The 72,089-nt window shown below is 38.2% G+C and overlaps 1 long non-coding RNA gene across 1 annotated transcript; it reads right to left on the bottom strand.

Annotated features, from left to right (window-relative positions):
• Nucleotides 1–50,338: 50,338 nt before the first annotated feature.
• On the bottom strand, nt 50,339–54,647 carry LOC125796098 (uncharacterized). Its single transcript, XR_007435094.1, has 3 exons — nt 53,981–54,647; nt 53,052–53,904; nt 50,339–52,437 (listed from the first exon to the last, which is right to left on the bottom strand). It is a non-coding gene; the product is annotated as an uncharacterized LOC125796098 (long non-coding RNA).
• Nucleotides 54,648–72,089: the final 17,442 nt, after the last annotated feature.

The following is a 72,089-nucleotide window of genomic DNA, read 5'->3' as shown; positions in this document are numbered from 1 at the left end:
TCAACCCAAGCTGCAATTAACAGTGTAACCATAGATCTCTGATATATATTGAAAAGGAAGCTTTTTATGGTCCTGCATGGCCAGTTTACATAAACTGAGGTGAATTGATCCCTGAACGGATCCGGTGTACGGTCCAGAGTGGTCCAGGAGTGGTCCGGGATTGCCGGACTGGAGCCAGAGTGAACCCTAGCTCCAGCAGCAGTGACAGTTCTTCAGTTTTACTGCGGGGTTTATAGAAAGGAGAATCCTCAGAGCAGCACTGATCTGTTTCACTAATGCTGCTCAAGCAAACCAGAGCTGACCTTCAGCTTTAAGGAAGTATTTTTTTGTTGTGCTATTGATCGGGGGGATGCTGTATGGAGTACGGCTCACATTTCTCGTCCTTTAAAAGATCAGCTGGCAAAATCCAAGGGGACAAGAGGAGGTGACATCCTTCAGCGGCCATCGTATTTTCCTAAAGAGGCTGAAATCCACACGGATTTCTTTTAAAGCATGTGGTTTTGCATGGTCTTGTTTAAAATTTCAAGGGGTGACCATGGAAAAGATGTGGTCTTTAAAGCAGCATATATTGTATTTTTAATAAAAAAAAAATCTCTACACATTCTCTGCTGGGGAAAGATCAGAACTACAGGCAGGCAAGTATAGTACCCATATCCATCCACTAATATGCTTTTGTTATGTGTATGGCATGTGGTCTTGCACTGTCTTGTTGAAAAATGCATAAGCATCCCTGAAAAAAGGATGTGTTAAAGGCAGCAGATGTTGGCCTAAGATTTCAATGGTGTGGGTGTAAAAATGGCCATATACATGAATTTAATTTGACTAAATGTACATGTACAGGGGTTGGACAATGAAACCGAAACACCCGTCATGTTAGTGTGGGAGGTTTCATGGCTAAATTGGAGCAGCCTGGTTGCCAATCTTCATTAATTGCACATTGCACCAGTAAGAGCAGAGTGTGAAGGTTCTATTAGCAGGGTAAGAGCACAGTTTTGCTCATAATATTGCAATGCACACAACATTATGGGTGACATACCAGAGTTCAAAAGAGGACAAATTGTTGGTGCACATCTTGCTGGCACATCTGTGACCAAGACAGCAAGTCTTTGTGATGCATCAAGAGCCACGGTATCCAGGGTAATGTCAGCATAACATCAAGACGGACAAACCACATCCAACAGGATTAACTGTGGACGCTGTAAGAGGAAGCTGTCTGAAAGGGATGTTCGGGTGCTAACCCGGATTGTATCCAAAAAACATAAAACCACGGCTGCCCAAATCACGGCAGAATTCAATGTGCACCTCAACTCTCCTGTTTCCACCAGAACTGTCCATCAGGACAATACATTATTGTGGTCTAAAACCAGGTGTTTTAGTTTCATTGTACACATTAATTCTGGATCACAAGAGTGTACAGACACCCCATACAACAAGACAACAGAAGCTCTAAAATACAGAGTTACTATATTCACTAGTACCACTCACAGCTTTACTGTACAGAACACAAGCTCTACAATACAGAGTTACTATATTCACTAATACCACTCACAACTTTACTGTACAGAACACACGCTCTACAATACAGAGTTACTATATTCACTAATACCACTCACAACTTTACTGTACAGAACACAAGCTCTACAATACAGAGTTATTATATTCACTAATACCACTCACAGCTTTACTGTACAGAACACAAGCTCTACAATACAGAGTTACTATATTCACTAATACCACTCACAGCTTTACTGTACAGAACAAAAGCTCTACAATACAGAGCTACTATATTCACTAATACCACTCACAACTTTACTGTACAGAACACAAGCTCTACAATACAGAGTTACTATATTCACTAATACCACTCACAACTTTGCTGTACAGAACACAAGCTCTACAATACAGAGTTACTATATTCACTAATACCACTCACAACTTTACTGTACAGAACACACACTCTACAATACAGAGTTACTATATTCACTAATACCACTCACAACTTTACTGTACAGAACACAAGCTCTACAATACAGAGTTACTATATTCCCTAATACCACTCACAACTTTGCTGTACAGAACACAAGCTCTACAATACAGAGTTACTATATTCACTAATACCACTCACAACTTTACTGTACAGAACACAAGCTCTACAATACAGAGTTACTATATTCACTAATACCACTCACAACTTTATTGTTAGTGAATATAGTAACTCTGTATTGTAGAGCGTGTGTTCTGTACAGTAAAGTTTTGAGTGTATTAGATCTATCTATCTATCTATCAATCTATCTCAACTCATTTTCTACAGGGTTTTTCACTCTTTCATTTTCGCTTTTTTTCTTCCTCAGTCGCACACCGGGGGCGCGGAAAAAACGCTTGTGCAGGAAAGAAAGAAACAGTTGGAACACCTCAGGTGCATCCACACACACACACACACACACACACACACACACACACACACACACTGGAGAGGGGATAGCGGAGGTAGGGGGTTAACCATAGGAGGAAGAAACTTCTGCACTGCTCTTTTATTAACTTCACTGACAACTCAGACACTTTACCACATCCCCCTACACACACACACACACACAGACACACACACACATACACACACACACACACACACACACACACACACAGACATACACACACATACACATACACATACACACACACAGCTTTCACAGAAACTGTTGGTGACACCTGTGTCGTTGTGAAAGGCTTTTTTAACATTTTCTATACGTTTTACTGACAATCACACACACATTCTTGACAGCTCCATCATTTGGATACACAAATATTTTAAATACATTTACTTCCCAGCATACTTTTTTCCTTTAATTAGACGTCAATATATTTACATATTTACAGTCAAATACACAACAAAATACACATTCTTTCAACTCAACTGTTATTCATAATTACAAAGAAAATCTAAATATGATTACACAGCTATATTGTTGATATGTCATTATTTTAATCATTTATCGTTGATTATATTTGCCAATATTTGTTCGCAGTCAGTTTTTGTTTGCTTCAAACACTTCTTTCTTTATGTTTCGATACACATATCCTAATACCCTTTTTTTATACCGTTTTTAAAGTCATACTATTGATACTGAATTCACATTCACATTTTGTGAATATAAAGATATATTATATCTAGGAAACCCAAATACATTTTACATTTTAGGTCCATTCAGGTGTAGAAACATTACTTACGTCAGTAACAATCATTGTTAAATGGTTATAAAACACTACTAAATTTCAAAGCTTCACAATGTTGTAAATAATAATGTAACAAAACGAATTAATTCATTTATTTTTGCTGTACATTCTGCTGTAAGTACTGCTAATCAATGTACCCTTATTGTAAAATGTTACCAGGTAATAATATATAATATAATTGAGGGCCCTCCCACACTCTGTGTACAATAACTGCAGTGTATAAAGCTCAGTAAATGTTATAACTGCTTTATAACAGAGTAATAATAGTGTTATTACACAAATGTCTGAGTTTGTTGAGAGTGTGTGTTAGAATGTGTGCTGGGAGTGTGTGATGAGAGTGTGTGAGCTGAGTGAAGATGTTACAGACGGTAGGTGAGTCTCAGAATATCCTGTGTTTCTGTGAACAGGAGGAACAGGGTGGTACAGCTGCTTCCTGACATGTGGGCAAGCACACATATACACACACACACACACACACTTAGACATATGAATTTACAGACACACAGAGTTCAGACATAATCTAATACATACGGACAGTGTGCAATAGTACGTCACCATCATTGCATTAAGTCCATTCCAAATTTCTCCACACATTTTCTATTGGGAAGGTCAAAACCAAAATGCAGTCCAGTCCAGTTTCCGTATTCCATATTATTTTATTCTATTCTATTATTCATCTTCCACAACCATGCCTTTGCAATGTGTGTAGCATGTGTCTTTGCATTGCACTGAAAATTAAGTGTGAGTCACTGAGTGTCTTAGGCTCTGATACCACCCACTGTCCATTACCAATGGAACACAATAGTAATTGAGCCTAGAAGGACTACAAGACAGACGCCAAGCTGCTAATTTTTCATAATTCATTAAGTACTGAGCTTTAGCTAAGGTTAATTACTCTTACTTAGCTAATGTAGGTGATTTATCACAACCACTGTAAAGTATGGACTAGACATTTCAACATTCTAGTTTTCCAACATTTTGCATTCCTATCCAGTGGTCTGTGTGCAGCTTGGTTATTAAGCCTGAGGGTATTTGAGATAGGTAAAGTAATCCAGACTAGTGCTGGCTAACATTTTCATGCTTGAACTGATATTGAGGCAACAACCAGCATGATATACATGTATGATATACTATGACTGAAAGATGAATTAAGTGTTGACTCTATAGGGTTGCCATTGCAAATGTTCTTGAACTTGTCTAGCACTCATTTGTGTACACTGTAAAAAATAAAACCGTAAAAAAAAACGGTCAAATTACTGGCAGCAGCGGCTGCCAAACAAAAACCCTAAAATTAAAGTAAAACACTTTCATTCATATGAAGTGCAAAACCAGTATATTCACATGCATTTTCATTAAAGGTTTCACATATATACACCAGTATTTTACAATTAAATTTCTTCAATAAAGTGATTTTGATTAATGTTCTGCAGGGAAAAAACTGTTATTTTACCGTTTTTCAGAGCATATTTACAATTAAATTTCTTCAATAAAGTGATTTCAATCAATGTTCTGCAGGGAAAAACTGATATTTTACCTTTTTTTTAACTAACCTTATTGTCTTTCAAGTTGTGAGCTTTATGATTCACAAATTAATGTGTATTTGACTCATTCAGTGACATTCAGTGACAAACTGTATGATCTTTTCAGAATTTCTTTATTAACAGGCTCTCTGCTCATTTAAAGCAATAAAAAGTGCTCAGAGAGTGAAATCACTTATATTAGCACAGTCTAAAACCCAGCCAGGTAGATAAAACTGCTATGAAACTACATCATGGTGAGCCCTCTAAACTGAACATCTAATTAACATAGTCACGCCCCACAGACAGTTGTTTTTTTTTTTTAGGTATATTTTCTTTTACACAAAAGAAAGAAAAAAAAGGTTTTATTTCTATGGTTATTTTCTGTATTTTTTTTTAACAATGAATAAAAAATGAATAAATAAATAAACCTTACAATTATGAAGAAAACCACTGAGTTGTTGGGAAAGAAATAAACCTTTAAATAATAACACACACATATAATTACATATAATAATAAGTAATTTTACATACATATCTATATAACTTAAGAACATGGAAAAATACCATAAAAATAATATAGCAATATAGCCCTAAAAATAAGAGTTTTAACCGTAATCTCTCATTAATGTCATAATATGTAAAATTAGAACAGGGGCTTGTAATTAACAGAAAATGTCTGTAATTTGACAGAATTAGACTGTAGTAAAAGAAAAGGGATAAATAGTGTAAACATTTAGAGTTATTTTCTGTAAAAATAGGATTTTTTTTACAGTGTAGGTTCAGTGTAGTGTCCTTAACCTAGCAACCCGTGTTGGAGTCACATCTTGTGAAGAGGGGATGATATATTTTATCTTAATAATACTCATAAGTAGATTACACCCGATATTAGTCATACAACATATACTCCTTCAATCACTCACACACTCACACACATTGCTGCTTGAGCTGTAATTTGTTCGAATACAGTTAGACTGTCTCTGTGCTTTTCTAACCTGGTCACCGGTGCCTTCAGGCCTTTTCCTAACTGACTGCTCTTTCCTGTCATTACGACTGTCTATGTGTGTGTGTGTGTGTGTGTGTGTGTGTGTGTGTGTGTGTGTGTGTGTGTGAACTTTATCCAGGGTTAAAAATACAAATAGTCTTTTAAAGACCGAGTTTTCCTTTCTTCTGTGTTTTCAGGCTACACTGTTTTGTTAGAGAAGCGTGAGGCTGAAGCACAAACACACACACACATACACACACACGCACACACACACACACACGCACACACCCACACACACACACACACACAGGCTGATGCATGGCTTAATTACTCTGTGCCATAACACCAATTATTTAGTCTCCACTGCTTATCTTAATTACTTCAAAAGACCAACTTCAATTAGAGGAGGGAAGGTATGTCTCCAACAAACACATACACACACACACACACTGCATTAGCTTTTGCATTAGCTTCACTACTTTGCACTATTATTCAGTTTTTCTTCCGTCCTCCAACTCTCGTTCTCTCTCTCTCTCCCTCTCTCTCTCTCACTTTCACTTAGAGCTAAATACGTTTGCACTCCATAGCAACACCTTATCAACCACTATATCAATTACCTTGCTAATATTCACTCTCAGGCAACCCTTCTATATCTCTATAATTTTCTCTTCCCTTTTCTCTCGATTAATCTATCACCCTTTTCTCTCTCTCTTTCTCTGTTGCTCATTTCATCTTACTCTAAACTGTATTTCCCTCTCTTTCACTCTCTCTATCTTTCTACTTCTCTCTTCACACTCACTCTTACTCTTACAGTCATTATTTTCTCTCCTTTCTTTCTCATTCCCATTCTCTATATCTCTCATTTTCTCTCTCTTCCTTTCTTTTTTTCCCTTCCTGTCTTTCCCCTTTCACAGTTTGTCACTCTCTATCTATCAGCTTACTTCTCTCTCCTTCTCTTGCTTTCTCATTCCACATTTACTCTCCTCCTTTGTCTCTCCCTCCCTCCTCTTTCTCTCTCTCTATCTTAATTATAATTCATCCCACATTCTCAATGAATAATTAATTGCTGTTTGCAGTGAAATATAAACACTAAATAAGTAAACAAACGCATGGAGGAGCAGAGCATGGCAAATGTGGAAGGGGGTGTTGCTGGGGAGAGAGAGAGAGAGAGAGAGAGAGAGAGAGAGAGAGAGAGAGAGAGAGAGAGAGAGAGAAAGAAAGAAAGGGAGGGAGAGATGAGAGAGAAAGGGAGAGAGAGAGAGAGAGAGAGAGAGAGAGAGGGAGGGAGAGATGAGAGAGAGTGAGAGAGAGAAAGGGAAGGAGAGGGAGAGAGAGAGAGAGAGAGAGAGAGAGAGAGAGAGAAGCAAATGGAGAGAGGGATAGAGATGGTAGAGAGGGGAAAGAGAACGAATGAAAGAGAGAATGAGAGAAAAAGAGAGAGGGAAATAGAGGTATAGAGAGGGAGAGAGGAAAGTATGTGGGGAAGAGAGAGAGGGGAAGAGAGGGATAAATAAGGAGAGAGAAAAAGAGGGAGGGAGAGGATGTAGGAGAGAGAAAGAGCAAGAGAGAGAAAGAGAAGAAGAGAGATGAGAGAGAGTGAGAGAGAAAATGAGAGAGGGAAATAGAGGTATAGAGAGGAAGAGAGGAAAATATGGGGAAAGAGAGAGAGAGGGGGAAGAGAGCAGAAAGACAGAGAGTGGGAAAAAGAGGAAAAGAGAAAAAGAGAGGGAGAGGGTGAAAGAGACAAATGGAAAGAGAGATAAAGTGACAGAAAATTGACTTTTTTCCATAATATGAGATGTTCTTTAGGCATGAGGAATGAACCAATAGAAATGCTCCAAACTTTACTTTTACAAACAGTACTTCATACTGACCTCCATTATTGGTTTTTAACTTTTGTTTCCACATTGTTGCATTGAATGAATGCTGTAACTACTTTGTAATAACATGTTATTAATGTATGTAATAACAATGTAACTACTGATATATTATATTCATTTAAATCTTTAGGAGCTTTTATTTGTCAATGATTGTGTTTGATTTAACAAACACTATATGTCCAAATGTTTAAGGACAACCTTTAGCTACTTTAAGATGTACCTCATGCTGAGACAGATGTATTTACAGATATATTATTTATATATTATTATTATATTATTCTTATTATGTATTTATTACAATTATTAATATTAATATTACAGTTCTGAACTCTTATTTACAGTGTCAGGTTGCTATAGCAGTTGCTATGATGTGCAGTTGTGGTGTAGATGGTGTGTTCAGATAAATCAAGCGAATGCTGCAGAATACTAATGAGTGTTACTGTCCTGACACGTTTTGCTTTTTGCTGATCACTGCATTTATACCTAATAAATATGGGTTTCAGAGTGAGTAAGCAAGAGAGAGAGAGAGAAGAGAGAGAGAGAGAGAGAGAGAGAGAGAGAGAGAGAGAGTCTTACAGAAAATCTTACTAGGTGTAAGGGCAAAATAAGACAGCTTTGAAAATGCAACTACAAAAGTTGTTTACTGTCACGGCCCTATATAATATCAGAGCCTGGCTTTTGGCTTCAATTTCTTCCTAAAATAGATCTGAAATACTGATTGGTCCATTGGACCACAATACTGTGATGTGAGTGTGATGGTCTATTATCTCCCAGATTCCACAGAGTCTTCAAAGAAGTGGATGGAGCTTCTGGACATGGTTAAAATAAGGTTTTTGTTCTGCACAGTAAAGTTGTGGTATTAGTAAAAGTAATCTGTCTTATCAATGTTCTATCTGTGTCAATGTACACCTATCAATGTCTACTCAGTGTACAAAAGTGTCGAAATCGATATACACCTTTCAATGTCCACTAATTGTTCTTTTTATTCTTCTTTCTGTGCCCTAAAATCATATTAATGAACACCTCTTGATGTCCACTTAGTGTCCTCTTAATGTCATTTTTTGTGTCCTCTTGAATTTCTTTCAATACACACCTCTCAACATCCACTCATTGTCCTTCTAATGTCGTTTTGTTTTGACTTGAACTTATATCAGCATACACCTAATAATGTCCTCTCAGTGTCCTCTTAGTCTCATTCCAGGGAAAAGTAATTTAGAGTGGATTGCCTGTCACATTTTCCAAAACTTTCAAACATGGTGGTGGTAGCTCACTGTATGTAACAACTTTCAGATACTCATAATGTCAAAAAGTAAAACATTCCATAAATGGAGTCAAGGCAATGTCCTCTCTAAATCATCTCAATATACACCTTTTATTGATTACCCAGTGTCCTCTCATTGTCCTTTAAGTGTCCTCTCAAAATGATCTCAAATACACCTCTAGTGTCATCCTAATATTCGTTCTGTGTCCTCTCAAAATCCTCTTAATGTCCACTCACTGTCTTCTTAATGTCCTATCACTGCTGTTAATGAGCGCTTTTTTTGTGCACTTTTACCATTCTTTAAAGGTTCTTTCAATGTCTTCTCAAGGTCTTTTCTGTGTCCTTTCAGTTTTATCTTGATGCCCTCTCATTGTCTTTTCAGTGTCCTCTAAATGTCCTTTGGATGTTCTCTGGATAAACTCTCGATGTCCTCTTGGTTTCCTCTTAATGTCCTCTTGATGTGTGTTTAGTGTACACTGTATTGACGTGTTGAGTTCTGTTTGTTCCACCACAAATAAACACAGATTTACCGTTCTGTAAGATTCTGAAACAGCACAAAAACTGACTTATGTTTTCAGCAGTTGGTGATTGTGCAAAGGTTATGGGTTACAGCAAACACAACACACACAACACACACACACACACACACACACACACAGCATGACGGAATGTGTGAATATGTGCTTGCATTTGTTTTCTCTAACACCTCCCTCTCTTTTACAGTTCCAGTGAAGACACACAGTGTCAGGATTGCAAAATTTCAAACTAAAGCCAATTTATCTAATCGACATGTGAACGTGTGTGTGTGTGTGTTTATGTGTGTGTGTGTGTGTGTGTGCAAGAGTTTGTGTTTAAGGCGTCACAAGTCGGAGTTTTAAACGCAAAAAAAGGCTGATTTTCTGGAGTGTAGCATGTGTGAGTGCGTCAGAGTGTGTGTGTGTGTGTGTGTGTACTGGGGGGTTGAGGGGTGTACGAACATGGCAGGTGACAGCCACTGAGGGCTTAAATCAAAGGCCCATAATCCAGCCTTTGTTGCCACGGCGATAAACAGTTGACTTCAGTGTCGAGCAGGAGTTTGGAAGACTTTCTTGGTTACACTGTGCATGTGTGTGTGTGTGTGTGTGTGTGTGTGTGTGTGTGTGTGTGTGTGTGTGTGTGTGTGTGTGTGTGTCACGCAAAACAAAATCAGCTCATAATAAAAGCAGCAATAGACAGCTTCAAAAAAGAAACAAGAGACACTGCATAAAGAAACACTGCCTTCAGGACCACTTGTTTTCCAGGGACATCATTGCTTTTTTTCTACAAGACAGTGTTTAACCACATGCTGCAGGTATTACAAGACCATGGCTGTGGAAGAAGAGGGTACCGGTACTGGACTGACCTGCCGTGTAATCGTCACTGCCGTGCAAAAACCTAGTATCCTCAAAAGAAGGAACTTAACAGCAGGAGGAAAAAATACTTTCTAAGAAAGTAAATAAAAAAGATTTTATTTATTACCTTGAAGCATTTTTTTTTTTCATTTTCTCCCCAATTTACACGGCCAATTACCCAACCCACTCATTAGGGCTCCCCCTATCACCAGGGATTCCCCAGGGATTCACCAGGAGGGTGAAGACTAACACCGCCTCTTTTTCACTTAGTCACTTAGCACTTAGTCCAGTGGACCACTCGGAGCCTCTCTTTAAATTAGTCCAATTATCAGGGAAAAGTCATTTACAGTGAATTGTCTGTCACATCTTCCAACACTTTCAAACATGGGGATAGTATCACAGTGTATATAACAACTGTCAGATGCATATATTATACATATATGATGTAGGAACTGTTTAAAAGCTCCATTATTATTAATTATACCTCAGTAAGTTCCGACCCTGCAATGTGATTGGCTGTGAGGCGTTCTATGAGTGCCGTTCCCAGCCGGTAATGCACTGTAACCAAAGCTCTCTATGTATTACTCCGCCACATACAGGTAACCTAGCAACAGTTTTAGTTGAGTTTTTTCTTTTACCTTTTTATTTATTTTAATCATTTTGTCTTTTTATTTATTTAATTGTATCTTTTACCTTTTAGCCCTTTTATTTTGCTTTATTCATTTTATACTTTTATTTATTTTATTATTATATTATTTATTTATTTTGGCCTTTTACCTTTTTATTTTATTTTTTATACTTTTTTTAACCTAACATTATTTATTTTAGTTCCATCATTTACATTGTTTTACAATTGTGGTGTTATTTTAGCCCTCTATTTCTTTAATTGTGTTTAAATTTTATTATTCTAATTATTTATCTCTTTGTTTTATTGCTTTACATTTTAGCCTGTCTGCATATCCTTTTATTCTGAATTATTTTCTTTCTTCTTAATTAAATCTTAAATTGTTTGCTCGTTTTTATAATTGAAACTTATTTTTTAGTCCCTTTAATTTGGTAAATGCTCGGCTGCATTGACAATGAGTTACCCATAAGTATTACTGAGTGGATTACTGAGGTATTCTGTCTGTTCAGAGATGTGATGATCATAAAGAAACATTCTGCTGTGTAAAAACTCATTGTTGCATCATTGAAGGTGGAACGGGAAAGTTAGCTATAGCTAGCTACTTTCTGTGACAAACTACTAGCGATCTTTTTTATGCTTGTTATAAAGAATTTAGCCATAAAACATAAAAAACTACACATTAAATTATGGTAATATAGTGCTAATCATCACTTTTAACAAGGAAAATATATTCTTACCAATGATTCTCTATCCCTCAGTTTGTGTCAGTGTGCATCTGAAAAATGTCCATATGAAGGGCTAACAAGCCCTAACCCCTCCCCCCCTACTCCTCCAGCCTAATGAGAATTGTGAGGGGTAGGGCCAAGGGGTGAAACGGGATTGGGCCAAGGTCTGAAGTATAAAACTTTAGCATTACACAGCTTTCCCAGTACACATTAGCCTTTAGTCTGTGCTGAAGCTATGTCCAGAGATGATAGCTGTGCTGCTGTAAACTGTGCTGAAGCTCAGTAAAGATGATTGATGGAATTTGAAAACTGGTAAACGGTCTGTTAAACAGTGCAGGCAGATATACAGTATGATAACACAGTGAGATGAAGTGAGGTGTGATAGTGAGTGTAGATAGATGGGACGTTCCATTTCTGAAGTTGTGTGTTCCGTAAATACACCATAGAAGGCTAATATTACCATTCACAGTGGACAGTAGTGCAAAAGTGCAATGGGTGGTAAATTATGTGAATTGTTTAATTATTATTATTATTTTTTTTTTCACCATTTGTAACGACACTGTATACTAGGTAAATAATTCTAGATGAACTGACCAACACAAATCCTTTACAACTACTTGGTATACAGTTTTATTTTTATTTTAGTTTATTTAGCATTTCATTCTTTAATACTCTAATATAATGCACACAAAAGGTTCCTCACAAAACTGCTTAACTTTTGCACACCTGCAAACACACACACACACACACACACACAAACACAAACACACACCAGGGTCGATGTCAGTTTGTGGTCTAATAAAGCCACTTGTGACAGAGTGAATATGGTAGGGGTGTCTGTGCTTCACACATACACACACACACACACACACACACACACACAAGCACACCTGGGCTACGGGGGGCAGGAAACCCCACTTAACTGTCATCTTTAGTTCTGATTGCCCTGTAGGGCTTCTGGAGTACCAGGACAGACAGACAGACAGGCAAGACAAACTCACACACACACACACATACACACACAACTGTTTTTTTGTTAACTTTAACTTAATATTGGCAATATTAAAGACAATTCATAGCAACTGTGCTGCCATATACACTACCGTTCAAAAGTTTGGGGTCACTCAAACAATTTTGTGTTTTCCATGAAAAGTCACACTTATTCACCACCATATGTTGTGAAATGAATAATGATTTGTATTTGAAATAACATTGTTTTTACATCAAACTTTGCTTTCATCAAAGAATCCTCCATTTGCAGCAATTACAGCATTGCACACCTTTGGCATTCTAGCTGTTAATTTGTTGAGGTAAGCTGGAGAAATTGCACCCCACGCTTCTAGAAGCAGCTCCCACAAGTTGGATTGGTTGGATGGGCACTTCTGGCGTACCATACGGTCAAGCTGCTCCCACAACAGCTCAATGGGGTTCAGATCTGGTGACTGCGCTGGCCACTCCATTACCAATACAATACCAGCTGCCTGCTTCTGCTGTAAATAGTTCTTGCACAATTTGGAGGTGTGTTTAGGGTCATTGTCCTGTTGTAGGACGAAATTGGCTCCGATCAGGCGCTGTCCACTGGGTATGGCATGGCGTTGCAAAATGGAGTGATAGCCTTCCTTATTCAGAATCCCTTTTACCCTGTACAAATCTCCCACCTTACCAGCACCAAAGCAACCCCAGACCATCACATTACCTCCACCATGCTTAACAGATGGCGTCAGGCATTCTTCCAGCATCTTTTCATTTGTTCTGCGTCTCACAAACGTTCTTCTTTGTGATCCAAACACCTCAAACTTGGATTCATCCGTCCACTTTTTTCCAGTCTTCCTCTGTCCAATGTCTGTGTTCTTTTGCCCATCTTAATCTTTTTCTTTTATTAGCCAGTCTCAGATATGGCTTTTTCTTTGCCACTCTGCCCTGAAGCCCAAAATCCCGCAGCCGCCTCTTCACTGTAGATGTTGACACTGGTGTTTTGCGGGTACTATTTAATGAAGATGCCAGTTGGAGACCTGTGAGGCATCTGTTTCTCAAACTAGAGACTCTAATGTACTCATCTTCTTGCTTAGTTGTGCAACGCGGCCTCCCACTTCTTTTTCCACTCTGGTTAGAGCCTGTTTGTGCTGTCCTCTGAAGGGAGTAGTACACACCGTTGTAGGAAATCTTCAATTTCTTAGCAATTTCTCGCATGGAATAGCCTTCATTTCTAAGAACAAGAATAGACTGTCGAGTTTCAGGTGAAAGTTCCCTTTTTCTGGCCAATTTGAGCGTTTAATTGACCCCACAAATGTGATGCTCCAGAAACTCAATCTGCTCAAATGAAGGTCAGTTTTGTAGCTTCTGTAATGAGCTAGACTGTTTTCAGGTGTGTGAACATGATTGCACAAGGGTTTTCTAATCATCAATTAACCTTCTGAGCCAATGAGCAAACACATTGTACCATTAGAACACTGGAGTGATAGTTGCTGGAAATGGGCCTCTATACATCTATGTAGATATTGCACCAAAACCAGACATTTGCAGCTAGAATAGTCATTTACCACATTAGCAATGTACAGAGTGTATTTGTCTAAAGTTAGGACTAGTTTAAAGTTATCTTCATTGAAAAGTACAGTGCTTTTCCTTCAAAAATAAGGACGTTTCAATGTGACCCCAAACTTTTGAACGGTAGTGTATATACAGCATATATATATATTTTTTTTTTCTCAGCTCCGTTGATCATATAGGAGACTATGTAGTTCTATAATTACAGACTGTATTTTTGTATCTGTTTATCTGTAGACTTATTATATTATTATCCTCTTTCTTTCACCCTGTTCTTCAGGAAAAAAAGACACCACAGAGCAGCTATTATTATTATTATTATTATTATTATTATTATTATTATTATTATTATTATTATTATTATTATTATTATTATTTGGGTGGTGGGTCATTGTTCTCAGTGCTTAGTGATTAGCACTTATTAGCATGGTGGTGGTGTATGAGGTGGTAATACTGTGTGTTGTACTGATGGTATGATTGGAATGAGTGGATCAGATACAGCAGTGCTGCTGGAGTTCTTAAACACCTCAGATTAATAGTCCACCAACCAGAAATATTCAGCCAACAGCGTCCTGTGAATAGTGCAATGAATAATGACCCACCACCCAAATAATAATTACAATAGCTGCTCTGTGGTGCATGACCAATATTAAATTCCAGATCTCAACTTGACTTCCACAGTTCCCCTGAACTGGCATCTCATGATAGCAATCTTAAGGTGTGTTGGCCAAATACATATATATATATATATATTGTGAGCAGGAAATTGAAAGTTTTTTTTTCACAAATTAAATAAATAAAATATTCTCACTCCACATTTCTCACATTTAAATCAGTCAGTAGGAGTAGGAGACTCATGATTTCCACGGAAAGTGTTTTTTGAGGAAAGTCCCTCAAAACAGGCTCACTCAGTTCTTTTGTTGGCTATATTTGTAAATATTTGCATAAGCAGTATTTATAAATATATTTACATTCACCACAAAACCGCATCTGACCAGGTGCTTTTGGGGACTGGACAAACTCTCAAACTAGCAGTAATGCTGATCGATTCATTTATAATCGATGAGGTAATAAAATGACCACATTTGAGAAATATAAAATAATGATTCATCTCTCCCAGTCAAATCCAAGTCAGTCACTGCAAAAAGTCAATTCAAAGCTGATTAGATCACACTAGTCATTACATACCTCCTCAACATGAAAAAAATATATAAATATAATGGGTCAAATGAGGTCCTGCAACCTGCTGTCTGCAGGTCTGCAATCTGCATTAATACTCCACTGGAACCAGACATAAACAAGTACTGGAGATTCAGACTTGAGTAAAAGTTAAAAAAAGTGACTTGAGTAGAAGTTGAAGTGTTCTAAAATAAAGTACTAAAGTATTAAACATTTTTTGCACTTAAGTATTGCACATAGTTTATTCAAAAATGTTCTACTCAAGTACTAAAAGTAAAAATACAAGTTTTGTGCTGTGTAGTTTTTACAGAAATAAGTCAAACATTTAAATATCATATTGTTTATATTATTTCCAATGTTTAGGCCTATTACTATTGTATTAAAATCAACTAAAGCTGTCAAAAACCAAGGAGTTAGAGCAGCTTCATCAGACCTGGTGACTGTGTAGAGCATCCACTACTCTGGCTTTAGTGATAATGTGGGTTTGGAATGATTTCTAACATTTTTTTTTTTTTTTTTTAATGAGCATTTGGGATTCTAGGATCAAATCGAATCAAAACAGACACATAAACTATTACAGTACAGAGGGCAGGTGTGTTACTTTTCATTTATTTATTTTTAGCAGAAAAGAGATAAAACATTTTGAAATATTTCTATAAAAAAATACTTCCTGAAGCTTCTTGATCTGGTCTAATTTAAACAGCTAAAAGTGAAAAGCTACTCAAAATTCATTACAGATTTTTCAGAGTATCTGCTTACACTGAGCAATAAAAATACTTTTATTTTTTAAACGTTTATTTATTTTTTACCTTTTTTACTTATTTTTTTCACTTGAATCTAAAATAGCCTTTTATTTTGAAAACCAAACTAATATCCACAACTGACTGACTGAATGACTGACCACAAACACGCGAGCATACATAAGTTCACTTATTTACTCTATGTAACAAGTCTTAAAACCGAGTTGAAGTTATTCAAATTTATCTGAAATTAAATGTACTTAAAAAGAAAAGCAAATGCAGAAAGTTGTGAACTTTTTTTACGTAAATTGTACTCAGTGGAGAACATTTATTATCAATGGTGGTTTCTGAGCCCCTAAAAAGAACTAGGGATGCCCCTGGTAATGAGTAACGATGCAGCACTTAAAAATATATCAGAGTAAATGTATTAAACTAATGGAAAATATGTAGTGAAGTAAACATGGAAGTAGGGAAAAAATAATTCTCCAGTAAAGTAGATATACTGGATTTTACTACTTAAATACAGTAGTGAAATAGTTTTACTTCATTACTATACATCTCTGGCAGGAACTGTGTGAGCATATTGGAGCAGCATGGAATAGTTTACCACAGGACTCCATTAGGAACCTCTACAACTTTTTACAAGCTGAGACATCAGGTATGTTGCAGTGTTACACATGAGTTACACACTACTTCTGTATGTTCAACTCAATAAATACATATGTATGATCAAGCGTTATCAGTCCATATCAGTGTAAATGATTAATGATTAATGATTTATTGTTCCTGGAAACTTTTTATCTTCTTTCTAATCAGCATTTCAACATGTGTACAGTGAAAAAGAGAGAGAGAGAGGAAGATAAAGATGAGCACATTAATAAGCTAATAGATGACACGCAGATTAAGTTAAATGTTCCATGTTCGCTCTGTAGAGTTAAATGTCTCCTCGTCCTTTTTCGTCCTGCCTTCATTTCTCCGCTCGCTATTTTACGCTTCTCTTTCAACAATTCCTATGTAGAGACCTAATGATCTCTCTCTCTCTCTCTCTCTTTCTCTCTACCTCTCTCAACTGGTAGAGCCACATATCTCGGCCATTCTCTCCGCACGTCGCTGTTAAAAACGCTCAGAGCTAAAGAACAGGAAAAAAAAGAGAGGCACGGCGACGACGATTACTTAATTCTGTCTTTCATCATCCTTTCATCGCACTTGGAGCGGAATTTCCCTCAAAAAGGTGTGAAGAAACAGCTCATCACAGGGGGAAAAAAGTGCAATAGTCATCTTTTTAGTCCCGGCCCAATATTTCTGATCTGAAATAGACCACATATGAGCAGACTGCACAGGCTGGATAGACTTTCATCCATTTTTCTTTTTTGTCAAGATTTATATGTTACTATGTTTATTATCACATTCATCAAGCCTCACACAGTTAGAATGCTGATCTGATATCAGTTAAAGGCCTTTTTTTTACAACACAGAATTCAGTTAGACAGCTAGATGATCTTAGATAGTGATCTTAGATCAATATCTTTATTCCGATACTACAATATGCTCAATACATAATTATTTGATTACTATTTCTACAAGGGGTGTGAATCAGAGGGCATCTCCTGATATGATATTTCAACATTACGTTGCCCACGGTAACAATATTATTATGATACTCTGATTCTGTGATGCACAGTCTATCACAGGACAATTCTCTATGATTCTTCACATTATCTGTATAACTGAATAAGAGAAAAAACTCCTACATAATCAAAGGCCAGGTTTTTATGGATTTATTGGAGTCAGTTTTACAGAATGTGACACCCAATATTCTTCACCACAGGTTTACCCTTTTTATTTGATTGGTGCCACCGCCCTTAATCTCTACTGTCCAGGGTAGACTTTTTTACTAGATTTAGAAGCATTGCTAACTCTTAAACCTGTCAAGCATTTCTTGATTCAGTACAGTTCTGATAACGAACAAACAACAAAGGGCTAAGCAAAAGAGCGTCAAAATAACAGAAATGGGTCGTTAAACAAAGAAGCAAACACAAAGGAAATGTGTGCTAAAAGAGCTGTGAAAAATAGATTCAATACCAGGCATCTATGAACAAAAACAGGGGGCTATTTGAACTAGGAGGACAGGTGGGAATGATTAGAAGGTCGGTGAGTTAGAACGGCCAAGTGTCACGTGATCCGGCATGTGGTGTAGGTGAATTCTGGGAAGTGTAGTCTTTGGGTTGTGAGCTTGAGTCCGTGGCAGGCAGACAATTTCTTCAGTGACAAAAAAATGACAGTATTAATAAAATTATTAATAAATTTATAAAGTGCTAAATGCTTTTCTAGTGCTTTACCAACTAAGAGAAAACGTTATAAGAAGGTTTAGCAACATTTTGGAAAGGATTCGGAAAGGCTAGTTTATATAATGTTACAGAACAAATGTCCCAGGAATGTTTCTGACATAAGGTCACAAATACAATTAAATAAAATTATGCAAACATTAAAAGTAACATTCTCAAAATTAGAGATTAAAACATTGTCACAAGTGATGTTGTTTAAAATATATATATACTTTACATAAAAAAAAAAACATTATAAGAACATCCAGAAAACTTGACTTGATTGAACACTCTATAAAAGTCAACTGTACCGTTCAGGAAGTGTTATTCATCACTTCATCCCAACTTTTTCTGAATGTTTTGCAGAGCTGAAATGCAGGAAGGGATGTATATTAATAAATACAATGAAAGTGATAACAGTTTATTGTTAATTAGTTTATTTTGTCTGCATTTAAATAGACATTGCATTTACCATACTGTCTTACCTTCTGTACATTCTGGGGGAGCATATTGATAGAGTGGTAGAGTCAGAGAGAGAAAACGAAAGCGAGAGAGAGAGAGAGAAGGCAATATTTTTTCCCCTAAAAAAAATGTTCTCTCTTTCCAAACCGGCCCAAATAATCCACTAATCCTATTTATAATCAGTATTAGAGAAATATCTCTCGGTACCTCTCTCTCTCTCTCTCTCTCTCTCTCTCTCTCTCTCTCTCTCTCTCTCTCTCTCTCTCTCTCTCATATCAATATGCTCCACTGAGATATAGGCCGACATTGCATTGCTCTCTCTCTCTCTAGTTTGGTTATGCTCCCTGTATTCGGCATTAGTGGGTACCCCAGTTTATATATTCAAGTGTGTGTGTGTGTGTGTGTGTGTGTGTGTGAGACTTTTATAAGTTAATGCTCATACAGTCGGTACAAACAGCAGCAGGTTTAAGATACACTTTTATTGGGAACTTTAAATGTGGATATGGTGCAGTATCTATACCCCCAAATAAACCCCAGTATAAACAGACAAATCTGGACTAAACACTGATTATCCCTGCTTACACACAGCGCCGCAAAATATCAGCATTTATATTAACTCCATTTAATACTTTATACACTCTTACTGAGAGATTAGCCTGCTCGCTAACCACACACACACACACACACACACATTGCATATACATGGCTATAAGACATCAAGTTAGAGCTTAGTTATACTGTACTCAAATGCAATCAATGGAATAAAATGTTTAACATCATTTATCTATCATTTTAGTTAAGATCCTGTACTTTAATACAGTGCCGTTGGTAACTGTTTGTTTGTTAGCGGTCACTGTTTTAATGGCTGGTGTTTGTTATTAATATTAATATACTGTGTGTATAAATCTAAATAAAGAAAGAAACTTAAATTAAAATGCTTTGAGGCCTATACATATACATAATACATATAGTCAATACTGCATACTGAAAAGGTGTTTTTGCATGTTTTTCACTCTTAAAGGTTTCAGATCATTAAACAAATGTAATTATTAGTTAAAGACAACACAAGTGAACTTAAAATGTAGTTTTTAAATGAAGGTTTTTATTATTATGGGAGAAAAAAACACCAAAAGAAAAAGAGACTGGGCAAAAATGGCCTAGACAAAAAAAAAAAAACTGAGCAAAAAGAACACGAAAGCTCGTCTCAATTTTGCAAGGAAACATCATGATGATCCCCGAGACTTTTGGGAAAATTCTCTGTGTACCGATGAGACAAATTTTTTACTTTCTGGTAGGTGTGCGTTCCAGTACATCTGCATTCCAGAAAAAGCACATTATATCAACAGTAAAACATGGTGGTGGTAGTGTGATGGTCTGGGCTGTTTTGCTGCATCAGAACTTGGAAGACTTGCTGTGATAAATGGAACCATGAATTCTGCTGTCTACTAAAAATTCCTGAAGGAGAATGTCCGACCATCTGTTCGTGACCTCAAGTTAAAACGAACTTGGGTTCTGCAGCAGGACAATGAGCCAAAACACACCAGCAAGACCACCTCTGAATGGCTGAAGAAAAAAAAAACAAAGTGAAGACTTTGGAGTGGCCTTGTCAAAGTGGTGACCTGTATTCGATTGAGATGCTGTGGCATGACCTTAAAAGGTGGTCTATGCACAAAAACCCACCAATGCGGTGACATTACAATAATTCTGTAAAGAAGAGTGGAGCCAAAATTCCTCCACAGCTCTGTAAAAGGCTCAGTGCAATTTACCACAAACGCTTGATTTTAGTTGTTGCTGCTAAGCTTAATATTAAACACTGTCATTTGCCATTCAGCAAATTTTAAATACACGCACACATACACACATACACAGACAGCGCGGTAGTAAAAAGTTGTGAAGGGAATCGGAAATGGGTCTAAAGGGGCCTCTAACACACACACACACACACACATACACACACACGCACAGCAGACACTCAAAACGTAAAGGATCTGCTGTAAGTCTAAAGCAGTCTAGGAACAACAGAACACCTTCAGAGATCTCGTGAACCGATGCCTTGACGGATTAACTATACACAATTCCACCACAACTGCTAGTTTTACTGTTGTGGCAATGTCTGGGTCACGGGGGCATTATGGGAACACTTTTGAACTCAATACAGAAAAGTTGGGTCAAAAAAATCTCATCTGATACGCTGAAATGTGAAAATGTGCAGATTTTTTAGTTTGCCAAAAAACAGACTCCTCCCTCTCACACATTACTCAATTTTATAAATATAACTGTCCACTGCACAGACTCAGACTGAGAGGTTAAATTCCTGATGAAATATGTAACCCGGGTTTCATGATGTCCACAATGTTAGGCAGGTGGTTGTAATGTTATGTTAATGTTTGGGACATCTGGGAAATCCCTGGAGCCTTCCACTGTCACAATAATTTAAAACAATTAAATATTAAAGCATTTTTTACACAAAAATTTGTAAATATAAAAGTTGTTTTCTTGCAGCAGGGTTGCCAAATATCGCCACATTTTTTGCAGATGTTTTCTGATAATCACGTTTATTTTACAATAATTGTCTTGCACATGACAGAGATATACAGAACCAGTCAAAAGTTTGGACACAGCTTAAATTCTGTTTTTTTATTAGTTTTAAATAATGTAATTCATTAAAGTCATTCAAACTAAGAAGAAAAACGTAGTTAAAAAAGTGTTAATGCATTTTCTAAGCCAACTTTATGAGGAAGAGTCAACTGGAATGGCTTTCAGTTAAGAGTTAGTTGAATTTCTTGCCTCTTAATGTGTTTGAGAGCATCAGTTGTAAAATTGAAAAGAGGTAGAGTTGATATACAGTGAATAGCTCTATTTGAGTTATGTTCTAATCCATATTATGACAAGAACTACTCAACTAAGTTAAGAAAAAATTACTTTAAAAAATGAAGGTCATCTTTAAGTGCAGTTTTAAATACCATCAAACCATTATGATGAAACTGGCTCTCACCTGGACTGACTCAAGAAGTAAGTAACACCAAGAGTTACCTCTCTTGCACAGGGTAAGTTCAAAAGTCAAAGTCAAAGTCAAAGTGGTTTTTATTGTCATTTCAGCTATATACAGAGTACACAGTGAAACGAAGCAACGTTCCTCCAGTGACCATGGTGCACATAAACACAGTGTAGACAGAACAATAAGTGCAACAGTACAAAAGTGCAGACAGACAATACAACACCATACAGACAAAGAATAATAAATAACAAGACCGTGTGCAAATTATGCAGTGTGCAAAAAAGACCAGTGAGGTAGTAATTACCTCTATTACACAGAGGACCCGTCGATGTTGAGTGGAGAGTGGGTGTGTTGTGCTCTCCTGAAGTCAACAACCATTTCCTTTGTCTTGTCCACATTCAGGTGAAGGTTGTTGACTGTACACCAGTCTGTCAGCCGCTGCACCTCCTCTCTGTATGCTGACTCGTTGCCTTTGGTGATGAGACCCAGCACGGTTGTATCATCGGCGAACTTGATAAAGCTGTTAGAACTGTGTTTTGCAGCACAGTCATGAGTCAGCAGGGTGAACAGCAGAGGACTCAGGACACTGCCCTGGGGGGCCCCAGTGTTCAGTGTGATGGAGCTGGAGGTGCTGCCCCCGAACCGGACTGACTGGGGTCTCCCCGTCAGAAAGTCCAGGATCCAGTTGCAGAGGGGGGTGTTGAGGCCGAGCGTGCTTAGCTTCCTGATGAGGTTCTGTGGGATGATGGTGTTGAATGCTGAACTGAAGTCTACAAACAGCATTCTGACGTAAGTGTCCTTCTTCTCCAGGTGGGTGAGGGAGAGATGAAGAGTAGTGGTGATGGCATCGTCCGTGGAGCGATTGGGACGATACGCAAACTGCAGGGGGTCCAGTGAAGAGGGCAGTTGTGTCTTGATGTTCCACTTCATGATGATGGGTGTAAGTGCAACGGGACGGTAGTCATTGAGGCAGGACACTGTGGACTTCTTCGGCACGGGGACGATGGTGGTGGACTTGAGGCACGTTGGGACAGTGGCGCTGCACAGGGAGATGTTGAAGATGTCCGTGAGAACATCTATCAGCTGGTCTGCGCACTCCCTGAGCACTCTGCCGGGGATGTTGTCTGGTCCTGCAGCTTTCCGTGGGTTGACTCTGCGCAGAGTGTTCCTCACATCCACTGCAGTCAGGCACAACACCTGCTCGTCCGGCTTGGGCATGGTCTTTCTCACCATCGTGTTGTTTTGTGCCTCAAACCGTGCATAAAAGTTGTTCAGGGCATCAGGGAGGGAGGCATCACGTTCACAGGACGGTGGCATTGTCCTGTAGTTGGTGATTGCCTGGATGCCCTGCCACATGCGCCGCGCGTCACCCGTGTCCTTGAAGTGGCTGTGGATTCTCTGGGCGTGTGCGCGCTTTGCCTCTCTGATGGCTCGTGACAGGTCGGCTCTCGCTTTCCTCAGGGCCACCTTGTCACCCACTCTGAAGGCGGAGTCGCGGGTCCTCAGCAGCGCACGTACCTCAGCAGTCATCCAAGGCTTCTGGTTTGGGCGTGTGGTGATGGTCTTGGAGACAGTGACATCATCAATACACTTGCTGATGTAGCCAGTGACTGATGCTGCATACTCCTCCAAATCAACAAAATCGCCTTCAGTAGCAGCCTCCCTAAACATGTCCCATGCAGTGCACTCAAAACAGTCCTGAAGGGCAGAGATGGAGCCTGCCGGCCAGGTTTTCACCTGCTTCTGAACTGGTCTGGAGCGTCTGATGAGTGGTGTGTATGTTGGAGTCAGCCAAACACACATGTGGTCCGAGAAAGCAAGGTGCGGGCGGGGCTCCGCCCGGTACGCGCTGGGGATGTTTGTGTAAACAAGATCCAGCTCGCTCGCTCCTCTCGTTGCAAAGTCCACATGTTGGTGGAATTTAGGGAGCACTGACTTGAGATTTGCGTGGTTGAAATCTCCGGAGATAATAAACAGTCCGTCTGGGTGTTTGTTCTGCAGATCACTGATAGTCCGATAGAGTTCACACAGAGCCTCTTTAGCATTAGCACCAATGCTAGCGCTGGGTGGGATGTAGACAGCAGCTATTAGCACGGCAGAGAACTCCCGTACTAAATAAAAAGGTCTGCACTTGATTATCAGGAACTCCACCAGCGGAGAGCAGTGTTTGGCGACAGTCACAGCGTTGTTACACCATTCCGTGTTGATGTAAACACACACGCCTCCACCGCGGGTCTTCCCGGATAGAGCCGCGCTCCTATCCGCTCTGAACGCGGTTAGCCCGGCTAGCTGAATGGCGCTGTCCGGAATGTTGTCGTTCAGCCACGATTCCACAAAAACCAAAACACAGCAGTCTCTGAACTCACGCTGGGTAGTTCGCTGGAGTCGGATGTACTCCAGTTTATTGTCAAGGGAACAGACGTTTGCCAGAAAGAGCGATGGTATAGCTGGCCGGCTAGGACTAGCCTTTAGCCTCGCGCGGATCCCGGCTCTCTTTCCGCGCTTACGCTTACGCTCGCACCGCTTGCGATGGCACTTCCGCTGGGCTCCGGCGTCAGGAAACACCGCGGGCTGGCGGCCTGGGTCTCTTAGCAGGCTAAGCTCAAGTAGCGTCTGCAGAACCTCGTCCGGTAGCGTGTTTTCTGGCTGATTTCTCCACTGTAGCAGGGTCTGGCAGTGGTAGAACATGTGCACGGGTGTTCCGATGCACATATTTGCAGGAAATAAACGGAAAAAACGACATGTAGTAACACAAAAGCACCATTTAACGGACCCGGAGCGGCCGCTGCGTGTTAACGCGCCTCCATCTTGGGTGGCGTAAGTTACCATAAGTTACCAGCCTCAGAAACTGCAAGTTAACAGCACCCCAAATTAGAGTATTTTATGTTACTACATGATTCCTTATGTGTTCCTTCATAGTCTGTATGACTTCAGTATTCATTAACAATGAAGGGAAGGAAAAAAACATTGAAAAAGAAGAAGGAGAAGAAGGTGTGTCCAGACTTTTGACTGGTACTGTATGGTATATAATGGTAGCAACAATAATTGTGTATACACTTTTTTTTATCTTCTTTTAAACTTTTTTATTATTTATTGATTAATTGACTCTGTTAAAGATGAAGCTGTTTTAAAACCAATGACCCATCCATATACATTATTTATTGAAATGAGATGGATGGGTTATTGGTTTTAAAACAGCTTCTTGTCATTTTTGTGATTAGTTTTTGTCAAAATGATGATAGAACGTAAAATAACATAAAAAGGGAAGTAAATTAAAGTGTAGAGTCAGGTTGGCTAAAAATATATAAAATAAGCAAAAAAAAACCTGTACACTCCAGAATACTCGAACTGGTGTGAAATGTGACAGAAACATCTGCTGACTACAGCCAATCAGCAACAATTTCAAATCAGGGTAAAACCTATGTAGCGTATGTCCAGCTAAAGCTGTGCAGAGTGTCCAGATACTACCAGACACCTTGAGATGTCTTGTGGATTTCATGTCAGGGTAGAGTTGTTTTGGTGCAATGAGGCAATATATCAAATCAAATCAAATAGAAATTTGGTGCTTTTTACCACTGATGTCGTCACAAAGCAGCTTTACTGAACAAAGAATCAGACAATAGACTGAACATAGAAAACAGAACCCCCAGGGAGCATGACAGCAAGGAAAACTCCCTTAAAGCTGGAGAAAGAAGAAACCTTAGGAGGATCCACACAGGTCTAATACATTAAGCTATATAGCAACACAAGTAATGGAAGCAGTTCATGAAGGAGTTCATGTAAACTTTAATGTAATCTGTAGTGGAGAGTAAGTAAGGAGTCTGAGGCAGGTGGAATAAACTGTAGGATGGTCAGCTGATCTGTGGTGGGTGATGAAGGGGAACGCTGACTTCAAGAAACTTCCATCAGTCTGATCAGAAAGGGGACGGGAGTGCCTGGGGGTCCAACATCCACCGATATTAGTAACTCGGAGGAAGGCAGAAAGATGGAAGTAGTTTTGACTGAATTTATAGAAAACAGAAAATATGAACTGAATCTGATTATCTAATGATATGTGCCAGAAGGTAACATAGACACAGAGGCATCCTGAAACACCAGCATCTATCTGCTCCACCATCCATCCACAAAACTGAGTGACCATGTGCAGTTGGAGAACAACATCACCAGAGTCTCATTTTACCACAATTTCCCATGTCCATGAACCCCTGCATCTGCAGCTTTATCTAAAGGGAAAAAAAAAACGTTAATTACCAAAAGCTAAACTTAATAAGTGCGTTTTTAGTCTAGACTTAAATATTGTTCCAAAGATTATTCCAGAGTTGGGGCGCTTTATAAGAGAAAGCTCTTCCTCCTGCAGAGCTCCTCTGAATTTTAGGAAATACAAGGAAACCAGCATCCAGAGATCTAAGTAATCTTGGTGGTTCATAACGGGAGATGAGGGCTGCAAAACATTCAGGAGTGAGAATTTTATAGTCTATGCAGAATTTGACTCAAAGCCAGAGCAGTTTTAGTAAAGACACACTATTAGCACACACTATTAGAAAGGTAGTTTTAATCTTATGGCAATATTTGGCACTAACTCTTTGATTGCCCACTTTCTGGACTGCTCTCTTTTATCTTTCACAGCTTAAAAGCACATCATCATAAACTGTAGCATGATGACACGGTACGATTACATGTCATCATATTTCCCACCCATCATATTAGTGTCCCAGTCTCACTCTCACACTCGTTCTCCTTATCAGTCCATCCACCATCTCGGGCGACGTGTATCACATGTGTCCATCTTGTTCATCATCATCCATTACCGGCCCATAAATCTATGATGTAACAGATATCAAACGCCCTCATTATCACAGCATTAGGCTAACGAGCTCCTGTTTCAGAGCATAACGAGCTGCAGCCGAGTCCGCCCCAAGAACTTTCCCAGCTCCGGCTTTTAGAGCCGCCGCTGCCGCCGCCGTCGCGTTCACCGTATCCATAACCAACTTTCCTCAACTCCTTTCCTTTCGCCGCCTTTTCTTAACGAGCATTAGTCCGAGTTTTAATTTGATGTGCGGCTTCAGCGTCTCCCCGTAGAACGCTCGGATTCAGCAGCAGCATATAGACCGGCCTTAATCAGGGCAATCTGAGAGGGGCTAACTTAATTTAGCAGCCTATAGCAGCGGCTCCAGCGGATTAGCGCCCACCCCGGTCACACCGCCGGCCAATTAAGGCCTTAATTAACTTGGTTAATTATGCGAGCAGGAAGTATCAGCTGCTGCTCAATTGTGTTTGGCTCTCAAAGGAGAGAGACCTTGTGGCCGGTGAAACAGGCATGTGCACGAGTACAAATTCACACTCACTTATTCACTTAAACACTCTTAAAAATAAGGGTTTTACAAAGGGTTCTATAAGCAATGCCATAGAAAAAAATATATATTTTTTTTAATCACTAAAAGAATTACAAGAGGGTTATGCAGTAATGAAGTACTGTTATAAAGAACTGTTGAAAGTCATTTTTTTTAAGAATAATCAGTAGGAAATGAAAGCAAGTGTATGAAATGGCTACAGGAGTCCAGTTTTAAAACACTGATAAGAGTTGTTAACTCTGCCCACCCCTTTACAGACACAAAGCTCACTCGGGTTGCCAAGGTAAGGACACTAAGCCTACACAGGTATCTAGCTTTACATTGACTGTATTTTACACAATAAAAAGATTAATAAAGAGCTAGCTACTTGCTAGAAATGACCATGAGTAACATTCACCGAAATCACTTGACATAAAATCATATTCGTAGAGTCAGTATAGAGTGTAACTTTCAGTTTCTGCTGTATATTTTCAGAATACTCGTCACTGCTGAGGAAGTAATCAGATGCAACACATCTGCTTCTTCATTGTAACTGACTTCAGCTCATGTTAGCATGTGTAGCATGACTGTGTTAGCCAGCATAGTCCAGCATAGCTGGAAAGGCCACCCACACAGATTTAAGTGATGTACTGCATAGTTCTAGTAAGAAAATACTGCCTGAAGCACTACTGACAGTGCTTGAACTTGTTTGCTTAATATCTGATGAAACACCCTGATTATTTTATTATTTACTACTGAAAATATAATCCTTAACGTCCCTTCAAAGGTTATTTCCTAATAGAGAGGTTCTTTATAGAACCAGAAGTGTTTTCTTTTTTTTCATGACATCATTCAAAGAACCATTTAAAGCTTTAAATGGTTTAAGTGAAGCTTTTTTTTATATAAAATGATAAAGGTTATGGCAACCATCTATTGTCACAGCATGACACAGGTGGAGCGACACAGAACATAGTAACTTTCTCTTATAGCCTTCAACACTGAGGCCAAGCAGTTACTAATATATAACACATATGCAAATTCCAAGAGAAAAGTAGTCTGTGGATTATGACCACACACTGATGGTGAAAACCCCTGCATAATTACTCAGTAGACCCTGTTTAACTAAAGAGTAAAACTGAACATGTGCAGAGTAGATGGCTTGGCCTTGACTAAGGTTCAACTACATGTTGTAAATTTTGATTATTTAGTTAGACCAACTTTTTTTGTCTAATTTTTCTCCTGTTTTCTCACCAATTTACATGGCCGATTACCCAAACCACTCAATAGGACTCCCCCTATCACTAGTTATGTCCCAACACCAAGAGGGTGAAGACTAGCACATGTCCCCCCCGACACATGTGAAGTCAGCCACCACCCCGTGAGAGCAAGGCCAGTTGTGCTCTCTTAGGGCTCCAGTAGCCGATGGCAAGCTGCATAAACAGGATTCAAATCTGTTGATCTGTTGATCTGGCAATCTCCTGATCATAATGGTAGTGCTTAGCACACTAGACTACTCAGAGACCTTAGTTAGACCAACTTTAATAACTTAATAAAGTTAGTTGAGCCGATTAGTTTGCTATATTTTAGGGAGCAATTTTTTTTTTTTTTTGTTCAGCTTACTTTAAAATCACATTATGAAAAACACATTAAGATTTGTTTTTTACAGTTTATATGGTTTTACTTAATCTAGATAAAATCATATTACCTTTTTAAAAATTGGATTTAGCTTTCTTGACTTTTTAAATTATTTTGCTGGTTTATTTTTGAGAAATCAAAGATTCAGAGACACTTCTTACATCCCCCTCTTTACCTAAGAAGATGGTGAAGCTCCTTAGGGTAATGAAAGTTCCTCAACAACAGAGGCCTGTACTGATCCAGATCCAGACTGAAAAGCAGGTGACTAGTCCTGTTAGATGAATGTGGATCATGGTGTGTGTGTGTCAGTGTGTGTGTGTGTGTGTGTGTGTGTGCGCGCAAAAAGCCTATTTGATGCTGAGTGCTGCCGGTAGCTGGATGCCACTGCCCAGAGGGGTGTGTGTGTGTGTGTGTGTACACCTCCCCATACCCATTTCTTATCAGTTCAGGAACCCAGACACCGGTCCCCCTATATGATGTCACAGGACTAATCTCTTGCACACACACACGCACACACGCACACACACACCTAATTATAAATGAGGCATGGCTGGCAGCATCAGGAATCTAATCACATTCCAAGTCAAGCGAGTAATTTCAGCTCACTCTACTCTATTCCAGACACACACACACACACACACACACACACACACACACACACACACACACACTTGCATGCACATACACTTACCCGCACACACACACTTCCATGCACACACACTCTTTCTGCACATCTCTGCTCCAGAGCCAAAAAAATTTCAGACTTTCAACCATGCCTAAGGCGGATCTATCGGGGAGAGAGAGGGTGAGCGAGGGAGAGAGAAAGACAGAAAGAGAGAGAGAGAGACCTAGACAGATAGACAGAGAGAGAGACAGAAAGAGAGAGAGAGAAAAAGAGAGAGAGAGATAGAGAGAGAGAAACCTAGGCTACGTTTACATTACAAGCCACATTTTTAGCTCAGACCAGATTTGGCTATCTTAACGGTTCACATTCACCAATGTAAGTGTCCTGTATCTGTGTGTAATGTGAACAAATCTGTCCTTGAAATGTCTCACATGTTCACATTGATACATGTATAAAAATCGCCTTCTTCACCAACAACAAAAAACATCATATTTCAGAGAGATGACTCGATGAGATGTAGCTTTACTAAGGTGAAATGGATGAGTTAGCAGCTCATATGTGGGGCATCTTTTGCTGGAGTACATGCTCAGGTCAAGGAGGTGAAAAAAGGCCAGGCGGTTTGCTTTTGCTGTTTTTGCAGCTATAGCTGCACAGCTGCACCAAGAGATGTGTGGGTACAAGAGAGAAGCAAGTAGTGCATGCCTTAAAGCAAAGAGACGCATGAATTCTGATTTGACCGCTCACATTTATGTTGCATGTCTATGGATTGGATATTTAATTGATTTAAAACAACATATGAAAGTGACTCAAATCTGATTTGAAAAAAAATATTGATTTGGCATGTTCACACAGCCATGAAAAAATCAGATCTGAGCCACATTAAGCAAAAAATCAGTTTTTGAGTCAATTCAGCCTGGTAATATGAACGTAGCCTTATAGACAGAGAGAGAGACCTAGACAGAGAGAGAGAGAGAGAGAGAGAAAGAGAGAGAGAAAGACCTAGGCTATGTTCACATTACAAGTCCCAAGCAATTTTGTGCTTCAGTAAGTCAGTAAAAAGTAGTTAGGAGTATTCAAATCAATAAAATGATAAGGGTGCCCATACTTTTGCACCGGTCAAATTTTGGTTTAATGCATATTGCACATTTTCTGTTAGTACAATAAACCTCATTTCAATCCTGAAATATTACTGTGTCCATCAGTTATTAGATATATCAAACTGAAATGGCTGTTGCAAACACCCAAATATTTAGAACTTAAAATAATTAAGATTAATAGGGGTACCCAAACTTTTTCATGTGACTGTATATTCCATGCATGAGGTGTTTGTGTGTGTTGTGCTGATGGTATGAGTGGATCAGACACAGCAGTGCTGCTGGAGTTTTTAAACACTGTGTTTAATCTCTCACTGCCCTCCACTCTGTTAGATACACCTTGTAGATAAAGTCAAGTCAGCGACAGAAGCAGAGACTCTTCTTAATCCAGTAGTGACAATTAGGTGTTTAAAAACTCCAGCAGCACTGCTGTATATGATCTACTTGTATCATCAGTGCAACACACAGTAACACTTTATACACCACCACCATGATAATCAGTGCTAATCACTGCAGTACTGAGAATAATGGGGTGAAAGAAGGAAGATAATAATAAAGTATATACATAGAAACAAATACAGGACTACTGTAGTCTACAATTATAGAACTACAAACTGTCCTATATGATCAGTGAAGCTGGATATATCAAAATACTGGATGATGTGTCCCGAAACAAAGCCGTGGTCATAATGTTATGCTTGATCTGTATAAATACTGCAACAGATTAGTGAGGAATTCTACCTTAACAGTGTCCATTCTCCTAAATCTAAAGGTGCCGTGAGGTGGAAGGTTGGGGGGGGGGGAGGGGATGGAGGGATGAATGAATGAAGGGAAAAGAGAAAGAAAGGTGGGCAGTTCATGACCTGGTCAGGAATGCGGGCCTTCCATCCCCGAATGCTGCAGTGAAACCGGACACCCTCTTAAAATAGCATGTCAATCAAACTGCAGAACCTGGAGAATGGAGGTCCTCTGGAGAAAAGAGCTGTCCTTGGATCTGCCTGACTCGATGTGTGGTTATATATATATATATATATATATATATATATATATATATATATATATATATATATATATATATATATATATATATATATATATATATATATATATATATATGTGTGTGTGTGTGTGTGTGTGTGTGTGTATACTATGCAGTAATAAGCAATAAGTAATGTGTTATTACTGTGTATATGATGGTCTTCTAAATATTAGAGAACGTATTCATATTTAGAAGAAGCTGAACATAAGTTGGATCATAAGTAAGGGTAAAAAATCTGCCCTATTTTATACTTTAAATGTAGCGTGAATTAAGGGTGGTTGGAACATAAGATCAAATGGTACAGTTTAGCTGTATTAGGTTTCATTTTTTTTGTATGTAAGAAAAAGACAAAAATAATTTTCTATAGACTGGCTTTACCTTTTTAGCATGCCAACAGCTCTATGTTTGTTTTTTTTTTGCTCCAGAGAGTTTTATTCCAGTCTGTTCTGTTGTGTAAACACAATTTCCCTATTCCTAGCACTGTGAACCTGTTGGGAGCATCGACTAAAAGTGATGTAACTCGGAATGCTAGAGGTAAAAAGAGGTGAGCTATTTGACAAAAAAAAATTATACTCATTATCACTCGATCATTATTCACTTCAACTTTGGTCTTTAACAACAGATTTCTACTATAAAATTATGGCAGTTCAGGGGAACTGTGGAAGTCAAGATGAGATCTGGAAGTGCAACAAAACTCTCAGAATTAACTTTATTATTCTCAGCACTGCAGTGATTAGCACTGATTAGCATGTTGGTGGTTTAAGAGGTGTTAGTGTGTGCTGTGCTGATGGTACGAGTGAGTGGATCAGATACAGCAGTGCTGCTGGAGTTTTTAAACACTGTGTTTAATCACTCACCGTCCTCCACTCTGTCCTTACACACTCTTACCTCTAGCTGCTCCACCTTGTAGGTAAAGTAAAGTCAGAGACAGAAGCTCTAAATCAGGAAACAGAGCCCCAGCTGGAAAACTACAGAATCGAAAATTTTAACATGATCATTAATAAGTCATAAATCTTCAGAATAAAAGAAATTAATAATTTGTTTGACTATTTTTCGAAAAACAGTAGGTAATTCAGCCTGTAATTTTCTCAGAGGACATCTAAGGAAAAAAAAAACATACATGGTAGTTCCAGACAGGAATAAAATCACAGAGGACCCCCCCCCCCCCATAAATGAGAAAATTACCCTAAGAAACCTTAAAAAACAAAGCCTGTCCGGATAGGGCTTAGGTCGTTACACAAATAAAGGATAATTTCTTAACATTTCCTGATGAAATTAGTGAAGTTTTTGCTAATAAGTTTGCCTTTGCAATTCACTGTACAACACAAAAAGTGCTACCTTATAAAGGTTTCAAAAAATATATTTTTGTGTTGTATGTATACTCTAGTCTTTATTCTACTTCCTGGGCAAGAAATAGAAATGAAATATGTTTTTTTTTAGACCCTACAGTATATACAGTTGTATCTCTAAAATAGCAAATCCTTTTTAATTCTTTTAGGTAACAAGATGTTATTTCAAGTAATTTTAAAGCATTTATATGTGTAATTTATTCAATGTAAAGAACATTACTAGCCCATGAGCTTTGTGCACTCAAACACAATGGCACAAATATTTTAAAACGGTCTGTTACGTACTTATTTGGTCATCCTGGTGCACAGAGCTCAAGTCAATTCCTCTTCTAATGACTGAATGCACTCCCTGAAGCCCCTCCCCCTTTGCTGTCAATCAGTAAGAGGCGGGGTAGTTCGTCTGCCCAGAAGCAAACAGTAATGACAGCTTCCTTCCTCAGGGTAAACACTTCTCTAACAATTTACTTACTAACTAACACACACACACACACATACACTAAGACACACACACACACACACACACACACCTCCTCAGAGCAAACATAGCCTGACTACCTAGATACAGGTCGGGGCTGAACTCTCTTTTACATCACCACAGGTTTTAACTAGTTATACAGACTACACACACACACACACACACACCTATAAACACACTCCCTCACTTAATCAGTCCTGTTGTTCAGATCTTAAGAGGCCTTTTATGACTCTTGAGTGTTTGCTAATAGTCTTTAGGTCAACACTGTGTCATCTACCTCTATCTCTCTCTTTCTCTTTCTCTCTCTCTCTCTCTCTCTCTCTCTCTCTCTCTCTCTCTCTCTCACACACACACACACACACAAGGCTTTGTCTTTCAAACAATGGAAAAAAATAGTTGTTATTTCTAACCGCCCACTGTAAGTTCTTTTTAATGCAGAACCAGTCTCACATTCTCATTCAGTGTTTTTATTTTATTGTTTCCTACATTGTAAATGAATACTGAAGTCATCCAGTCTATGAATCATCACATAAGGAATCATATAATAACTTAAAAGTGTTAAACCACTTCTTCTGGCCACATCATGTAAGTACTTACATTACATGTACAGCCTCTACAAAAGGATCTGGCTCAGTGTCACACTGTCGCCACTTATAAACTCATTGGCCTGTTTTCTGTGCTACAACTGCACACTCTCACCACTTATCAACTCTTTGGCTCATTTTCTGCACTACAACTGGACACTTTCACCGCTTATCAACTCTTTGGCTCGTTTTCTGTGCTACAACTGCACACTCTCACTACTTATCGACTTGTTGGCTCGTTTTCTGTGATACAACCTTACACTCTTGCCGTTTATCAACTCTTTGGCTCATTGTCTGCACTACAACTGTACACTTTCACCGCTTATCAACTCTTTGGCTCATTTTCTGTGCCACTACTGTACACTTTCACCACTTATCAACTCTTTGGCTCGTTTTCTGCACTACAACTGCACTCTCTCGCTGCTTATCAACTCTTTGGCTCATTTTCTGTGCTAGAACTGCACACTTTCACCGCTTATCAACTCTTTGGCTCGTTTTCTGTGCTACAGCTGTACACTTTCACCGCTTATAAACTTTTTGGCTCGTTTTCTGTGCTACAACTGCACACTCTCGCTACTTATCAACTCTTTGGCTCGTTTTCTGACTCTCACCGCTTATGAACTGTTTGGCTCATTTTCTGCACTACAACTGTACACTTTCACCACTTATCAACTTTTTGGCTCGTTTTCTGTGCTACAACTGTACACTCTCGCCATTTATCAACTCTTTGGCTCATTTTCTGCACTAAAACTGTAAACTTTCACCGCTTATCAACTTTTTGGCTCATTTTCTGTGCTACAACTGTACACTTTCACCACTTATCAACTCTTTGGCTCGTTTTCTGTGCTACAGCTGTACACTTTCACCGCTTATAAACTTTTTGGCTCGTTTTCTGTGCTACAACTGCACACTCTCGCTACTTATCAACTCTTTGGCTCATTTACTGTGCTACAACTGCACACTCTCGCTACTTATCAACTCTTTGGCTCGTTTTCTGACTCTCACCGCTTATGAACTGTTTAGCCCATTTTCTGCACTACAACTGTACACTTTCACCACTTATCAACTCTTTGGCTCGTTTTCTGTGCTACAACTGTACACTCTCGCCATTTATCAACTCTTTGGCTCATTTTCTGCACTAAAACTGTACACTTTCACCACTTATCAACTCTTTGGCTCGTTTTCTGCACTACAACTGTACACTCTCACCGCTTATCAACTCTTTGGCTCGTTTTCTGCACTACAACTGTACACTTTCACCGCTTATCAACTCTTTGGCTCGTTTTCTGCACTACAACTGTACACTTTCACCGCTTATCAACTCTTTGGCTCGTTTTCTGCACTACAACTGTACACTTTCACCGCTTATCAACTCTTTGGCCCGTTTTATGTGCTACAACTGCACACTCTCACTACTTATTAACTCTTTGGCTCGTTTTCTGTGCTACAACTGCACACTCTCGCTATCAACTCTTTGTCATGTTTTCTGTGATACAACTGTACACTCTCACCGCTTATCGACTGTTTGGCTCATTTTCTGTGCTACAACTGCACACTTTCACTGCTTATCAACTCTTTGGCTCGTTTTCTGTGCTACAGCTGTACACTTTCACCGCTTATAAACTTTTTGGCTCGTTTTCTGTGCTACAGCTGCACACTCTCGCTACTTATCAACTCTTTGGCTCATTTACTGTGCTACAACTGCACACTCTCGCTACTTATCAACTCTTTGGCTCGTTTTCTGACTCTCACCGCTTATGAACTGTTTAGCTCATTTTCTGCACTACAACTGTACACTTTCACCACTTATCAACTTTTTGGCTCGTTTTCTGTGCTACAACTGTACACTCTCGCCATTTATCAACTCTTTGGCTCATTTTCTGCACTAAAACTGTACACTTTCACCGCTTATCAACAGTTTGGCTCGTTTTCTGTGCTGCAACCTTACACTCTTGCCACTTATTTACTGTTTGGCTCATTTTCTGTGCTACAACTGTACACTCTCACTATTTTTTAAATGTTTGGCTCGTTTTCGTGGCCCACAAATGTACAGTGGCTGGTAGAGCAATGGAAACTTTAGAAGGGATCATTCACCCATAGTAAAACCAAACTGTGTAGTTAAAGTTTCTGACTGAGCGCACTCTCTCTTTCTGACTGAACATAACCTGGAATTGGATTCATCCGCTCTGAAAGAAGACCGCATTACACCCGCTCAGTTTTAAACTATTTTTTTGCATGCTGGGTGCAATTACTCATTCTCACCAGAGAGTGCCCTAAATCCCAAAACTTAGGGACATCAGCTTTAATGTATTTGTATACCATTTTAATACCAAAGAGTATACCATAAACTGTCAAGTAAAGTTTTAGTAATTGAGCGTGGAATACTTTGGTCAAAACTGATACACATTGGTATTCAAGAACATGTACAGTCAGTTTTTTTTTCTCCTGTGGGTTTTTCTCCCACTAACATCCCTAATCTAACACACCTGCTGCTAATGTTCAGGAGCTCTGAGGACGGGTTAGCGAGCTGAGCTAACTGTTTCTGTTTAGCTTTGGCACAGAGGCCTGCATACCTCATGTTACGTCTGAAGGAGGTCAGCCAAGTCCATCTGAGACCACCCTACAGCCCTGCCCTCAGACCCACAGCATGGGCACACACAGAGCTTAACCCCTGGATAACAGTAGTATGCTAATTAAAAATAAATACAAAGTGTAGAAAGTAGATATGGTGGGGTCTGATTGTGTGATCTAGGATTCTGTACTGTATTGTGATCGGACACAGCTTCTGCACTGAAATATATTTTGTGTAACATTTTTGCCTGCATAGGATTTAATGGGGTGCAACAGTGGTTGGATTTAGACTGTTGGAATGGTAGTCTTGAAAAAAAAAAAAAAAGGCACCTTCGGCACCACATGAGACCTGAGGCTTAGCATTCTAGATGAAGACTGGCTAAATCTGAAAACATAAAATACCAGACAAAAGTTTAGATACACCTTAAATTAATTATTTAAAATAAAGAAATCTAACCATGAAGAAAAACATATTGAATTGTTTAGTGAACAAAAACATTTTAAACAAACCAGAATATATATCTTGGCACCTTTATGAGGTAAAGTCACCTGAAATGCATTTCAGTTAACAGCTGTGCTGAACTTATCAAGAGTTAATTGCTTTAATTTCTTGTCATCTTAATGTGTTTGAGAGCATCTTTTAAATTGTAGGTAAAGAGGTAGAGTTTAAAGAGGTAGAGTTGGTATACAGTGAATAGTTATATTTGAGTAATGTTCTATTGGACACAGTATTGTACAATAGAGTAATATATTTGAAAATATATATTTAAGAAAGAAGGTCAGTCAACCTGAAAAACGCAGTTCAAGAACTTAGAAAGTATTCTCAAGTGCAGTCGCAAAGACCATCAAAAATGTATGATGAAATTGGCCCTCATCAGAACCACCCTAAGAAAAGAAGACATTGAATGGAGAAGGGTATGCGGGCCTTTTCCAAAAAATCACATAATATTAAAAAATACTGTACTACTCTAAAATTGTATAATTATTTATTATTTTTATTTTTTTATTAATATTATTTTTTTAAGTGAATGTTGTGGTGGGCTGATGCCCTGTTTAGAATGTATTTCTGAATATGCCTGATGATTCTGTGTTGGCTCTAGACCCACCTTAAGTCTCTATGAGGAAATGTAAAGCAGAATATAATAAGAAATAAATATCTGTCAGTACAACATGTAGCTTTAAACAAATCTAAGGGTTAAAAAATACATGGATGATAATCAAAAACCTAAATCCCTCCCCTCCCCACCCCAAATTACCCCCCAGAGGACATCAGGGCTATGCAGTAGCCTAGCTATCCACTGTACAGCATCCTGATCGAATTACCCTCCAGACTGTAGTTTCCCTTTTTTGTAGCCTTTTTGGCGATGTTTCATTAAATAACACAAACAGAAGCGACTGCTGGCACAGAAATTAAACCACAAGTGAGATATGAGTGATACTGTGTGTGTTTAATGTCTCTGTGAGTCCACAAAAATGCATTATCAGGATGCTAATCAGATTAGCAGTGAAATCAAATAGTGCTGTTCATGCCCAAACGACCGATCCTGAAACCCGAGAGGAGCCTAACAGCGCTACCGGACTTATTTCAGCGACAGGAGAAGCTTCTGCTGTGGATTTAGTGACTAAAGTACAACAGCCGCAACACAGCATGCAGGTAAACATGCTTACTGAAGACATTTAAGAAACTGCGTTAAATATTTACCCTGTTAAATTAGCTACACGTGGTGGCTTTAAGTTATATTTTTACTCTATAACTGTATTAGATTATGTTAAACTATATTGTATTGCATTTATTTTAGGGCTGTCTATGTAAAAGTGTTAAATAATTTGCAAATAGTAATGCGTTATTATTTTTTTAACACTTTAAAGTTATTGAAATTATGCCATCAATTTTGGCCCCAACTTTGCCATAAACTGCACTTCCTGAGATTTTTATATTCAGAAAATTAAGTTCTGATTAAGCAATCCTTACAACCAAGCTGAGATGTTTACAATAAAGTAAAAAAAAATGGTTTCCTCTATCCAATTTCTCATGCATTCATCATTTCAGGGCACCCTGTACTATTTACTAGTATTTTAATTGACACCACTAATATAAATCTAATTGCATTTTACATTTCCTATATTCATTTCTTTGTTTACAATTAAATATCCACTACAAAAAGTGCGATTAATCATAGTTAATCACAGAATACTGCTGTGATTAATCTGATTACAATTTTTCATCGATTGACACCACTAATTCTGGTGGAAACAGGCGAGTTGAGGTGCACATTGAATTCTGACGTGATTTGGGCAGCCGTGGTTTTATGTTTTTTGGAAACAATCCAGGTTAGCACCAGAACATCCCTTTCAGACAGCTTCCTCTTACAGCATCCACAGTTAATCCTGTTGGATGTGGTTGGTACATCTTGGTGGTATGCTGATATTACACTGGATACCGTGGCTCTTGATACATCACAAAGACTTGCTGTCTTGGTCACAAATGCGCCAGCAAGATGTGCACCAACAATTTGTCTTCTTTTTTACTCTGGTATGTCACTCATAATGTTGTGTGCATTGCAATATTTTGAGCAAAACTGTGCTCTTACCCTGCTAATTGAACCTTCACACTCTGCTCGTACTGGTTTATTGTACAATTAATGAAGATTGGCCACTAGGCTGCTCCAATTTAGCCATGAAACCTCCAACATTAAAATGACAGGTGTTTCAGCTTCATTGTCCAACACCTGTATTTCATCTGTCCATTGAAATTTTTGAGCATTGCTGTGAGGATATGTGATTGAATTGCAACAATTAGACAAGATGTGTTGGTGCATTTGCATATGTTGTCATTAGGAGGGGAGATCACCAATATTTTGACACATGGTGTACAGTAGATTAGTCTATTAGGTGTAGTACAGCAAGCTACTGAGCTGTACTACTGTACATAGCCAAGGGGGAAATGACTCATAGCTCAATTCACATCACTTTATCTTCATGAAACTGAATTGAATGTTAGCTGTTAGCTTTTCTAATCAACAAGGAAAAGCAAAGCCATCTGACTGGTCAAACCACACACTTTACCTGCTGTAGTTCATTCCAGTGCTAGAAGCTAAACATCTGGCCTGCTGTCTGTGTAATGAATGTCTTTGCCTGAACAGTAGCAGGTGTGTAGATTCAACAAGTATGTTATCAGTGATCTGATAAGGGCAGTTAAACCACTTGCTAGCACTAGTGCATTACTGTAGCAAGCAAGCTATGTAGTAGCTTGGATCCAGATTAATTTTCAATTAGCAGTGCTAGCCAGCCCGGTTAGCAGTGCTAGACAGCCCCGGTTAGCAGTGCTAAACAGCCCCGGTTAGCAGTGCTAGACAGCCCTGGTTAGCAGTGCTAGACAGCCCCAGACAGCAGCGTTAGCCAGCCCCGGTTAGCAGTGTTAGCCAGCCCTGATTAGCAGTGTTAGCCAGCCACAGTTAGCAGCACTATCCAGCCACAGTTAGCAGCATAGTCAGCGCCGGTAAGCAGTGTTAGCCAGCCCCAGTTAGCAGTGTAGGCCAGCCCCAGTAAGCAGTGTTAGTCAGCCCCGGTAAGCAGTGTTAGCCAGCCCCGGTTAGCAGCGTTAGCCAGCCCCAGTTAGCAGTTCTACCCAGCAACAGTTAGCATCATAGTCAGCCCCGGTTAGCAGTGTTAGCCAGCCCCAGTTAGCAGCACTACTCAGCTCTGGTTAGCAGCATAGCCAGTGCTAGACAGGCCCTGTTAGCAGTGCTAGACAGCCACAGTAAGCAGTGTTAGCCAGCCAAAGTTAGCAGTGTTAGCCAGCCCGGTTAGCAGCTCTACTCAGCTCTGGTTAGCAGCATAGCCAGTGCTAGATAGCCCCTGTTAGCAGTGCTAGACAGCCAAAGTTAGCAGTGTTAGCCAGCCCCAGTTAGCAGTGTTAGACAGCCCCTGTTAGCAGCTCTTCCCAGCCACAGTTAGCAGCATAGTCAGCCCAGGTTAGCAAAGTTAGCCAGCCCCAGTTAGCAGCGCTACTCAGCTTTGTTTAGCAGCATAGCCAGCCATGGTTAGCAGCGCTAACTTCCTTATACTCTGTAATTCAGCGGAGTGGCCTGAATGCTAAAATTTATACATAAGATTTTTGGAAAAATAAAATAATTTTAGGTGTGCCTTATAGTCCAAAAATATGGTAACATTATGGAAATGTTAACATATTTTATAGTAACATCCCCAAAACTAAATATTAAAACATTGACAAAAGTGATGTTTCAGAATGCAACCAGAATGTTTAAAAATGTTAAATAAATTAATAAAATAATAATTCTAATAATATACAGAAGAGTTAAAAGATTGTGTGTTCTTTTGTTATTCATTAAACATTACATTTGGAGTGTGTGTGTGTGTGTGTGTGTGTGTGTGTGTGTGTGTGTGTGTGTGTGTGTGTGTGTGTGTGTTTATGTGTACAGTATATGCCCATGTCTCAGGTCTGTTGGTGAAAGTGTGTACACTCTCACAGGAGCCCCTATGGAAACAGCAGTGTGTCAGTTTCAGAGTGTAGCTGCTGTTTAGTGGTGTGACTGCTTTCAGACGGTGGCTGAAGGTTGTGGTGGTGAAGGAGACTGAAAAAAGGGGAGTAGATGAAACTGTCTGGCCCATTGCTTTGATTCTGGGTGATACAGTGGTTTAGCAGGTTCTCCTCTCAGCGCCGGGGTCTTGGGTTCAAGTCCATACCTGGGTGGAGTTCCCATGTTCTCTCTGTGTCTGCGTGGGTTTCCTCTGGGGACTCCAGACTCTTCCCACAGTCTAAAAACATAGAAATCAGGTTAATCGGTTACTCCAGATCATTTACTCTTACTTTCCCTGGTGTATGCTGTATATATGTGGTTGCGCTCTCTGTCCTGGCTCAATGCACTTAGTGCCCAATGCAGTCCTCTAGGTGGATGGTTGTTTGTGTGTTGAATGTGATATTTTATACGTCTAACTTTAAGTAATTCGATCCATTTTTCTCTGTTAAATAATTTAGCTTTGCATTTACCAAGGGTGACCAGATTTTGTTTTTGACAGTGTTTGTCAAATACACACAACCCAGACATGTACTTGGCATGTACTTGAAGAAGAATTGAGAATACAGCGTCACTAGATATGTAATGAAGTGCAGCTACATTCATTCAGCTTTACCCCATTATGGAGGTTCTGAATAGGACCTGGATGCATGGACCTCATTTAGAATACTTGTTTTAGTCATTTTAGTATTTAGCAATTTTAGCAATTTTGTTCAAACTAACATTAGGCACATGTAAAATGAGGAAATACAATGAAAACTACATTTACAATATTTATTAGTATTTCAAAAAGACATAACGATGTTAAGGAACCCTGAAATGTGCTGAAATTATGAAATATCTGCATTTTATTAATGTATGTATGTATGTGTTGTAAGACTACACCATATCTCAAATTACATCCAAATGTTTGTAGATTTTCTTTTTAAATAAAGAAATGTCCCTCTTCTGCTGCAGAAACAGCTTCTACTCTCCTGGAAAGAGTTTAAACTAGACATTTAAACATTGCTGGGAGGATTTGATTGCATTCAGCTGATGATAGCATTAGTGAAGTCAATTAGTTTTGTCAATCTGTTGCAAAAAAGTGTTTAAATGTTGGACTTCTTGCTAGATGTAACAGCATTGCTGTGAGTAATTTGATTGGATTCAATGACAAAATTATAAGTAAGGTCAGGATGTTGAATTAACGCCATCAATGATAGAGCACTATCGTTCCTGTCCCAAATGGTTCATATGTGAAGAAATTAATAGATCACTTCAGGTGGATTATCCCTGGTTTTTAATCACAGTTTTCATGCATCTTGGCATGTTCTCCTCCACCTGTCACACAGTTACACACTGCTTTTGGATAACTTTACGCCACTCCTGGTGCAAAACTTTAAGCAGTTTAGTTTGGTTTGATAGCTTGTGATCATCCATCTTCTTCTTGATTATATTCCAGTGGTTTTCAATTTGGTAGAATCAAAGAAACTCGTCATTTTTAAGAGATCTCTTATTTTTTTCCCAGTGCTGTGTATCCCATAGAATCATATTATATTGTATTGGCAACACTTCAGTACTACAGGGACTAGACAAGCTGTGTGTGTGTGTATGTGTGTGTGTGTGTGTTTGCACATCTGTGGCAGTGATGGATGCAACTTAGCCCAAAAAAGATGCATTCATTAGACAGGATGTTCACACACAATTAATAATGGCAAGCCAAACAAAAAATATTAAATTAAATTTGATATATATATATATATATATATATATATATATATATATATATATATATATATATATATATATATATATATGCACTCTAAAATATATGGAATGAACATTATTAATCTTTATATTTAAACCGATATTTGTCCAGAAAAAAAGTGCATATGTTTAATTTTATTGAGTGTACAACAATACTTCAATTTCAAGCACAATCACACACATGCACACACGCACACACACTCCTGTATAAATGAGTGTAAATCCAAAATGGGGAAGAAAGTGAGCCCAAGCTGGTCCATTGTACTGCCTCAGGATTAGCCCAGTCAAGTGTGTGTGTGTGTGTGCGTGCATGTGTGTGTGTGTGTGTGTTGGGGGGAAGGGTCTGGCCTGCACTTTGGCCTGGAGCCTCTGCCATGAAATGAAATCCCCTTAATCTGTCATCACTTTCCGAGAGGTGTGGAGTGGAACGAGGGAATATCACCCTGTGTGTGTGTGTGTGTGCGTGTGTGTGGTGTGTGTTTTGCATTTGCTTTCAACTGAAATAACTGTCAGAGTACACATGACTTGTTAAGGTAGCTATTAGTTATTAGCAGTTGCGGTAAGTCTGCAATTAGCCATCCGTGAGTGTATCCATATTTTCACTTTCATATTTATATACACTGTAAAACGATTTTTTAAATTAAATTTAATGTAAAAAAAATACCTCACAATGTCAACATGCGCTGTTTACCTGTTTCCAATCTACTCATAGAAATAACTTTTATAATATCGCAATATCAAAATATCGCAGTCATTGGTCCTAAGTGTCACTTGGTGGCGCTGTAACCACTATGAGGCTTTAAAAATAGCCTGTGCAATTTTTAAATGTACTGTCTGGAATTTTAAAAAATCATTTCAGTTTCTTTAGACTATGTGCATCATATTGACCTTAATAACAAACAAGAAGTGGTCCAAAGAAAAGATACTTTGAATGAGACAATACAAAGATTAACGGTAACACTTTCTATGAATGTCATCTCTATAAGACTCTATAAACATACTCATAACACATTATAATGCATTTAGAAGGCATTATAAACATGGCTTTACAAATTTATAAAAATATATAATTCATCATAGCCACGTTTATTATGCATCATGAACTGTGATTATAAATCATTAATAGCTGTGGTTATAACATGTTATACGTCAATACCAAGAAACTCAGTCCCAGCTTACAGACTGTATTATGACTAAAAAAGCTTCCAACTTATAAACACACCCTCAATAATTCTATAAATATATTTTTATATACTCATTACTTATGAGTCTTGTCCTAAATATAATATTAGTTATTGTCAATTATAATGTTTTATAACAGGTCTTTGTGCGCTGTAAGTAAAGTGCCAGACTTTTATTGTGGGACTACATTATTACAATAGATATATATTATTTTAACACAGCTTATAATGTATTATGATCACAAGTCATAATGCTTAATAAACATGACTATAATGGATGTGCGTTTTTTATAAATATTAATAGCCATGTTTATAATGCTTATGAATGCATTATAATATGTTATGAATGTGATAATGGAGTCTAATAAAGATGACATTCATAGAAAGTGTTACCAGAATTTTTATTGTTTGTTTAGATGAACAAAATTCATGTTACATTAGAAAATGTAGTGTTAGGAGTCTTACCCACAGACATTTATAGAGCTTGACCAGTTAAAAAGAAATAAATCACTGTCTGCGACAGTAAAAGGCAGTGTTATTACCCAATACACTAAATATTTACACACATAATAGTGAGAGTAGCAGTAGTAGCAGAGTGCAGTGTCATAGTTATAGTAGTAGTAGTAATAATAGTAGTAATATTAGCAGTAGCATAAACAGAAGTTTTCATGGTAATTGCACTAGTAGAAGTGATAGTAGTAGTAGTAATAGTAGTAGTAATAGTAGCAATAGTAGCACTATAAGTACTAGCAGAAACAGTAAATGAAACATTAATGGAAATTGCAGTAGTAGTCATTGCAGCAATAAAAGCAGTTTGTATTGGTGTTGGTAGTAGTAGCAATAGTAATAATAATAGTAGTAATAGCAGTAGTATTAATACTGGCAGAAGCAGTAGTATTAGTGGCGATAGTAGTAATAGTAGTGGTAGCAGTAGTGGTGGTAAAAGTGGTAGTAGTAGTAGTAGCAGTAGTAGTGGTAGTAGTAGCGGTGGTAAAAGTGGTAGTATTAGTAGTAGTAGCAGTAGTAGTAGAAATAGTGGTAGTGGTAGTAGTAGTGGTGGTAAAAGTGGTAGTAGTAGTAGTAGCAGTAGTAGTAGTAGTAGTAGTAGAAGTAGTAATAGAAGTAGTGGTAGTAGTAGTCAAAATAGTAGTAATAGTAGTATTAGTGGTCGTAGTAGTAATAATAGTAGTAGTAGCAGTAGTAGTAGTAGTAATAGAAGTAGTGGTAGTAGTATTCGAAATAGTAGTAATAGTAGTAGTAATAGTAGTAGAAGTAGTAATAGTAGTTGCAGCAGTTGCAGCAGTATTTATAGTAACTGCAGTATTAGTAGTAGTTGCAGTATTAGCAGCAGCAGTAATTAAAGTAACTGCAGTATTAGTAGTAGTTGCAGTATTAGCAGCAGCAGTATTTATAGTAACTGCAGTATTAGTAGTAGTTGCAGTATTAGCAGCAGCAGTATTTATAGTAACTGCAGTATTAGTAGTAGTTGCAGTATTAGCAGCAGCAGTATTTATAGTAACTGCAGTATTAGTAGTAGTTGCAGTATTAGCAGCAGCAGTATTTATAGTAACTGCAGTATTAGTAGTAGTTGCGGTATTAGCATCAGCAGTATTTATAGTAACTGCAGTATTAGTAGTAGTTGCGGTATTAGCAGCAGCAGTATTTATAGTAACTGCAGTATTAGTAGTAGTTGCGGTATTAGCATCAGCAGTATTTATAGTAACTGCAGTATTAGTAGTAGTTGCAGTATTAGCAGCAGCAGTATTTATAGTAACTGCAGTATTAGTAGTAGTTGCAGTATTAGCAGCAGCAGTATTTATAGTAACTGCAGTATTAGTAGTAGTGGCAGCTGCTACTGCTGTTACTACTGCAACTACTACTAATACTGCAGTTACTATAAATACTGCCGGTACTGCTGCCACTACTGGTACTACTATTACTACTTCTACTACTATTACTACTACTATTACTACTACTACTGCCACTACTACTACTATTACTACTATTTCGACTACTACTACCACTATTTCTACTACTACTACTACTACTACTACCACTTTTACCACCACTACTTCTACCACTACTAGGACTACTATCACCACTAATACTACTGCTTCTGCCATTATAATACTACTACTATTATTACTATTGCTATTACTACCAATACAAACTGCCTTTATTGCTGCAATGACTACTACTGCAATTTCCATTAATGTTTCATTTACTGTTTCTGTTTGAGTAGTAACAGTTTAATAGTGTAGCTGTAACACCAGTAGTAGTGGCAGGTGTAGCAGCAGCAGTAGTAACAGTGTAATAATGTAGCCGTAACACCAGTAGTAGTGACAGGTGTAGCAGCAGCAGTGTTAGTAATATTGCTATTGTAAAAGCAGCAGTAGTATAAGTGGTACAGATGCAGCATCTGCAGTAGTAGCAGTAATATATGCTGTAGCAGCAATAATAGCAGCAGCAGTATTATTACTAGCAGTACATGTAACAGTTGTAGCAGTAGTAAATGCAGCAGAAGTTACAGCAGCAGCAACGCTAGAAGTAGCAGTAATAGTAATAGTAGCAGCAATAGCTGTAGTAGCAATAGTAATATTAGTAGTGTTAGCATTAGTAGTAGCAACAACTATATGTACACTTAAGAAAGCCTTCATTAACTTAGTCTTTTTTACTCCATACGTATCTTATGCCTTATTTGTTTTTTTAGTGTTAGAGGGCTGTCATGCAAGCACATTTATTACTATATTAAAACCATGCCCAGACACTTCATAGGAAAAAGTCTAAAGTGTAAGTGTTTTTTTATTATTATTTTAAATTTAAATGTACTAGAGTTAGGGTATTCTTGGTGTTTATACTTCACTTCATAAGTAATGTACAAAAAAAAATCAATATATCAATATGTGCTCCCCTTTAGGAGCTATATTTCAAACCACACAAGTGCTAAAAACTCGTAACACCACTTTTTTCAGAGAGGAGCGAGTGGCATTGCTACGGTGCCGACGCAATGCCCACAAACTTCCTGAGAAAGAGAGAGAGAGGGCGGTGAGGGGGCGAGGCGGTGTGTGAAGTGGCTCACCGGCACTACTGCTACTGTCTTCCTCAGAACGAGAGAGAGAGAGATGCACTGAGGTTACTTTGAGTGGGTGCATAGACACTGCCACAGCGGTGATGTCAGCAGTGATGTCACAGGCTGCAATGAGTGGGTGCGGCTACTGGCAGTCAAATGGTTAATGGGTTAAAGGGCGTGCGCACACACACACACACACAAAAAACAGCTGAAATTTGCACCTTTTTCCCTTCATTACATTTGTACAGACTTTGCCTTTATATCACTAACTACCCAGCTAACAGAAAATGTTATAAGAATGTTCAGTATCATTTTGAAAAGGTTGCAGGAAAGGTAACCGGTAACATTACAGCCATAATATTCCAGGAACAATAATATTCCAGCTAGATGAACACTAATATTATCAGATTCTTGAAACAAAAAAATTAAAGCTCTGACACAACTAAAGTTGCAGTGACGTTATCAGAACATTTAAAAACGTGTGTAACTAAAAATGTTGTAAGAAAATCCAGAAAAAACTTGACAGATTGAACATTTTAAGAATGTTAATTGTAACACTGAGAAAACACTCAACCAACCACACTAACAAAAAACTAGCTAGACCCATTTAACATAGATTCCCAGCCCTGGTTAGCTGCGCTAGCCAGACCCAGTTAACATCGATTCCCAGCCCTGGTTAGCTGCGCTAACCAGACTTAGTTAACATCAATTCCCAGCCCTGGTTAGCTGCGCTAGCCAGACCCAGTTAACATCGATTCCCAGCCCTGGTTAGCTGCGCTAGCCAGACCCAGTTAACATCGATTCCCAGCCATGGTTAGCTGCGCTAACCAGACTTAGTTAACATCAATTCCCAGCCCTGGTTAGCTGCGCAAGCCAGACCCAGTTAACATCGATTCCCAGCCCTGGTTAGCTGCGCTAGCCAGACCCAGTTAACATCGATTCCCAGCCCCGGTGAGCAACACTACCCAGCTGCAGTTAGCAACACTACTCAGCTATGGTTAGCAGTACTAACTCTGTTATACTTATGTAATTTTTGGAGTAGCTTTAATCAAATCAAATCAAATTTATTTGTATAGCGCTTTTTACAACAGGTGTTGGCACAAAGCAGCTTTACAGAAACATGATTACAGGACAAAGAATCAGGCAAAACATTAAACATAGAAAATACAGAATACAGAACCCCCAGTGAGCGTGGAGGCAAGGAAAAACTCCCTCAGAGCTGCAGGAGGAGGAAGAAACCTTGGGAGGACCAAGACTCACATTTAAGGGGGGACCATCCTACCACTGGTCAAACAGCTTTTAAATTCAAATTTTAAAAAGTCTTTTATACATCCACATAGGTTTTATATATTCAGGACTATAATAGCGCGCCTCTAATGGCTTGGATGTAATCTGTAGTGGAGAATAAGATGGACGATGAGCAGCTGATCTGTGGTGGTGGTGGAGAAGAGCTGACTTCTGAAACTTCCATCAGTCTGGCCGGACAGGAGACGCGAGAGCCTGAGGGTCCAACATCGGTATCGGGTCAGACAGGTGGGCAGTCAGTAACTCGGAGGAAGGCAGAGAGATGGAATTAGTTTTGACTGGATTTATGTAAAACGGAGAATATTAAAACATTATCAGAGTGTGGCTAGTGACTCCGGCAGAACTGAATAAAACAGCCTAACTAAAGGCAGAGAACCAGAAGGTAACATAGACACGGAGGCTCCCTAAAACACTGGCATCCACCCACTCCACCCTCCACAAACCTGAGTGACTGTGTGCAGTGGGAGAACAACAGCACCAGCATCTCAGTTTACCCACAATTCCCTCTGCCCATGAACCCCTGAATCTGCAGCCTTATCTAAAGGAAAAAAACATTAATTACCAAAAGCTAAACTAAACATGTAAGTTTTCAGTCTAGACTTAAAGATTGAGACTGTGTCTGAGTCCCGAACACATTCGGGGAGATTATTCCAGAGTTGAGGCACTTTATAAGAGAAAGCTCTTCCTCCTGCAGAGCTCCTCTGAATTTTAGGAACTACTAAGAAACCAGCACCCTGAGATCTAAGTAATCGCGGTGGTTCATAATAGGAGATGAGGTCTCGTAAATACTCAGGAGCGAGCCCGTGTAGGGCTTTATACGTTAACAGGAGAATTTTATAGTCTATGCGGAATTTGACTGGAAGCCAGTGCAGTGCTGATAGGACTGTACAGGACTTTACTGCTCCTTACAACCCGACCAGTACAATTCATACATAAAGTGCATTGGATTTTAAGGCACACTGACGATTTTTGGGTCTGCCTTATAGTCTGCCTTATAGTCAGAAAAATATGGTAGTTTCTTAGGCTTTGCTGTGATGATTTGACTGTATTTAGCCAGTGACAAGAGAGTTAATAAGGTCAGGATGTCTGAAGATCAACATTACCGACAACATTATCGACAACTTTCAAACTTATCCAAAGAAGTCAAAGAAGCCATTACCACACTGTGGACATTTGACAGTGAATAGTAGCTCATTGGGTGGTAATGATTGTGACCATTGGTATCTAGCTAGAACTGCCCTTACCAACAGTCAAATCAAAACACAAATCACATCCAAATTTAAAGCAGGTGACCCCACACACATAACCCCTCAGCAAAGTGCTGCATTTTTAAGCTTCTATGGGACATGGCAAAAATCAAAGGACACTTGGGGCCGTATTTTAGCAATCTATAGTGCACCGGACAATCACACAGCTGGATTTAGGGCGTGTCGGTGTTTGTTTGGTATCGCGAGGGCGCAAAAAACACTTTGCACATCTGGAAACGTGAAATAGGCATGTATTAATTCTCTTAAATAACCATGGGTGTGTTTTAGGTGTAACGTGAAATAAACCAAATCAATGTACCAGTCGTCATTCCCTTTAAGAGTCAGGTGCCCTCTGACTTTGGTGTGTTTTTATCTTAACAGCGCAAGGCTTTTGCACGTCTCATCAGAGGAAACTGAGACTGACTGTTGACTGTTGTCAGGGTTTAAATCAGTCAGTGGCACAGTTGTACCTGAACACACCTCAATTCCAGACCTCCACATCCATTTGTGTAGAAATATATTGCTACAATTTGAGCCTATTTTAGTGGTGCAGGCTCAAGAAGTGAAAATAGATTGTTGACAGGATCTAAGATAGCAATGAGCATCGTGAGGTGCCTTGCACAGGGTGAACAATAGGGCCCTTGGCATTTGATTAACCTCACTCAAAAGATACCATCTCACTAGCTTATACACAGGTATGGGTGTTCCCCAGCCATCTTCATAAAGGATTTATAATTGATACAGTATTTAGAAATATCTAGTTCCATATACAGTATGTGTCCATATTGTATATGTAGTAAAAATACGCCACCAATCAGTAATATAGTATTTATAACACAGTTATTACTGAATATGTGTGTATAGCAGGTTAAACTCACTCAACAGAACTCAACAGCATCTTTTTTTTTCCACCCAGCAGCAATACTATTAATAGGTGCGGTTGGGGTTGTGCTTTTCATGTGTGTGTGTGTGTGTCAGGAAAAGAAAGAGAGTGAGAGAGAGAGAAGTTATTTGTCAGCTAAAAGATGAGTTTAATAAGATACGAGTTTACATACAAGCTACAATACTAGCGCACATGCTGCCAACTCACACTCATCACAACAAAACCAGCCCTTTAATACCATTAAACTCACAGACGAGTGAAGTGAGGGATCACTGACGAGACTATTAGTGTTCTAGAATGCACAAACTGATAAATATCAGACGGTGGAAAACCCCAGTGTAACTGACAGATGTGTTAATGGAGGCCTGATCTACATCAGATAACAAAGTTGCTTTAGGGTAGCTGTTTTTGTTTTTTTTTTGACACCGCTGCACTTCCTACAAGTGCTAAGCAATCGCTAACACTTCCACTTTACGTCCCAATATTTGAGGACCACCCTCTCTAAAAGACACATTCAACTACATAAGGTTAAACCCATAGCTGACACTGACACACTCTTTAAGTCTAGGAAAACTCAATTGTGCTGTTTAGCTTTTTTACAATTATTTTTAGATAAAGTTTGCAAACCCAAGAGCTCATAGACGTAGAGAATATATTAAAACGGTCAAATAAATTTGTAAAATTAATTGCTCGTTCTGTCATGGCTGGTCAGAATTCAGGCACACGCAGAGGCAGATAAATATATACTTTATTTGCAAAAGTATTAGACAAAGGGATGGTCAAACAGAAAAGGGTCAACAATAGCAAACAACAATAACAAAGAGCTATCATACTAGGGTAGGTATTTTTTTGTTCAAGGTCAAAAACGAGAGATAAACACAGGCAATAAGATAATGTGTTGTATTAACATAGAACTGTCTATGCTTAAGAAAGACTAAGAGCAGATAACCCCTTTATAGGGCTAAACAATGCTATAGCAACACCTTAGCAACCACTTAGAAACAATATAGCAACCACCACGGATACCATAGCAACACCTTAGCAACCACTTAGAAACAATGTAGCAACCACCACGGATACCATAAGCAACACCTTTGCAACCACCTAGCAACACCTTAGCAACAACCACAGATACCTTAGCAACAAATTAGCAACCACCATAGACACCAAAGCAAGACCATAGCAACCACCACAGACACCACAGAAACAATATAGCAACCACCACAGATACCATAGCAACACCTTAGCAACCACTTAGAAATAATATAGCAACCACCATGGATGCCATATCAACACCTTTGCAACCACCTAGCAGCACCTTAGTAACACCTTAGCAACCACCATAGACACCAAAGCAAGACCAAAGCAACCACCACAGATACCACAGAAACAATATAGCAACCACCATGGATACCATAAGCAACACCTTTGCAACCACCTGGCAGCACCTTAGCAACCACCTAGCAACCACTTAGTAACACCTTAGCAACCACCATAGACACCAAAGCAAGACCATTACCAACCACCACAGACACCACAGAAACAATATAGCAACCACCACAGGCACCACAGAAACAATATAGCAACCACCATGGATACCATAGCAACAACTTATGAACAACCTAGCAACACCTTAGCAACATCCACAGATACCATAGCAACATCTTAGCAACCACACAGCAAGACCTTAGAAACAAAATAGCAACCAATGAGGTTACCACAGCAACACCTTTGCAACCACCTAGCAGCACCTTAGCAACCACCTAGCAACCACTTAGTAACACCTTAGCAACCACCATAGACACCATAGCAAGAACATAGCAACGACCACAGACAACACAGAAACAATATAGCAACCACCACGGATACCATATGCAACACCTTTGCAACCACCTAGCAACACCTTAGCAACAACCACAGATACCTTAGCAACACCTTAGCAACCACCATAGACACCAAAGCAAGACCATAGCAACCACCACAGACACCATAGAAACAACATAGCAACCACGACAGATACCATAGCAACAGCTTAGCAACCACTTAAAAACAATATAGCAACCACCACAGATACCACAGCAACACCTTTGCAACCACCTGGCAGCACCTTAGCAACCACCTAACAACTTCTTAGTAACACCTTAGCAAGCACCATAGACACCAAAGCAAGACCATAGCAACCACCACAGACACCATAGAAACAACATAGCAACCACGACAGATACCATAGCAACAGCTTAGCAACCACTTAAAAACAATATAGCAACCACCACAGATACCACAGCAACACCTTTGCAACCACCTGGCAGCACCTTAGCAACCACCTAACAACTTCTTAGTAACACCTTAGCAACCACCATAGACAGCAAAGCAAGACCATAGCAACCACCACAGACACCAGAGAAACAATATAGCAACCACAACAGATACCATAGCAACACCTTAGCAACCACTTAGAAATAATATAGCAACCACCACGGAAACCATAGCAACACCTTTGCAACCACCTAGCAGCACCTTAGCAACAACCGCAGATACCATAACAACACCTTAGCAACCACCTAACAACACCTTAGCAACCACCTAGAAGCACCTTAGCAACCACTTAGTAACACCTTAGCAACCACCATAGACACCAAAGCAAGACCACAGCAACCACCAAAGACACCACAGAAACAATATAGCAACCACCACGGATACCATAGCAACACCTTAGCAACCACTTAAAAACAATATAGCGACCACCACGGATACCATAGCAACACCTTTGCAACCACCTGGCAGCACCTTAGCAACCACCTAGCAACCCCTTAGTAACACCTTAGCAACCACCATAGACACCAAAGCAAGACCATAGCAACCACCACAGACACCATAGAAACAACATAGCAACCACGACAGATACCATAGCAACAGCTTAGCAACCACTTAAAAACAATATAGCAACCACCACAGATACCACAGCAACACCTTTGCAACCACCTGGCAGCACCTTAGCAACCACCTAACAACTTCTTAGTAACACCTTAGCAACCACCATAGACAGCAAAGCAAGACCATAGCAACCACCACAGACACCAGAGAAACAATATAGCAACCACAACAGATACCATAGCAACACCTTAGCAACCACTTAGAAATAATATAGCAACCACCACGGAAACCATAGCAACACCTTTGCAACCACCTAGCAGCACCTTAGCAACAACCGCAGATACCATAACAACACCTTAGCAACCACCTAACAACACCTTAGCAACCACCTAGAAGCACCTTAGCAACCACTTAGTAACACCTTAGCAACCACCATAGACACCAAAGCAAGACCACAGCAACCACCAAAGATACCACAGAAACAATAAAACAATCACCACATATACCATAGCAACACCTTAGCAACAACCGCAGATACCATAACAACACCTTAGCAACCACCTAACAACACCTTAGCAACCTCCTAGAAGCACCTTAGCAACCACATAGGAACACCTTAGCAACAACCCCAGACACCCAAGCAACACCATAGCAACCACCATAGCAACCACCTAGCAACCCCTTAGAAACAAAATAGCAACCAATGAGGATACCATAGCAACACCTTTGCAACCACCTAGCAGCACCTTAGCAACCACTCGTCAACACCTTAGCAATCACCTTAGCAACTGCCTAGCAACCACTTAGCAACACCATTACATTCACCATAGTGAACGACAGGAGCCATTTTAGCTGTGCAACCATCCTGCATTTACTTAAAGTAATGCACTTTTCTAGGGATTTCATAAATGTAGTAATTGATGATTGGTAAAACCATCTTATTTGAGACTAAAGAAATTGTGCAAAATAATATTAAATTAAATTAAGTTAAGTTAAGTTAATCTACACAGTCCAGGAATATAATTTTAGGAAACTCTTGACACTCTTTGCTGTGTTTATGCTTCCAAACTGTGACTTTTCGTGATCTGCTGCTTCATGGCTGAGCTGTTGTTGCTCCTATAAGATGTTATAAGATGCACAATAATAACAGATCTACTTACAGTTGATTAGGGCAGCTCTACCAGGGTAGAAGTTCACGAACTGTCACAAACTGTGACAGTCACAGAGCTCTTCAGTACTGAAGAGCTGCCAGCAATGGGAATTCCCTGGCTTGACACACACACACATACACAAACATACACACACACACACACACATAAAGGTATAAAAACATCCATTTGTGCAAGAGGTTTCATTTGACCCTGCGTAGAGTAAACTGCTCTTACTTTCACTGTCTGTAGGGAAAGCGTATGCAAAACGTTCTGCTCACTATATACAGACATGTCTTTCAGCTCACAGCAGATTTACAGAGACAGATATAATACAATCAAAATACATGCAGTTATGTCCCAGGCAGATATGTAAATGATTACAGGTGTAGCCTAATTAGACACTGGGTCTTTCCACAAGAGGTCTTAACAGTGCTTCCCACACTGCCCCATAAAAAAGGGTCCTATTTTAGCGATCTCTAGCACACTAGTTCATCGTGCTTTGTGCTGATGGACATAAGGGCTGTGTGAAATAAGCCAATCAGTGCTGACTAGCATTTACAGTTTAAAAGGGATTGAAAATATTTAATAAGAAATTCGAAAAAATAAGGAACAAAATAGTAAATGTACACAAATAAATAAAATAATGACACATTTTAAACCAACTTTTTATTTAGATGAATAAAAAATATATATATATATAACTATACACAGCTCTGAAACAAAAAAATAACACACCACTTCAGTTTCTAAATCAGTTTCTCTGATTTTGCTATTTATAGGTTTATGTTTGAGTAAAATGAACATTGTTGTTTTATTCTATAAACTACGGAACTATGGAAAACATTTCTCCCAAATTCCAAATAAAAATATTGTCATTTAGAGCATTTATTTGCAGAAAATGAGAAATAGCTGAAAAAAATAAAAAAAAAGATGCCAAGCTTTCAGACCTCAAATAATGCAAAAAAAAGTTCATATTCATCAAGTTTTAAGAGTTTAGAAATCAATTTTTGGTGGAATAACCCTGCATTTCAGTCACAGTTTTTTGTGCATCTGGGCATGTTCTCCTCCACCAGTCTTACACACTGCTTTTGGATAATTTTATGCCACTTCTGGTGCAACAAATTGTGATAATTTGTGTATCTCTTGATTGTATTACAGAGGTTTTCAATTAGGTAAAATCAAAGAATCTGTAAGTGGTCTCTAATTTTTTAAGAGCTGTATATATAGTTTAATTTGACTTTTTCTACTTACTTTCGGAAACATCATGTCAGTGCTACTGAGAGAAAAAAACACTTCCTCTGTTTAAGTATACATATTTGTGTGTTTGTGTGTGTGTGTGTGTGTGTGTGTGTGTGTGTGTGTTTCTGTGTGTGTGTGTGTGTGTGTGTGTGTGTGTGTGTGTGTGTGTGTGTGAGATTGTGATGTGATGTGATGTGTTTTTGTGTGTTTTACAAATTAAGCCACAGGAAAAAGTGGTCAACTATTCTGAGGTGTGAAAACTGAAGACACACTCTTTTCTCTTATTAAAAAGCTTATTTACTCATGATGGCAAAGCATGTGTTCGGATGTGTTTGAAGGATCTATCGATAGATTGCTCTTAACCGCTCTGTCTGAAAATAAAAATGCAATTGAGATAAAGTCAATTACACCTCAGAATAGTAGGGGGAGATAAAAAATATAAATTCTTACATAATGCTGCTGCTTTAAAGGCGCAATATGTATGATACTGTCTGCACTAACTGCAAAACTATGCACGTGTGTGATCAGATATTTAGGAAACATCTTAAATTGTATGTTGTGGCATCTTTTGACAGCAGAGCTTTCTTCTTCTTTGAGCTGTTCATTGGTAAGCAAACATCTAGTTGTCTAGTCTAATTTCCACACCCCAGGTTGTCAAGTATGTGGTAACACAACAGCAAGCTTGGGATGTACAGTTGCAAGTAAAAGTATGTGAACCCTTTGGGATTACTTGGATTTCTACATAAATTGGTCATTAAATGTGTTCTGATCTTCATCTAAGTCACAACAATAGACAAACACAGTCTGATTAAACTAATACCACACAACAAATTATATAAGTTTGCATGATTTTATTGAACACAAAATGTTAACAGTCACAGTTGGGGAGAAAAAGTATGTGAACGCCTAGACTTATGACTTTTCTTAGAGCTAATTGGAGCCAGGATGAGATGAGATTGGATGTGTTGGTTAAAGCTGAACTGCTCTATAAAAAACACACACCAGTTTTGAGTTTGCTGTTCTTAAGAAGCATTGCTTGATGTGAATCATGCCTCACACAAAAAAGCTCTCTGAAGATCTACGATCAAGATTTGTTGACCTGCATGAAGCTGGAATGGATTACAAACTGATCTTTAAAAGCCTTGATGTTCATGTGTCCATGCTAAGACAGATGGTCTACAAATGGAGAAATCGCAAAGGTTTCACATACTTTTTCTTGCAACTGTATATATTAGTATACTGTATATACTTATCTATTTTCAGAGGAAGTTCCCAACCACTGGTGGCACTGTTGAGCCAACAAAACACACAACCCAGCCTTGTCTTGTCATCGAAAAAGGAAGAAAATGGAAGAAAACTCATTCAGAAGTGGTGAGACTTTTACATTTCACACTGTGTCAGTAATTCATGAATATGCATGAGGGTGAATATATATTTAGTACACATATGATTAATATATGAATCCTGGAATTGACGTTTAAGTCACATATGTGTAAATATCTCTGGAGACTAGGCTGAAAATCAGACATCAGTGATTGGTTCAACTTGGAAAACAGTTAGCATCACCAGTTAGCTAATGGCGATTAGCCATTGTGAAGCCATTTTAGGCTTCATAATAAAAGTCCTATGGCGTTTTATATTAAAACATGCTAAAACCTTTAAGAACATACTGCATGATATTTTACTTTATTTGGACTATTTTATTTTAGTGGGACTTTTTTATTAAATATGGTCAAAAATCCAAATTCTGTTAATACTTGCTCTTCATTTTTAACTATTTTAAGAGGGGCTGGTATATTTTATTTTTTTATAGAGCAGCATGTTTCAGTGGTAATGTACACATTTTTTAGAGTGTAGTTACTCTTTAGACATATTTGAGTAACTTAGAATCTTCTAAAATAACCTCAAACATATTCTATACTTTTTTTGTCATTTTTAGTTGGATAAAGGTGCAACTATTAAGAAAAATTGCCTTTATATACGAATATATACAGTATTTACAGCATCTGTTAAGGGTGGATGTTTATTACAGGGAGATTTTAAATCTATGCTATTTATTCATTCATTCATTCTTTCATTCATTCATTTAGCACTAATAAAGTGCTAAGAGTTAACTTTTAAATAGTTAAAAATTAACTTAAAATGTGAATTAATTTGTGTATCTCCAAAATAGTAAGGAAAGTAAAGGAGTGGGGGGAAAAAATATTAGCTTCCAATGGAAGTAAACGTTAAAAGATTTGGTCTCAATTTTTTTATAATAAGTGTCCCTAAGCAGTATGTAGTTACATGGTAACAACCTGTGTAACTACAGTATAACTACTGATGAAGTACATGTATTTATACATGTGCATTAGGATTGATTTTGTTTATTGTTACCCATGTGTAAGTACACTTGCTCTATTACATGTGTAAGTACACTCACCCTAGTTCACTTGTGTACTTACACATGTCAAAATTAACCTTAATACACATGCGTAATTACATATCCTGTACCTCTGTAGTTAATCTGTAACACTGTGTACTTCATCAGTAGTTACACTATAGTTACATGGATTGTTACCATGTAACTACACAGTACTTAGGGACACTTATTATAAAGTGAGTCCACCACCAATTCCAAGTCATATTGGAGCATTTCTATTGGTCCATTCATCATAAAAATCTAATACAATATGAAACACGAGTAGGCCTTTTAAACTTATGTCACAAAGTCATAATAAAACAATAGGTACAAGGTTTTGTTCCTACAGAGATGATATCCTGCTTGTGTCCGAGAGTCTGGAAAACATCCAATCTGATCGGTTTAATCTGATTCCAGTATGATATGGATCCGGTCCAGAAACAGAGAGGGCTTAATCGCACTTACAGACCAGCCAGGAGGTAAGAATAGAAAACAATTAAACACACACACACACACACACACACACACTCAACAACACACACACACACTCAACAACACACACACATTTAAAATATGAGCGTTTTAGCATTTGTTTAGGTGAAAGGTCAGGGCCTAGAGCAGAACTTCTTCTCAGAACAGACACACGCACACATGGTTACACACACACACACACACACACACACACACACATACATAGGGATACGCACACACACACACGTGCATACACACGCCCCAGGTGCTGTGTACGTGTCGAAGCATTGGAACATCAGAGTTTTCTGACAGTTCTTTCACAACGGCTCACTATGAAGATCCTACCGAGAATGCATACACACTCATACAGACACACACATATATGCATACACATATACATATCAGATCATTTACATGTATCAGACAGAATTGCAGGTTGGGTTTTGCAGTAATCTGTGCGGCACAGCAATTATTAGGCACAGCAAACTGAAGCATGTCATTCACCAAACACTGAAGCACAGCCCCAGGCCTCATCCCTCCACCACCAACCTTTATTCAAACCCAGACCTATCCATCACACTGCCAAGTAAAGTGTGATTCAGCACCACAACATTCAGTGGTGGCATGCTTAATACCACACCAGCTGATGTTGATGCCATTGCACAAGTGATCTCCTGCCCGTGTGCAGCAGTTCAGTCGTTGGAACAAGTTCCATGAAGCTCTGGAAGTTCAGCCATTGATGCATCTATTTCACAATGATCACACTTACAGTTGGCAGGGCAGCTCTAGCAGAGGGTGAATATTTCACAAGCTGACTTGTGGCAAAAGTGGCATCCTCTGACAGTCAATGATCTATTTACTATGACCCATTCTACTGCTAGTGCAGCACAGCGGCTTGGTTGGTAAGCATGTTTGACTCCCAGTACTTGGGTCTTGGGTTCAAGTCCGTATCTGAGTGGAGTTTCTATGATCTCCCCCCTGTTTGCGTGAGTTTCCTCCAGGGACTCTGGTTTCCTCCCACACTCCAAAGACTAAGAGATCAGGTAAATTGGATATTCTGAATTGCCCAGAAAATTGGATACCCTAAAAATTACCCTGATGTGTGAATGCACTGCTCCCCAGTGCCCGGCTGATTGGCTACCGCTTCTCACCAGTGTGTGTGGAATGTAATTGTAAGCATCCTATAGCGCCTTAAGTTACATTACATTACATTTACATTTGGCAGACGCTTTTGTCCAAAGCGACTTGCAATAGTGAAGTACATAGAGTAATGAAACTGTAGAAGTTTAAAGTAAAAAACATTTTTAGACAGGGCCTAAAGGAGGCCAAAGGGAAATAATGGGATAGATGAGTAAAGGAGGGGAAGAAGGAAATGAGGTTAGAAGAAGTTAGTTTGTTAGAGGTGTAAGGAGAGTAAGTGGTCTTTGAAGAGCTCTGACTTTGTAAGTAGCAGAAAGGCGCTGTATAAGTGTGATTGTAAGTAAGAAAATAGTCTCTGTCTATAGTGTCAGCTCTGGGCTTTATCGATACAACTGCAGACAGAAAGAACTCAATAATTGGGAGGGTATCCACATACTTTTGACTAAGTAGCGTATCCAAGGTGTGGACACAATTTAAAGTCAGGTTGCATTGTAGATGTGGCCCGTGAGGTTGTTTGAAGTATAAGGAACGATAATCAACCAAAAAAAAACTCCTGTTCTTGGGCTCCCTATCTCCTTATAAGGGTGTTTTTTCCCGTTCATGTCCCAATTCACTACCTGGGGCAGCGGTAGTGTATTAGACCGCGAACCTGATGACACAGGTTTGATCCCGCGTGAGGAGCGGTGTGTTTATATATTTTTTTTTCTTCTTGGGTTCACCTGCTTTGAATTCAACTCTTCTGCAATTGCGTTCAACAACCCTCTGGGCTGGAGAGCTACTAGTCTGTAGCACTCCATCCCATTACACTTCATTTTCCAAAACAGAATTTTTCTGTGGCCCTTCACGTAATGGCTTGGAAAGTATCTGGAAAATATTAAAGTCATCTAAACTATGAAGAAAAAAAAAGTATGGAATAATTTAGTAAACAAAACAATCTCGCTTAGATGACACCTTTGCACATCTTGGCATTTTCTCATTCTCATAATTACTTTACTTTGCATCAGTTGTAACGTTATGAAGAGGTAACAGTGTTACCAGCTCTCTCTAAATGCTAAGTGTTTTGGTTTGTTTCATGCTTCCTACATGATTCCTTATGTTTCTTAGGTTTCTTTATAGTCTGGAACTTCAGTGTTCATTTAGCATGTAGAAAGAAAAATAAAAAAAAGAAAGACATTGAATGAGAAGGTGTGTCCAAACTTTTGACTGGTACATAGATTCACAGACATCATGAACAGACAGACAGACAGACAGACAGATAAAGAGATAAAGAGATAGACAGTAATCTGTCTCATACACAGTGTATATATGATCACTGTAAACCAGTCCAAAGATCCACTTCCCTTTTCTTAAGTCTGCATAAAATAAGTGTGTGTGTGTGTGTGTGTGTGTGTTAGGTGATGCTTTGACTTTCCACCCATGAGCTATTTTAGACATAGTGTCACAGCACAACGAAATAAGAGGGGTGTACACACACATACACTCACACACACTCACACTCACACTCTCTCTCACACACACACACACACACACACACACAACCACTCTAAAGTGCATTAATTCACGCTCACAGCCCCTGTATGAGGGCAGTGCTGAGAGTGTATTTTCCCATAGACTGACCACTGCTAATGTTTAGTGTGTAAACAGGTGTGAGTGTGTGATCACCACAGGGCTTCAGCTTTGCGTTCTCAGGAGAAATACATGCTGACACACACACAAACACACACACACACATACACACATACACACACACACAAACGCACTTTTTCTCTCTCTCACACACACACATACACTAACAAACTTTCACACATAGAGCTCGGGAAACAAAATAAGAGACCACTTAAAAATTATGAGTTTCTTTTATCAATTGTACCAAATTGAAAACCTCTGGAATATAATCAAGAGGAAGGTGGATGATCACAAGCCATCAAACCAAACTGAACTGCTTGAATTTTTGCACCAGAAGTGGCATAAAGTTATCCAAAAGCAGTGTGTAAAACTGGTGGAGGAGAACGTGCCAAGATGCACGAAAACTGTGACTAAAAACCAGGCTTATTCCACCAAATATTGATTTCTAAACTCTTAAAACTTTATAAACATGAATTTGTTTTCCTTGCATTATTTGAGGTCTGAAAGCTCTGCGTCTTTTTTTGTTATTTCAGCCATTTCTCATTTTTCTGCAAATAAATGCTCTAAATGACAATATTTTTATTTGGATTTTAGGAGAAATGTTGCCCGTAGTTTATAGAATAAAACAACAACGTTCATTTTACTAAAAAAAAAAAATACCTATAAATAGTAAAATCACACCCAACTGTACAGTATCTCATATTGTTTACAGGATAGAGGCTCCAACAGGGAACTAGGGCCTCCATTCTTTTATACACTTTCCCCCCAATAAAGTACTTATATATATATATATACTGTGTATAACGCACATATTAAGGGTGTGTAACAGCATGGCAAATATAATAAACTACTAAAACCATGTATGAGCATTTCTATCCCCAGCCAGGCTCACCTACTTCCAATTTACACATCAAATAATAACATACTCAATACAAAATACTCATTAAATACATTCTATACTCACATACCCGTACCATAAGGTCATCTCACCCTCCCTAGACTCCTCCGTCTGCCGCCATGCCGACCGCTGCCACGTCATTTTGGCTCAGGAAGTGCCAGCGTGATGACCGCGTTTATGCGTTAGTGTAATTGCGCTAACTATTGTTTAGACGGGTAATTGAGCTCATTACACTACAGGAAGGAACCAGGAAGCCATGACTGCCTCATTCCAAAGGCTGCTCTGATAATGGGTTTACAGAGACAAGAAAAAGTGACATATTTCTTAGAAAGGTTCCCTCCAACACCCATACACCCATGCGCACACACACACACACACACACAGTCATACACACACATAAAGTACTTTAATGGACGGATGTCATGTTTAGATGAAGCCAAGAACACATTAAGGCAACTCAATACACACGTCTGGGACACTAAAATTGCCCTCATTAGTTTTATCGCAAGAATCACATTTTTCTGCTGCAGTCCATTTCGGGGCGGGAGGCGATACTGTTACTGACACATACACACCCATCACACTGAAAGCTGTATGAAAAACACACTCATAATAAAAAACTTTTTAAACAGAACACTTCACCCAAAAGGCCTGGTGTTTTAGCGCTTGCTTCACTGCAAAAATGAAAAAGTTGCGAAACTTACTGCTCTTGATTTTTGAGTTTTAAAGCCAACTATTAAATCAAACATTAAAGTTTTGAAGAAAACCTCTTTGAAAACAACTTTAGCTCAGTCCATTCCTTTTTCATATGCACACAAACTTAAACTAACTAACTTAAGTCTTACAAACTTAAAAATTCACTTTCTAAAGCGCTGCCACTGTGAGCGGGAGGTCACTGGTTCGAACCCCACTCATGCAGCTTAAAGCTGCCAGCATCCAGGGGGAACAAAAGTGGCCCTGCTTCCTCCGGGTGGGTAGATGGCGCTCTCTCTCCACATTACTAAAAAGGGTGATGTCCATAGCACAGGGCGTCTATGAGCTGTTGTATCGAAAATGAGTCGCTGCGCTTTCCTCCGAGCGCGCTGTGATGCTGCTCGGTAATGCTGCATCAGCAGCAGTTTTAAAAGAGGCAGTGTCTGCCTTCACATGTGTTGGAGGAAGCGTGTGTTAGTCTTCACCCTTATTAAATAATTAGTTTGTACTGAACAATTAGTAGTTACTGAATAATTATTTCTGACTAATAGCTAATGAAGTATTCTAAAAAATCATTAGTAGGTACTGTAATAATAATTAGTTTGTAAGGTTTAAAATAATTGGCACTTGTTGAATAATAAGTAGGTACTGAATAATTATTAACTACTGATTATTCTTTAAGAATCATTATTATGTACTGAATATACTTTTTGTCTATTTAATAGGGATAGAATACATTTTAAAGAATCTCTAGAATCTACTAAATCACCATATTGACTAATAAGTAGATACTAAATAATTGTTAAGTACTGAATTATTCTTAAAGTATCAATATAATGTACTGAATAGTTTTTTGACTATATAATATGTATAGAACATTTCTTAAAGAATCTCTAGAATTTACTGAATTCTCATATTGACTAATAAGTAGGTACTAAATAATTATTATGTACTGAACTATTCTTAAAGAATCATTATTATGTACTAAATACTTTTTGAGTATTTAATACAGAATGTATAGAATAATACTTAACGAATGTCTAGAATTTACTAAATTCTCATATCGACTAATAAGTAGGTACTAAATAATTATTAAGTACTGAATTATTCTTAACAAATCATTTTTATGTACTAAATACTTTTTTGACTATTTAAATCAGAATGTATAGAATATTTTTAAAAGAATCTCTAGAATTTACTGATTTCTCATATCGACTAATCAGTTGGTACTGATTAATTAGTAGGTACCGAATAATTAGTAGGTACTGAATAATTATTAAGTTCGGAATAATTATTAAAAAATCTTTTAAAAAAATCACTATTTATTAGGCATAGAATAGGTCTTAAAGAATCTTTAGAATCTAATGAATTACTGTATTGCATAAGTATGTACTGAATAACTAGTTGGAACTAAATAATTTGCACTAAACAATTAAATGCTACTGAATTATGGAATTTAGTTGGTCCTAATTAATTGGGAACTACTAAATAATTCTAATTCATTCAATATTTATTACTATGTAATTATAGGGAACTAAATAATTAGTTAGCTCTACACAATTAGTAATTTGATCATTGATAATAATGAATACTCTGCCTTTATACCTGAGACACCCTTTAACTATAATTTTAAATACAAGGTGTAAATATAGGGAATTCTAGTCCCCATAAACTTTAACAGTATTTCTATAGAGTTAACCATTTTATCTGAAACTCTTACTGAATGACTGTGTTTACAGTTTAAATCTGGAGGGAAAATGTGAAAAATAGATGGAATTTCCCTTCAAGACTACTTTTCTCACCATGTAACCATTCAGTCAGATTCCAGAATAAGTAAGTAGTTTTTTTAGCTTATGTTTGTGCTGTGAAAAAGCAGCATGTACTGATATTCCCATACCAGAACCGGCCTTACAGCAAAACCACTGCTGTCTGATTACTCCTAATACTGCTAATGGCTAGTGTACGCACAAACACACACACACACACACACACACACACACACACACACATACACACACACACTTGCGTTAACAGTATAATGACAGTCAACAACAGTCTAAACTGTTTCAAGAGTTCAACTGCCTTGCAGCTGCTGAAAGAGTGATGAGGGCGAGAGACAGAGAGAGAGAGACAGAGAGAGGGAGAGAAACAATGAGGGACGTCCAAACTGGAAAAGCCAGTTGCGGTGCCAGGACGACCTTTCGCAAAAAAAAGAAAGAAAGAAAGAAAGAAAGAAAAGTGAGAGAATAGCCCCTCCCCTCCCTTTTCCTGTCCACACCTGCTGATCAATTACACTCCAGTAATTCCTGCATGTAAGCCAGTTGTTAAAAGCTCAGGACCACCCCCCCCCCCAAACACACACACACACACACCTTCAATTTCCCAGTACAGAGTAATAAAAATTAAATACTAAGACACAAACCAAACAGAGAAACAGTAGAGTGTTATTATACGACATAAGTCTTTAAAGATCCCAGAATTAGCCATGCTTTTATAATTGTATGCAGCAGCATGTGGTTTTGCATTGTCTTGTTGAACAGGGGTTGGAAAATAAAACTAAAGCACCTGGTTTTAGACCTCAATCATTTATTGTCCTGATGGACAGTTCTGGTTAAAACAGGAGAGTTGAGGTGCACATTGAATTCTGCCGTGATTTGGGCAGCCGTGGTTTTATGCTATTTGGATACAATCTGGGTTAGCTCCTGAACATCCCTTTCAGACAGCTTCCTCTTGCATCCACAGCTAATCCTGATGGATGTGGTTCGTCCTTCTTGGTGGTATGCTGACATTACCCTGGATACCGTGGCTCTTGATACATCAAAAAAACTTGCTGTCTTGGTCACAGATGCTCCAGCAAGACATGCACCAACAATTTGTCCTCTTTTGAACCCTGGTATGTCACCTATAATGTTGTGTGCATTGCAATATTTTAAGCAAAACTGTGCTCTTACCCTGCTGATTGAATCTTCACACTCTGCTCTTACTGGTGTAATGTGCAATTAATGAAGTTTGACAGCTTCATTGTCCAACCCCTGTAAGTACTATGGCAGCAAATTTTTACATTAATTCATTAATGCTGCATAACAGAAGTGTATCCAACTCAACCCTATACCATGGCAGAGTTTAGCTTCAAGACACACACATACAAACACACACACACCAAACAGAGGCGTGTTATAATATGACATGAGTGTTCTGAGAGCTGGAATACACAGGACAGCATGAAACTCATAATTAAAACCCATTTAAGCTGTCAAACACATACACTCGCTCACACACGCAGGCACGCACGCACGTGCACATACACACACACACACACACACACACACACTTCCCCGCTGTGTAGTTTATTTAAGGCTCAGAGTAGGAGCAGTCTGCCAAGCTCAATTAGGAGAGTGTCAGTGATCAGTGTATTGAAGAGACGGAGCACGGCAACGTAATCCCTGACTGCATTTACCCATAAACCCGCAGGAGCAGACGGGCCGGGCTCGGGACAAAGCTGGAACAATACCAGAGAGGGTCTGGGAGTTACACCATGTTTGTTTGTGTATAAAACACCCTCTTTAATAAAGCCATTTACTATAGATTTACTTCACCTCTAACAAACCATTAAACTAAAAACTAACATTTTTATTTCAAATTTTAAACCTTTTTCTCTTCAATTTTCAACTCCAATACTTTACCACAATGCTCCCAACACTAGTAGGGTGAGGGTGAACACTTGTGTCCTCCAATACATCATCACCTTTTTAGCAAAATTGCCTTTTATTTGCCTAAATCATCTTCCCATGATGCTGTATGTCTATCTGTGGTAAAATCACCTACACCCTCAGTTGATCAGATCATTTGATTCTACCCCTTTAAGATAATGGCCTGTGGCAAAGTGTGACTTAAGCTCATTTGTTATGCCTAAGTCAAAATAAAATGTGAATTATGCACTTTTAATAACTTTTCAAGATAGAGCCCCCTTTACTAAACTAACCACCACTATTCAGGTCTTGTTCCCAATTGATGATGAGATTTTTAGGTACCACTTTAAAATAAGACTACCTTTATAAAGGGTTTATAAATGGTTTACAATTAGTTTATTAATAGTTACTAATTAGGTTGTAAATGCCTAAAAATCATTAATAATCAGTTATAACACATACATAGAAAAGGGCAACAATGACTTGTTGTTTGCCAAATAGGGAACCCATATCCATCTATTTTTTGCCTTTTCTATGTATGTGTTATAACTGATTATTAATGATTTTTAACGCATTTACAACCTAATTAGTAACCGTTAACAAAAAAATTGTAAACCATTTATAAACCCTTTATGAAGGTAGTCTTATTTTAAAGTGGTACCGATTTTTATATAATATATAGCTTATTAATAAAGACTATATGCTATAAATTATACACAGTTGTTCTCAGTCTTGTTTTATTTCTGGTTGGTTCTGCTCCTGGTCTGTATGAAAATCAATCCTCTTAAACCATTGCCAATATTTAAATACCCATAACAACTGTCATCTGTTTTTGTGGTTCCTAAAAAAACATAGCTTCAATTGATTTATTAAAGGAAGGTTTTGACATGTAAAGTTTGACTCCACCTCTTTGCCAACTGCCACCAATCATTGTAGCCTTATAAGGCATCTAATATGCTTGGAGGAAAACAACGTATTCCCAGCTCTGATAAATCAGCTTACAGGCACCTCTGCGTAAAAAGTCTTTCTCGGACTCTGGCTGCTGATGGAGAAGCAGCGTAATTCAAAGCAGGATTCAGCACAGCAATCCCATCAATAGCTGTAGTGCAAATGTCATTTCTAAAATGGTTTCTCTGAGTAAGCAAGTGGTGTTACTATGTCACTGTGTTTTATTTAATATGAGTATGTAAGGTTTCCTCTGCTTGGATGCCATTTACGTTGGTTTATGGATTTAAAAATACCAAATAACATCAAATAATGTACAAAATGTCACTGTTAGTAGAACCAGGTCCAACTTTGTAGAAAAAGTACAGTTCTTACATCACTTCATGTGCGCTACATTTTAACTGTCCCAAGAAAACATTGAAAATGTAGATATTTCCTCTTTAAATATAATTGCAAAATAAAAATATTAATATATTTGCACTATGCTAAAGCTATTTCCAGGTGTAAACTAGAGGGGTACAAAGCCCCCAGGTTTTGAGCTGTGGAGCAGAGGAACTGTGTTCTATGGAATTATGGAGCTCCATCCAATACATTTGAGTCATCCCTGTTGCTGAATGCAAACAAATCCTCACAGAAATTCTTCAAAATCTACTATAAAGTCTTTTAACAGTTAATCCAACAAAAGCAGGATAAACAATTTTAATACCAATTTTAATACCAATTTTCAATACTAATTTTAAATAGAAAGAAAAGTAGAAGGCATCCCAAGACTTTTGTATATGATTGGCTGTGCTTCAATGACACACATACTGAATGAACACAGATCAAACACATTTTGTACAGAATAAAAATGTGTCACTGGTCTGGTCTGTGGAAGTTGACCAATTATATTAAAAATCTTAATATATATAATATAATAGACATTTCTATCATCTCTCACAAAAAAATACTCTAATTTGCATGTTGCTGTTAATTATGAGGCATATCAAAGGCATATCATTTAAAGGCATTCAACCTGAATAATACTGTACCAACTGTTAAGCATGGTAAAAAATGGTAAGCATTTTTTTTTTTCACTTTTCAAATTTAACTAATGGAATGTAAAAACATTTTTAACATCTGCTGTTTAAACATTTTTATACAAATATAGATCAAATATATTTCCTAGTATAATATTAATCTAATGCTTTCACAACAAGAAATGATTAATGATCAGCGGAGATCATATAAGAGAAGATGGAAGTTGTTACTGTTAGCAGGGAAAATAAAGGTTGATTAATGTAAAGTAAACTTGTGTCTGGTGAATGAGGAATGAGGCATCAGTTCAGTAGAGTGAAAGTGTGTGTGTGTGTGTGTGTGCTGTTTGTATTGAGGTGCGTGGGTGTGTTTGTTCATGTATTAAGGTTGGATTTGTGCTAATGTGAGAGGCTTTATGCTGTGTTTAGGGTGTGGCTGGGGTTTCTACATTCACCTGAATCCTACGTCTACGTGTGTGAGTCTGTGTGTGTGTGTGTGTGTGTGTGTGTGTTTTTGTGTGTGTGTGTGTGTGTGTGTGTGTGTGTGTGTGTGCAAGTTTGCATTCTGGTCATAGTTAGGATTCTTTAGTTAGCGTTAGCCGTGCTCTCCTGACAGACGTCTACTTAAAGGCAGTGTTGTGTAGTAGTGCTGGAATGGCTTTGTTACTGGGTTGTTAAATTACACACTAGAGTAAATATATAAATACATATATGTAGGAAGAAAAAAGTTACCAGAAGCAATACCTGGAAACTGATTAAGACTGAGATGTGCTGATAACTCTTGGTTATATTTATTGAGCTACACATGATCAACAAATGATAAATGATTGTGACCGGTGGTGTCTGGCTACAATTGTCCATGTGAGCAGAAAAGCAACTCTGGCAGAAATCACATCCACAATCAATATAGGAGACCACACCCATATATCCCACAGGTCAGTGCAGTATTTTTTTTTTCCTTCTATAAGACATGGCAAAAGTCATGAGACACAATACAATTACATTTGACATGTCATTGTATTTATTACATAGTCAAGCAAAAAATTTAGTTTTTAGTTTTCTTTTAATTGTTTTGTATTATTGCTTTTTAACTTATAATAAATAAATGTAATAATAGATTATTATTATTATTATTATTATTATTATTATTATTATTATTATTATTATTATTATTATTATTATTATTATTATTATTATTATTATTATTTATTTTAACTAATTAATTAATTTTTATTTATTTATTATTGTTTGTACTATGTAAAAGTTTTTAGCTTAATTTTTATTATTCTTATCTTGTTTTGATCTTAATTTCTTATCGATATAAATTTTATTATTATTATTATTATTATTATTATTATTATTATTATTATTATTATTATTATTATAAATTATTTATTCATTTTAATTAACTAATTTAATTAATTAAATTATTTTTGGTTTATGTATTATTATTATTATTATTATTATTATTATTATTATTATTGTTGTTGTTGTTGTTGTTGTTGTTGTTGTTGTTTTTGGTATAATTATTATTATTTCTACCTTTTATTTACTGTTATTTTAAAATGATTAAATGTAATTATTATTTTCCATTTCACGTCAATCCCTGTTTTTGTAAATGCTCGGCTACATTGGAAATGAGGGTTGCCTACAATGTACTCCCAAATCAAATAAAGTTTGATTCATATATCTTTCTAAACTTTAAAACATATTTTGTATCTGCCATCTTTTTTTATATTGTTTGAAAATTGACCAATCGAAATGCCCCCAAAATGTTTTAGAAAAAACTTGTGTTATTCTGATTTCCACTGAAAGATAAGAAGGGTTGCTTTTCTGAATAAATCTTGTTGAAGATTTAAGATAAGTTTCTGCAAAATGAAATATTAGCCTTTGCACACTTTTACTCCTCCATCCCGGTGTTGTGTTTAATCCAGTTATTTAATCATGTTATTTAGACAGATACTGAAGACTGGCTTAACTCTGGGATGAATGATCTGAATGATTCTGGAATTCATACCAAAGACTAGAGATTATTTTAATGCTGGTTCACTGTGCAGTAAATTATAAACATTCTGAATATTTTTTGTGCTATATTGTGTATATCATGCAAATCACCCCATTTTTTCACTTTTTGACAAAATGTGAATCCCTCAGTTTAAATTGAAACCTTCTGAAATATAATCAAGGGCAAGATGGATTATTACAAGCCATCAAACCAAGCTGAACTGCTTGAATTTTTGCACCAAAAGCAGTGTGTAAGACTGGTGGAGGAGAATGTGCCAGGATGCATGAAAACTGTGATTAAAAAACAGGGTTATTCCACCAAATATTAATTTCTGAACTCTTAAAACTTTATGAATATGAACTTGTTTTCTTTGCAAAAACTCTGCATCTTTGTTGTTATTTCAGTCATTTCTCATTTTCTGCAAATAAATGCTCTAAATGACAATATTTTTATTTGGAATTTGGGAGAAATGTTGTCTGTAGTTTATAGGATAAAACAACAATGTTTATTTTACACAAACATATACCTATAAATAGCAAAATCAGAGAAACTGATTCAGAAACTGAAGTGTCTCTTCATTTTTTTACACTTACATTTAGACAAGCTAGAATTTACTCATTGAGATGAAAACAATTCTGTATATTTACATAAAACAATGTTATAAATGATCATGTTTGAGATCTGTTGTGTATTAAGAAGCCTTTAATGGTTGAATGGTTGACCTGAAAGGTTCTTTACTTGTGTTCCTCATCTTTTACACACATCTCTAAAGCCTACATGATTCTTAATTGATCAAAAAAAAAGATTCTTCTGTAGGAATACCTCAAAGAACCATCTGAAGCTCCTTCATGTTGACGTGTCCTCTAACTTTTTCTGATCTTTAGAAGAATCTCTGTGCTTGTTGAATTGGTTTGTTTGTTTGCTTGTTGTGTTGAAGTACTGTAGCTCTCTGTCTCCAGAACAGAAAGACAGCTAGCCCACCCTGAGGCAGACAGAAGCCCCCGTAGCCCAGAGTGAAACCGGCGGATTTCAGCTCGTCTCCAAACTTCTGCTGTTCGGACATCTCTGACCTCCTTTGATCCATTAAAGTTCAAACGTGTCTGAGCTAAAGGGGTTCAAACACACACACATACACACACACGCCCGGCAAAAACACACAAACACACACCTCGCCCCACCCACCCACCCCCCACACACACACACCCTGAGCCGAGTGTGTGTGGATGAGAGGGGTACGTGCCCCCCTGGAGGCGGCTCTATTCAGCCGGCATGTATCAGCCTCATTACAGCTATTAGCATGCCTGAGACTGGGAGGGGCAGTTTATCTAACCCCGCTGAGAAAACACACACACACATACACACACACACTCAGGGGGGGCAGTTAGGGGAGACATGGAGAAGGCACTGGAGACAGTCATTTACACACTA

This window comes from Astyanax mexicanus, chromosome 2 (genome assembly GCF_023375975.1).
Source record: "Astyanax mexicanus isolate ESR-SI-001 chromosome 2, AstMex3_surface, whole genome shotgun sequence".
Lineage (NCBI taxonomy): Eukaryota > Metazoa > Chordata > Actinopteri > Characiformes > Acestrorhamphidae > Astyanax > Astyanax mexicanus.
This window is presented reverse-complemented; position numbering and strand designations above follow the sequence as displayed.